The sequence below is a fragment of the Mauremys mutica genome, chromosome 1, assembly GCF_020497125.1.
Source record: "Mauremys mutica isolate MM-2020 ecotype Southern chromosome 1, ASM2049712v1, whole genome shotgun sequence".
NCBI classification, from domain to species: Eukaryota; Metazoa; Chordata; order Testudines; family Geoemydidae; genus Mauremys; species Mauremys mutica.
In genome coordinates this window covers 99,061,443-99,133,369 of record NC_059072.1, presented here as the reverse complement: position 1 = coordinate 99,133,369, position 71,927 = coordinate 99,061,443, and the positions used below count along the sequence as shown (strand labels likewise).

Here is a 71,927-nt window from a genome sequence, read left to right as displayed (position 1 = left end):
TCGCAGACGGTCTTCGGCGGTATTTTGGCGGCGGGTGCTTGTGTCTTTGGTGGCAAGGTTTATTACCCGCTGCCGAAATACCATCGAAGACCGTCCACGACTGAAGGGCTCTCAGACAAATTGCTGCCAAACTCCCAGACGGATGAATGTAAAAGAAAAAAAAACGCCCCCCCTACAGCGGTCCTGATATTTTCCCCTTAACATCCGGTCACCCTATCTTCACTCAGGCCAGATCAAAATGTAAACTGGCACAACTCTGACTGCAATGAAACCATACTGATTTGCACCAGCTGTGGATCTAGCCAGTAACACTTCCTAGGAACAGAGTTGGACTGTTCTAATTCTTCACCCTTGTTCTGCCCAATTTTAGTTCTAAAAATAAAACCACCACCCAAAGGGTACATTCAAAAAATGCTAGAACTATTTATACTTATACTACTTAATTTTAAGCAAGTTAGACAAGCTCTTTGTAATGACAGCTTCTGGTATTTGTGCCCCTTTCTTGTACATGCTTAAAACTGACTTGCAAAATCGCCTTGTATTTCTTTGAGATCCCTAGGGAAGTTTTAGAAAGTGCTCCGGCTAACACTCCCCCATTTCATTTTAAAGGTCAGGCTTAGAGTTGGCAGCTGTATAGGAGCTGTCTTCTGTAAAGAAAGTCTTAACTAGCCAGGCAGAGTCTTAACCCCACCATCGAAAAACTAACATTGTCACTAGGATATGGAGAAACCATGGTGAAGAACTAGCAACAGCTAGACCACGGCAGAATGAGCAGTCGGCATCTACTCGGTGGGCCTTTATCATGCAGTGTTGTATGTACGATTCAAAATTCACAGAACGATTGTTGAAATGATGTAGACAAATTGACTCAAATTAGTTTAGCATGGGCCATGCAAAGTTTAAGCTTGTTGAGCCCAGACACATAGCAACAGACCACAGCACTTTTGGAGGACAGTATATTGGAAGTGCTAAAAGAAAAAATTTATTTGGACCCAACTTAGTAGGATTTTTTTTAAATTACTGGCTCTAGAAGACCTTTGCAGAAATTATGATCCTTGCTATTAGAATAAATAAATGTTATAGAAATACTTGAGTGCTTTAATGTCATTTTATATTCCCTTCGGCTTTTGACTGTTATTTAATGACAAACAAATCCCCAAAGAACTGCAAAAAGATTTAAAGGATTTTGAGATTGTGTTCTCTGCTTTCAATCAAACTGTCCCAAATCCTGCCAATACATCCTTAGTGCCCCATGACACCTATGGACCACCACGAGTGAGCTTCTTATTGTATTTACAGTAATCTAATTACACCAGGTCTTCAATTCACAGCCAGCTTTGGTATACAGGCTTTAGTGAGAACTTTACTTTCAGAGCAGATTGCAAACTTTAATCTTTTAAACTAACATACTCCTGGAAAAACCTCAAAAAAGAGAAGTTTTGAAACTCCTGTAACCTTTGAGTTGTTTTCTTCCCCCTCAAAGTTACTCTGAGTACTTTTGGAGAGCTGTTGGGTTTTGGTTTGTCCTCTCTAACTACCTTAAGGTAATTTTTGAGATTCCCGAGAAAGCATTTCATGTAAGGTTATAAACTGATAATCAACAACTAATGGCCAATTTAAAAAAAAAAATTAAATACTTCTGAATGAATAGATTCACACAAACACTTTTGAATGCCTAGCTTCACTTCTGCCATCGAGGAAACAGAAATATATTGTGGAAGTAAAGACTAGACTAAATATTTTATTTAAAAATTAAATATGAGAATAAAATTTGCTTTGCTCATACTTAGTGGACACAAAGCTTCAAAGTGGGGAACTTGTCATGCAATGAGAACTACATGACAAACACCGATGGATCTCTATCTATATATCAGTACTGTACACAGACAGGCAAAACTGAAAATATGGCACGCTAAAAAGGAAACGTCCCAGCTTTAATGTATGTAAGAAAAATATAAATCAAAAGCAGAACCATCAATAAATTAACAAATCTAGACATTCTTAGTGTGCCATTACTGCCATCTAGCGGTAGACAGTGGTATTAGACTGTTGCCATTTCATTTTCCGCTTCGGTTTTGCCGTTTGAACCTTCTCAAATTGCACTGTGTTTACCAGTACAATTCTTGTGCTAGATTAAGAGAGAAATTCTCTTATCCAAGTTGCACTATGAATATTAAAGGACATACTGCTAGGGTTCAATGCTTGGAAATCCCAGCGACATCAGCGGAGGTCTGCTCACAAATGGCCTGATCTAAAATACATTGAAATCAGTGGGATTTTATCCCAGAACATCAGGGTTGATAAATTTAGATCCAGCATTACTATAAATATGTAACACAGATCCCCCCATCACTGCATCTTTTATAGCTGTGCACCAATCAGATAGAAATAGTTATAAACTCATATTTCATGTGATCAGGGCCGGCTCTAGGCACCAGCAAAACAAGCAGGTGCTTGGGGCAGCACATTTCCAGGGGGCGTCATTCTGGCCATCCTTTTTTTTTTTTTTTTTAAACTTCTTCCTCCCATCTCACAACCCTGCAGAAACGGAGCCATGGAGCAGCTGGGGATCCAGCATGGGAGCTGAGAAACCACGGGACCCTCGGAGCTGTTGTTCCTTGCCTAGCTCCCTGCCTATAGAGCCAGCCCTGGAGCAGGGAAAAACTACATTTCCCAGCAATACCCTTGGCAGCTATCAACAGGAAAGGGAGCAGTAGGGAGTGAGGTAGCTGAGCCATGCTGCGAGTCGAAAGGGGTGGCACTGTGAATGGGGAACAAGTGTGCCCAAGGAGTAGAAGGCTTTGCCCCAGATATCCCCTTCAGAAGACTTCCTCAGACTACATTAGGGATACTTGTGTGACCTCACCTTGCAGCCCACAAAGAAGGAATTGGGTGGACTAAATGGACAGTGCCCCTCTCTATCTGAAGCCTAGCAAGGGAGGTATGTGGATCCCACTAGAATTTAAAATGAAAAGTAAGGGAGGGGAGGCTCTGCTAGGGGACTTTGGCAGCTTTAGATACAGTACCAGGCATTTAGAAGGATTTCCACTTAGACTTTAAGGTCAGAAGGGACCATTATGATCATCTAGTCTGACCTCCTGCACAATGCAGGTCACAGAATCTCACCCATCCACTCTTGTATCAAATCTGTGTCTGAGCCATTGAAGTCCTCAAATCATGGTTTAAAGACTTCAAGGTGCAGAGAACCTTCCAGGAAGTGACGCGTGCCCCACACTGCAGAGGAAGGCGAAAACCCCCCAGGGATTCTGCTGATCTGCCCTGGAGGAAAATTCCTTCCTGACCCCAAATATTGCGATCAGCTAACCCTGAGCATGTGGGCAAGACTCACCAGCCAGACACTCAGGAAAGAATTCTCTGTAGTAACTCAGATCCTATCCCATCTAACATCCCATCGGGCATATTTACCACTAGTAGTTTTTTTTTTTTAAGAATTTTTTTTTAAGACGAACTAATTGCCAAAATTAGGCTATCCCATTATACCATCCCCTCCATAAATTTATCAAGCTTAATCTTGAAGCCAGATATGTCTTTTGCCCCCACTACTCCCCTTGGAAGGCTGTTCCAGAACTTCACTCCTCTGATGGTTAGAAACCTTTGTCTAATTTCAAGTCTAAACTTCCTGATGGTCAGTTTATATCCATTTGTTCTTGTGTCCACATTGGTACTGAGCTTAAATAATTCCTCTCACTCCCTGATATTTATCCCTCTGATATATTTAGAGAGAACAATCATATCTCCCCTCAGCCTTCTTTTGGTTAGGCTAAACAAGCCAAGCTCTTTGAGTCTCCTTTCATAAGACAGGTTTTCCATTTCTCAGATCATCCTAGTAGCCCTTCCCTGAACCTGTTCCAGTTTGAATTCATCCTTCTGAGCCATGGAAGCAGAAACTGACTTTTCCTTTCCAGATTTAGTTAATATTCAGAAATGGAATCTAGCACCTGCCTTCCAGATTTGAACACCCTCAAAATTCAGGTGTGCTCAAGCTCAATTTGGGCAGCTGTTACTTCATTTCTCCCAAATCAAATATACTGATCCACTGTAACTTGCTGTAGAAAAAGTAGGATAAGAAATGAAGCAGCAAGAAACGCTTCCCAGTGGTTTTTAGGACTGGAATTGCTATTTTCAACAGCTATTGCCCCCTTTTTTTTTAAAGTTTTATTTGTTTAAAAGGAAGACAGTGATATTGCATTGGCAAATTCCCCATAGAAACAAAGAGTGGAACAAAAGAATAATAAAGGCATCTCAACTTTTCCTCATTTATGTAAGACAGCCTTATAATATGCATCCAGATATCCTCCAATCACACAAGCTGATAATTGTTCCACTTTACTGCAGTTCTGTAACCATATGGGAACCAATCCTGTCTGTGTTCTGTGCACATCCAAAATTCCTGCTGAATGAGCCGCCCTGGGAGTGAGTTACCAGTGACCCAGGGCTGGGACAGCAGGAGGGTGCAGGTTGCCGGGGAGAGCCCAGGGCTGTGGGGGCAGGGGAGTGCGGGTGGGGGGAGGTCACTGGTGGGGAGGAAAGGAGGGAGCCCAGCACTGGGGAAGCAGGGGAGTGTGGGGGGGAGCCCAGGGCTGGTGTGCGGGGGCAGCCAAATTTTTTTTGCTTGGGGCAGCAAAAAACCTAGAGCCGGCCCTGCATGTGATAGCACTAAACATCCATATGTGGACTTTTAATACTGCATATGATTCACAAATCATTTTGTATTTTAAATAGAAACACTTGTCTGCCATGTTAAAAATCAGTCAATATTTTTTGCCATTGAGATTTATAGCTATGTAAAATTAGATAGTCAAACCTCATGCTTCATATTATCAGCTGAGAGCCTGGAAAAATCTGGAAATAGTCCTCAGAGCTCCTGTCTCATGTTTACCCTTGAACCATTTGTTAGGATGCATCTTATATTGTTTTCCTCCAAACAATCCATCCATCCGACTGGATTAATGATCTGATTCAATGTGTTAAATTTTATGTTCCTATGCAATGGCCTGTGCTATGCAGAAGGTCAGACTAGATGAGCACAGTGGTCGCTTCTGGCCTTATTATCCCTGAAGCTATGTGTATGCTGTATTCAGCATGAAATTTTGCAGCATATTAAAATGCCTTCTAAAAGGACATACAAAAAAGTTCCATTGCCACCTATAAAAAGACTACATTTAATGTTTTAAAATTCAAGTGAGAGCTCACAGAACTAATCTCCGGTGAAATAATTTTAATCCTCAAAGTTAAATCACTTACAATTTAGTACATCATACAGGAAATATTCCTACTTTTAAAAAAACCATGGGCTGCTTTTCTGGAACATGGACATTTGCAGAGATAGTCAGTCTCAACTAATAAAATGAAAATGTGACTAGGTCCCTGTAAAACATATTAATCGTTGGTCCAGTGAGGGCTAAAGGGTAAGAATGCCATCTGCTGGTTTGTTAAAAATATAACCTCTTAGCAAATATCCCTGCTGTCATTCAGCATGAAGTCAGAGGGCCCAATTCTGATTTTACACACTAATACAAGACAATTAAGTTATTCCAGCTATACACTAGTATTTGGCTAGCTTGTGTGAACGATACCTGTGTTTTACTTGTACAACATCCATATTGATATATAAAATAGCTTAGTTTACTCATTGTTTTTTGCCAGCGGGACTCACTTGGTTGCTTCCAGTTTTGCCCTCAAACTGAGAAAAGACAAGGTGAGAGAAAACGGATTTGCACTTGCAGTTTGAAAGACTGCTTTTGCTGAATAGTCTCTATATTTGTGTTGGTACCAATGTGGGTCTGTACCCCTTAGTCTATTTGTAGTTGAGACATGCAATGCTATGTAACAAGAGCTCTTACTGTTAAATATACCAATGCCACCAGTATAAAGTTTTATTTTTTAAAGTGACCCCCTTAAACAAGGAGTGGCTAAGAGTGCCCTAATTCTGTGCAGCATTTTTTTTAAACATTACTAGTTTGGAATGTATGTTACCAGATGTCACCAGTTTCACATCTGAAAATGTTTGTGGACAGGAGTGGGGTCTGATGTTTCAGCCTGAGAGCCAAAAGCATTATTTCCAAAGGGCCAGGGGGGTTACAATCAATACACTGGGGCAGATTCTCTGCCCTCTTCCACACCCTTTGCACAGAGCTGGTGCATATTGGTGCATCCCCTAGGCTGCTCTAACCTGCTCCAAGGCTGAGCCAGAGAATCAGGGAACCTTATGGTTCTGGTTGTTGGTTTTTATCTTCTCTTTTTCCCATCTTTTGGGCTGCCCTGGATGGCTGCAGTGGGAGGGGAGGCATTCTTTTCTCGGTGCTCCCCTGTGGTCAGGCAGAGCCAGTTGAGCTCTGATCCTGCTCTCTCTGGGCTTCCTGTGGTCCATCAGGGAAACAGGCAATGGAGCAGTGAGAGCTACTCCTTCCTTCCTTGTGATGCAGAAGGGGAGAGACAGCAGCCTGGCATGCTCCCACCTCTCATCAGAGCTGCTCCTGGGGAAGTGGTGGGAGGCAGTTGGGGAGACATGTCCCCTTCTTCAGTATTGATAATCCCAAACATTCAACATCCTGAGATTGGCTTAAAAATCACAAGGTCTTTTTAAAAAATAATGTGTCTCTGGTTTCTGAGCATTTAGTGTGCATGCAGGTCACGTTTTTAAGCTTTTCTCCACAATCAGGAAGGTTAGAAACTTACTATGTTAATTTCACATAATGACCTGACCCCAGAATTTGATGATTTTAACACCCCCCCACACACACACCCAAATAGTGTGAAATAAAGTAGTGAGAGTTGATGACACAGTTACCTCACCCTCTAGAGCTGAGACTTATTCAAACACATCAGTTTAAAAATCGCACTGCGTGGTCCAGGGAGCACACTTACAATTCACAATCAAATACACAGTTTCTTCTTGACACAGGTGACCTTGAGAGATACATTATAGAGCCCAGTAGGCAACCAGTTGGGTGCTACTGATGTAGAGGAATGGTGAAAAAGCAAAGTATTACTGTTATCTTCACGGCCAGCAGTGCTCGCCCTAAAATGTACCTCACAAAACGTAATTCAGCTGAACACTGTTCAGACCGTTAAAAGGCCTTATTAGTTCTCTTGAACATTTTCTCTTTTATAATATATGGGTCCCCCTCCTGGAAACAGAGAGATGAAGAAACTTGGGGGGAAATGGAGCTGCCAAGGAGGGGAGCCAGAAGCAAGGAAGGGTGGGGGAGATTTGAAGAACACACATAACAGCCTCCTTTTCACTCCCTAACTGCGATGATGACTTGAGCCAAGCTCAGAATCCTCCTTTCCATCGTACTCCGCCAGCTGAACTCCTGTGAGGGATCCTGCAGTGCCAGTGCAGCTGGATAACGCTATCGACAGCAGAGCAAAGTATATTGATTTTCAAAACTGGGGCAGGTGAAAAATAACCAGATAGTTGGTGGAGGTGTTGAGGAAGCTTGGGTAAATTAAGGAAACTGTGCAAATGTCTGAGATGTTTTGTCAGAGTGTCTTGGTTAAAACTAGGGTTGGTAAATGATTATTTAAATCATGTTTGTACTAAACTTGGGCCAAATTCTTTGTTCTTCCTTTTTTGTGTGAAAAGGGCTGGCAAAGGCAGCTTTAAAGCGATCTGTCTGCCTCCTGCATTCTGGTCCTGCCCAGTAACAACCCTAAGTAGGCTTTGATGCTGACTAAAGACTAGCTACAGTGCAGCATTCACACCACCTCTCATTCCCAGTATGCCGCTACGCCAGGGGCCACAACGACAGCTGAGTATGACTAGGGTCACCATATTTACCTATGCTGACTACAGGACACCTGGTAAAATTACTCACATTCAAGCGAGTTCAATGGCAATCAATCAGAACTATGCAGTACAAACATTCAAATTCACATTTAGTTGACTGAGACCCTATTAAAAAGAAATACTGCGTTGGATTCTTTTTATTTTACCTTCTTATCTTTAAGGCTTTAGGATTCACATGGGGAGGGGTGACACACACACACTCCTACCCCCTCCCCACACATACACACGAGGAGAGGTGACATAGACACACTCCCATACACCTCTCTCACATGGGGGTGGGGGGGTTGACCGACCAACTAACCCTCCATGCCCAGTGCTCTCCACCTTCCATGCCTGGCTGGGCCCCCAGGATGAACTCGCCTCTCCTGCTGCCTGGCACTGCATTTTTCCAAGGCAACACGGGTGGGCATGCAGGGTCACAGCTGCCTTTCCCCCCCCCCCCGATTTCTGCCAGCGTTCACGCCAGAATGTGGCCAGCAGCAGCCTTTCGGCACTGTGCAGGAGGGAGGGGATGGGAGCTACTTCCAGCCGCAAGGGAGAAGGAGCAATGGAAGGGATGACCTGGCCCATGTCTTTCCAAAGCTCATCTCTTCTCCCCCCACCCACCCCAGGGCTGGAAGCAGCTTGTCCCTTCCTGTCCACACAGTGTTGAAACATGGGCGCTGACTTATATGGGCTCCTGGGGCTTTAGCCCCAGGAATATTTACAGTCAGCGGCTCTGCACCACCAATAGTTGGAGCTAGGTTTCGCCCCTTTTAAATCCCAGCCGCAGCCGGGAGTCAGAGGGCTCTGCGCTCCCCGCAGCCGCGGGGAGCCCAGAGCCTTTTAAATCCCAGCCGCGGCCAGGAATCAGAGGGCTCTGGGCTGCCCGGAACCGCGGGGAGCCCAGAGCCCTTTAAATCCAAGCCGCGGCCGGGAATCAGAGGGCTCTGGGCTGCCTGCAAGCGCAGGGAGCCCAGAGCCTTTTAAATCCCAGACGTGACCGAGCCCAGAGCCTTTTAAATCCCAGCCGCGGCTGGGAGTCAGAGGGCTCTGGGCTGCCTGCAAGCGCGGGGAGCCCAGCGCCCTTTAAATCTCAGCCGCGGCTGGGAGTCAGAGGCTCTGGGCTGCCTGCAAGCGCGGGGAGCCCAGAGCCTTTTAAATCCCAGCCGCGGCCAGGAGTCAGAGGGCTCTGGGATGCCTGCAAGCGCAGGGAGCCCAGAGCCTTTTAAATCCCAGCCGCGGCCGGGAGTCAGAGGCTCTGGGCTGCCTGCAAGCACGGGGAGCCCAGAGCCTTTTAAATCCCAGACGCGACCGGGAGTCAGAGGGCTCTGAGCTGCCTGCAAGCGCGGGGAGCCCAGAGCCTTTTAAATCCCAGCCGCGGCCGGGAGTCAGAGGGCTCTGGGCTGCCTGCAAGTGCGGGGAGCCCAGAGCCTTTTAAATCCCAGACGCGACCGGGAGTCAGAGGGCTCTGGGCTGCCTGCAGCCGCGGGGAGCCCAGAGCCTTTTAAATCCCAGCCGCGGCCGGGAGTCAGAGGGCTCTGGGCTGCCTGCAAGCGCGGGGAGCCCAGCGCCCTTTAAATCTTAGCCGCGGCCGGGAGTCAGAGGCTCTGGGCTGCCTGCAAGCGCGGGGAGCCCAGAGCCTTTTAAATCCCAGCCGCGGCCGGGAGTCAGAGGGCTCTGGGCTGCCCCAGGGGCAGGAAGCCCAGAGCCCTTTGAATCCCAGCCGGGGAGGCGGCTGGGATTTAAAGGGCTCAGGGCTCCCCGCAGCTGCCAGCAGCCCATAGCCCTTTGAATCCCAGCCCCTGGCCGCTGATTGCCCCCTCCCCAGACCCTTGCCCCAACTGCCCCCAGGACCTCCACCCCCTATCTAAGCACCACTGGTCCTTGTCCCCCGATTACCCCCTCCCGAGACCCCTGCCCCTAACTGCCCCTTGGGACCCCAACCCCTATCTAAGCCTCCCTTCTCCTTATCCCCAACTGACTCCTCCTGAGACCCCACCCAACTTCCCCCCAGAACCCCTCTACCTGTCCCCTGATAAACCTCCTGGACTCCCATGCCTATCCAATTGCTGCCTGTCCCCTGACTGCCCCTCCGAACCTCTGCCCTATCCAACCCCCCCTGCTCCTTGTCCCTTGACTGCCCCCCGGAACTCCCTACCCCTTCTCCAACCCCCAAACCGCTTACTGTGCCACTCAGACTAGCGTGTCTGGCTCCGTGCAGCTCCAGACAGTTGCTGCCATGCTCCCCCATGGAGCCCACAGCCCTCTCCCACCCCCAGCACCTGCCTTCCAGATTTGAACACCTCAAAATTCAGGTGTGCTCAAGCTCGGTTTGGGCAGCTTTTACTTCATTTCTCCCAAATCAGTTTCCCCTGCAAGGTGCCAACTGAAGGTGTTGGAGAACAGAGAGATTGGGTGGCCTCCTAATGCCTGGAAAAGAGACAAAGGCCAGAGGAGGGAGTGTCAGTGCCTGTGCGGACTTCTGGGAAGTGCATGGTGTGGAAGGGGATGCTGTGATGCTTTGGAACAACTCCATACAAAGCCAGTCAGGACTCTGGGGGAGCCTCCTCTCTCGGAGCAGACTGTCTCCAGGGCAAGAAGCTTACAACCTTCCTGGGTCTGACCTCGGAGCATTCAGCATGCCCTTCCACATCATGCACTTTCCACAGCGAGTCTGCCCAGGCTGGTCCTGGGGCAACCAGAGGTCCCTGCACCCCAACTCCGCAGTCAGATGTGACTCTCAGCCAGACAGTAAAACAGAAGGTTTATTAGATGACGGGAACACAGTTTAAACAGAGCTTGTAGGTACAGAAAACAGAACCCCTCTGTCAGGTCCATCTTGGGGGGTGGGGAGCCCAGAACCAAGTTCTGGGTCTGTCCCCATTTCCCCAGCCAGCTCCAAACTGACACTCCCTCCTCTGGCCTCTGTGTCTCTTCCGGACAAGGAGGCCACCTGATCTTTGTCCCCAACACCTTCAGTTGGCATCTTGCAGAGGAAACTGAGGCACCCACACAGTATTCAGAGAAAATATTAAGGACATTCCCACTTCATCACAACAGGTGCAACAAAATATAATACTGTATATTGAAGTAGGCAAGTGCTGCTTCTGACTTTCCACTTTTAATTGACCCTTGTAATCTTGTGGCACTGATGCGTTGTAGCTTCATTTTATATCGGCTTACAGGGCGGGAGCGGGGGGGCACCACCATTTTGGGCCCCACCAAAAATTATACAAACCTGCCGCCTATGTGTTGAAAGGCAGCTAACACCTCCAGGCTGCTGCTGGCCACTGACATAACCCAGTTGCCTCTTGTCCCCCCACTCCAAAGCCAGCACACAGTGGGGTCTGCACTGACGGACCGGCAGGGGGAAAAGGCCTGGACCCGCATGCTGCAGCTTTGTCCCGCCACCAGCCTTGCACACCCACCCCCCTCGTGGGCCATTGGACCACCCCACTCACCGCTGGTGGGCGGGCATCTTGTGAGCAGGGATCCAGCCAGCAGCATGACCCCCTGGTACTGATGTGGGGGGAGAAAGGCAGAAAATACAGGACAATTTGCCCATTTTGAAGAAGTCAGGACACTTGCAGCAGGGCTTAAATATGGGACTGTCCCGTTAAAAATGGGATGTCTGGTCACCCTATGTATGACTGTTACACTTGGCTTTATGCAAGCAGAGAAATCCCTCCTAGAAGAGACCTGGGGCTAGTTTTGCACTTTCTAAGACCCTTTTATGCTGCAAGAGTGGCATAAAATAGCTGCATTACAGGGGAGAATCAGCACCATAAAATGTAGGTGTGACATTTAAAATAATTAACAGTTCTGCTCCTTTTTAATTTCCCTGAAGGAAAAAGGAAACTTCATGGAGGTGCAGGGCCTGCTCACAGCCCAAAGGAAGGGGGGAGATGAGATGGAAGGGAAACGTTGGGTAAATGATCAAGCTGGTAGGTGAGAAGGAAGCCTAACAATTGACCACATCATATATTTTAGGACTGGATTCTGCAACTGCTTATTCTCATAACTTCCAGGGGACTACACTCACTAGTGTTTTCTGGATTACGCCCAGGATTTGCAACACTGATAGATTCCCTTTACTTTTTAACACTGCCCTTTCTCGCTCTCAGTGTGTGTCAGCTATTAGTAGGAGGGCCTCTGAGAGGCAAGAGCTCCTAGAAAGCCATACAATCTCCTAGCAATGTTAAGGTCAGTTTAATTTACTTTTGACTATTTTCTTCAACCATGTCCTCTTGTGTGTTCTGGATTTTTAAAAAAATATTTTTCATATGAATGTTTTTTCTTTTGAACGCAATACTTTATTATTACAGTCCGATGCTCCAGGGTATTGTAACAATGTGTGTGTGTTGTAATCACGACACGCCTTGGTGGTTCATGGCAGTCAGTCTTTGGTCTTTTGCCTCAGTGAATATATCATTACTACACCATAATACAAACCCTAGAGTGTCTTATTGTCTAATTATATCTATCTATCTAAGGTCCCTATACAGCACTCTTCGCACTGCTCTTTAGGTAGCTGTGACAGGATATGGAGGCACCAATCTAGTTTTCCCCAAGCTTCAACCTCTCAAAGGTTGTGTAATGATGAGGCAGGACTAGGGACTGAACAGCCAGTCAGACTGTCACGGGTGTAGAAGAAGCTCTCTAACTGCTGTTTGGTAGTCAAAAGGGGAAAGGCCTTTGAGAAGGGAGGAAAGGAGAGTGACACTGAGTTTTGCCTTTGGTTGGTTTCACTTATAACCTACAGACTCTCTAACCTCAAAATGTACAGGGACTTCCCATCTCGTGTGTCTGCACACATAGGTGCTAAAAGTAATTTCTCTTTATAATAGGCTGGAGACCTGGTAGAGGTTTAATCATGGTGTGCTATCACAATGCTGAACACTGCTTTTCCTGGCCTACATAGGTCAGCTAACCCAACTTTTCACAATCATGTTTGAACACAACAACGTTTTGTACAGTAGACAAGCCCTCAAAGGGCAAACACAGTAAGAAAAGCTAAAGAGTCTGTAACTCAATTGTTAGGGCTCAGTCCAATAGTGAAGGTGAAATAATAGTCTTCCCCTTGGAGTGCCTCAGCTAGTAGCCCTATCATTATTGTTGCTATTTCTATTGTGGTAGCACTTGCAAGTCTCAGTCCTGGATGAAGACTCCATTATTAATCTCAGCTACCATTAGTGGTGCCTATGGGCAGCGGGTATAATAGGCCAGGGAACACCTTGCCTTCCCTGGCGCTTCCGCCAACCCGCTGCCAGACACCTGGGCCATGGTGGCCCCAGCCCTGCCCCAAGGATTCCACCGCCTCGTCCACTCCACACCCCATTCCGCCCCCACTGCTCACCATGTCCCTCCTCCTCAGGACGAGGGAGTGAGAAAGGAAATGGAGAGGCAGCAGCTGGCGGTCTGAGCAAGCTCAGCTGGACACTAAGGCTGGCGGCTTGGTGGGGAGGCAGGGCCTTCAGGGGCGGGAGGAGCTGGCACTAGCGGGATGGTGGCTCGGCCTGGCTCGACTTTGTTGGGGAGGCCGATGACTCAGCCCCGGCAGGCACTCGAGGGCTGGGGGAGTGGGAGCGTGGGTGGCTTGGCCCAGTGCTGTGGGAGGCCAGCGGCTCGGCCCGACCCACCGCTGCGGGAGGCCGGCAGCTCGGCCCAACTCTGCCTTGGGGGAGCCGTCTGGGCAGTGGCTCAGCCTGGCACTCAGGGGGCCAGTGGCAGCGGCTCGGCCCTATGTGGCTGGGATGGGCGGGCCGGGGCTCCTCCAGTCACAGGGGCCCCTCAGAGTCAGGGCTTCTCCTTTTACAAGATAGGAGGGGGGTTTCGGGGCTCTGGCATGTGGGGCAGTGGAGCCTTGGGCAGAAGGGGCGGGACCGGCGGGCTTGCCTCCCCATATCAGGGGTTCACCCACCGCCCATGGTGGTGCCCCTTGAGGTCCTCCAAACCTCTTTTGGAGAGCAAATACGTCTTTGAGCCTTAGATTTCACCAAAGGTCACACCTTTTAGGGGAGGGAAATTAGAGCCCAGATTGGGGGCCACATTTTCAATATTTAGGTGCTAGGGGTTAAGTGCCTGGGCACTTCTGAAAATCCTACCAGGTGTCTAAATGCCTTTGAAAATCTGGCCTTTGGTTACTACTGTGTGAAAAATATGCAAAATACCGGTAGTCATGAAGGTTATTTGTATATTTGCATATACAAATTGAGGATAGGTCCATCAATGGCTATTAGCCAAGCTGGGCAAGGATACAACCCCATGCTCTGAGTGTCCCTAACCTCTGTTTGCCAGAAGCTGTGAGTGGATGACTGGAGATGGGTAACTCAATGATTGCCTGTTCTGTTCATTCCCTTGGAAGCACCTGGCATTGGTCACCGTTGGACGACCGAATACTGGGCTAGATGGACCATTGATCAGTGTGCCCATTCTTATGTTCTAATAATCAAACTTCAGTTTTTACAAAGATTGTGTGAAGGCATCTGCTCGACAGCCCTGGTGAACTAAGTCCTCTATTCACAAGCTGGGCAAGCTTCAGTCCTGAACCTGAGCCTCATCCTGCAGAAGCAATAGAGTAGTTCATGCTCTGTGGTCTGTGCAATTCTTGGGCTCCCTGCATAGTCTGTCACTTAATTCAAAGCATAGTAGTGCGTTTGTAATGAGGGAGCTGGAACTGAGACCACCCCCCACCCCCGAAACTTTCATTCAATGGGAAGAGTCCCCAGCTTGATTCAAAGTGGTGACATACAGGTGAAAAACTCTGTTGTCCATTAGCAACCTCCTGAGGCAGCCAGTCCCCCAGTAAGTGCTAATTTAGAGGAGGTCAGATATATATAATAACATACAGAAACACTACATTAAGGTTGCAAAGTCAAGTATTCCTATATTAAGATATGTCAGAATTAATGTTACCCGTGCAACCTCACTTTGTCAAACTAATGCTCCTTGTATGTGTGTGTTATGATACAGTCTTTGATTAATTACATGAGCACATACTCATTTTTCTCCTGCACAATTTTAACCCCGGATCTTCAATGTGTCAGTTGCTGTTTTTAATTTTCAGTCATTTTTGTATGTCCGTTCTTGTGCCAGTAATATTTTTCAGAAGCTAGAGGCTATGTAAAGGAGCAAAACTAGACCCAGACTTTGCGCTTAGTCAATTTTCTGCCTTAAAAAAACCCAGCAACAAACCAAAAAATAAAACAATTTAATTCCAGTAGACAGTCAGAGAATGGCAGAAATAACTGCTCAGATAGGACAGTAGGAAACCACAGCAGCTGCTATATTTTTATGCAGCACACCACACCTTGAAAATTAAACAACATTATCATTCCTTGGTATTTACAAGGCAGGAATCTAATCCTGCAGCTCTTACTTATGTCAGCAGCCCTGGCTCTTTTTAGTAGTCCCATTGACCACTCACATTAATAATGGTTGTGGGTTTGGGATGCAGAGTGATTGGGTAGCTATCATTTACAAAGGTTGCACTATGTGGAGCAATAATGTCTCCTACTATCATGTCAGCCTATTTTCTCTTAAAGAAGTGAATTTATACTTTGCTTATTTTGAACATCTTCCTACTGAAGGTCGTAAAAGGGCGAGCCTGTCCTCTAGCACTTCCTGCTGGTCAAGTGTGGCTCTGTCTAAGTTTCCCCTTCTCTCAGGGCTCTTAGGAATTCCACGCAGGTTAAAAGGTATCAGACAAAAATCCCCTGCTGGGGTTCTACTTTATTATGTCCAAATAAACTTGAAATAAAGCATGTCGCGCCCAGACGCAAAATAAAGTCTCCCTGGCCAGTAGTATTTCCCCTCAGGTTCAGATGGTTGCACAGCCCTTCTTCCTGGGACTGTGTTTCTGGGCTCTCAGCAGCTCCACCAGCAGATTCCCCAAAGCTGCTTTCTTCAGGAACCTTTCCAGAATCTCTCTATGGAGTTCCCTGGGAGTTATCTTCCTGGACTGAGGTTTACGAGTAGGAGAGCAGCAGAGGGAGTTGCCTGCTTACTTCCAAGCTGGAGGACCAGCGCTGAAGGCCAGAGAGGTCTGAAGGTGGGGGAGTAGCAGAGGGGTGTACTCTGGTGACACCTCCATGCTGGAGAGCTGGAGCCAGAGGGCTGGAGAGGGATGAGGGCCAAGGGAACAGTGAAGGGGCCTATCTGAGGTAAGAGAGGTTAATGGAACAGGGGAAGTGATGGATGCTCCCCTGATGACGATGAACTTCCAGCACAGAGGCTGGGGCAGTTTCCATTGGGAAGAGGTTGCACGCCACTGGAAGGGCTAGGGTGGCTGACCTGGCAGAAGAATAGAAGAGGACTGACAAAGCGCCCAGGTGTGGTGAAAGACACTGGGGTGTGGTATGTGGGGTGTCGAGGGACTAGATGTTGTGGGATTTTAAGGACTACATGCACTGGGGGTGTTTGGGGACTTTTGTTATGGACTATTTACACTGTTTTTTGTAAGAAACTGGCCCTAGAGGGAGAATTATTGAAGCAAGAGAGCCTGATGTGGAGTTACTGGAGTCTCTGAAAGAGGGGAATTGAGGCAGGTGTGACTGTTCAGCTGCAGCCTGCCATGAGAGGGTACTCTAAGTGAGGACACCCTATCCCAAAGGTATACTTTGGAACACACAAAATAGCAAAAAGCTACTTTTACAAACCAAATATTATGGGTCTTTTGAGATCTTTCCCACCAATCTTCCCTGATTAGCCTAATTAGGAAATGAATAGTCTTATGAAATAGTATTGTTGAACTCCATTTGTTCCAAACGTACTGCCGTTGATTTCCATGGGAGCTCGGCAGCTAAATACCTTTGAGGACAGTGGTGCTGGAACTAGGCATGCTGGGGGTGCTGTTATTATTTGTTATTATTACTTCAAACTGGGGGTGCTCCCCCCCACCAACACCCCCAGTTTGAAGTAATAATAACAAACACCAAATACATGGTTTCCATCAGCAGCATCCCCACTATAAAAATTGTCCCAGCACCCTTGTTTGAGGATATGTTTGCTGTGTTGGTGTAGCCGTGTTGGTCCCAGGATATGAGAGAGACAAGGTGACTGAGGTACTATCTTTTATTGGACCAACTTCTGTTGGTGAAAGAGACAAGCTTTTGAGCCACACAGAGCTCTTCTTCAGAGCCTACGTGTATGGGCAAGAGAAAAGACAGTCAGTCCCTGCCCCAAAGAACTTACAATGTAAGTGAGAGTTAAAATCTACTCTCACTACCTTTTGATTTAGACCACAGTAATTCTAAAGTCATTGATTGTCTCAGGAGAATTAGGCCGACCTCATTTCTGGCCTCCAACACAGCAGCAGTACCTCATTTTTCTACCTGTTACTTTGTGCACCATCTTTGGAAATCCTACATAGCCAGTCTATCTCCCTTCCCAATGTCCCAACGCATTTTGAAATGGTCTCCCAATTCTTCTTCCAGCATACGGATAGCTATATTTGGTTTCAATTTCTATGAAACAAGCTGGATCTGAAGGTAGGAGAGAGGAGTAGGATACATATTTCCTTTCATGTGCAGCAAATCAAGATGTTCTGGACATCTGAGTAGCTCTCGCCCAGTCTTTCACGCCCAGCTGTTCTCCAGGCTTTTCACTCCAGTGCCTTTTCACTTCTTATTAAAATATTGTTGACCAGTGGTGTCATTAACTAAATTCTTGTAAAATTTGGAAATAAATTTAGCTCTTATCTTCTTGCAGTAAAATATTGGAATATCTGTCCAGGGAACCAACCTCTAGAGCCCAAGTGAATATACGTTTTTAACTTGCAAATAGTAATATGGAAATACAGAGTCTAGTCTAATCTTTTTGCAAGTTCCTCAGAGATGTGTATCTACAATGGGACTTTATTCATATTTTGGTGTACTTTATTCACTTGAAGATTTCACTCCATCACACCCAGAAGTGACTATGGCTATTTATGCAACTGTAACCTCCAGGGTTGAGCATGCAAATGATGTCTAGACATGAAGTTGTATGCTCTGAAAAAGCTCCAAGAGTTACAAAACATAGAAGCTAGTCCACTTAACACAGGACTGAGCACACCCCCTCAGTACACGTCTCACTGCTCTGATTTCCTGTTCAACAGAGAGTCCAATCCAAGTTATCTGTCCTGACTAATGAGCTCCTCTAGGCCTGTCAACACCAACAAGGTACACCTGCAAGCCTTGCTCTGCCTAGGGGGGTGGGGAGGGCATAAAATGGAAAACCTGCCACAGGCAGGGGTGGTGAATTGGAAGAAGGTTGCCCTGCCTCGGACAGCTGGAACAGGCTCATGGAGAGGGAGACAGCAACAAGCCTCATCGCCCCCGAAGCTGCAAGACCCAGCCTCAGAGCAGTATGTCTCACGAGGAGGGGCTGGAAGTGGACCCCATTTAGGTCCACCCAAAGGGCTGACCCTGGGTTCCACATCACCCTTACCTCTCTCTGTTTTCCCATGGACTCCCTGTGACGCTCTGTACCTCGGGGGAACACCCTAGACCCCCCATGTTCATCTTTATAAAATGACTGAGCGGTATCCAATGCAAAGTTTGTCATGTTGGGTGTCTTCGGAAGGCTCATAATGCACTGCGCATGGTTTTTTATAGTGATGTTATAGTAATTGTTACAGCAATGTTATAGTAAGGTTAATTTCATGTAAATAGTTATGAGCTGAAAATGTATCCTCGTGGCTTAAAGCAAACCCATTCAAAAACTCTCCAAGAACAGAGAGGCAGTTCATACCTCATCGGGGCATGGATGGGACAAACCCAGCCCAACCTCACAGGAACAATGGACACTGGCTTAGGCAGCAACAGAAGAATCTGTTAGACCCTCGGGGGAGTCACCTCCTTCCTTTGGGCAGTTTGGGACTGCGATGAGGTAATGCTCACCTAATTCTGAAGGGCGGAGCAGGGGGCAAAGCCAGGAGGAAAGAAAGGCCATCATAAAAGGGAGAGACATTTTGCCATGCTCTCTCTCGTCCACCTACATCTACAGACACTACCACCACCACCACCAAGCAACGGAACCACTGATCAAAGGGGAGAGCCTGGCTAAAGAGCCAGCCTGTGGTGAGAAGCATCTAAGTTTGTAAGGGCATTGAAAGTGTTAAGATCAGCTTAGAATGCGTTTTGCTTTTATTTCCTTTGACCAAATCTGACTTGTTATGCTTTGACTTATAATCACTTTAAATCGATCTTTATAGTTAATAAATCTGTTTGTTTATTCTACCTGAAGCAGTGCATTTGGTTTGCAGTGTGTCAGAGGCTCCCCTTGGGATAACAAGCCTAGTACATATCAATTTATTTGTTCAATTGATGAACTTATATAAGCTTGCAGTGTCCAGTAGGCATAACTGGACACTGCAAGACAGAGGTTCCTAGGGTTGTGTCTGGGACTGGAGATATTGGTTAGTGTCATTCGCTGCAAGTAGCTGGGAGCAGCTTACATGCCAGAGGCTGTGTGTAAACAGCCCAGGAGTGGGGGTTCTCACAGCAGAGCAGGGTAAGGCTGGCTCCCAGGCCTGGTCTATGCTAGGAGTTTATGTCGAATTTAGCAGCGTTAATTCGAATTAACCCTGCACCCGTCCACACAACGAAGCTATTTAGTTCGACATAGAGGGCTCTTTAGTTCGATTTCTGTACTCCTCCCCGACGAGGGGAGTAGCGCTAAATTCGACATGGCCATGTCGAATTAGGCTAGGTGTGGATGGAATTCGATGCTAATAGTTCCGGGAGCTATCCCACAGTGCACCACTCTGTTGACGCTCTGGACAGCAGTCCGAGCTCTGATGCTCTGACCAGCCACACAGGAAAAGCCCCGGGAAAATTTGAATTCCTTTTCCTGTCTGGCCAGTTTGAATCTCATTTCCTATTTGGACATCGGTGCGAGCTCAGCAGCACTGGCAGCGATGCAGAGCTCTCCAGCAGAGGTGTCCATGCAATCTCAGAATAGAAAGAGGGCCCCAGCATGGACTGACCAGGAAGTCTTGGATCTGATCGCTGTGTGGGGCGATGAGTCTGTGCTTTCGGAGCTGCGCTCCAAAAAACGGAATGCAAAGACCTATGAGAAGGTCTCCAAAGCCATGGCAGACAGAGGATACAGCCGGGATACAACGCAGTGCCGCGTGAAAATCAAGGACCTGAGACAAGGCTACCAAAAAATCAAAGTGGCAAACGGACGCTCCGGATCCCAGCCCCAGACATGCCGCTTCTACGAGGCACTGCATGCCATTCTCGGTGGGTCTGCCACCACTGCCCCACCTGTGTGCGTGGACTCTGACGATGGGATAGTGTCGACGGCCGGTTCCTCGGAGATGTTCGCAGACGGGGAAGATGAGGAAGTAGATGAGGAGGACGAGGCAGTCGACAGCGCTTACAGCGCTGATTTCCCCGACAGCCAGGATCTCTTCATCACCCTCACGGAGATCCCGTACCAACCCTCCCCGGCCGTTAACCCGGACCCTGAATCAGGGGAAGGATCAGTCGGTAAGTGCTTTAAACACATAAACATTTATTTCTAACAGAACAGGAATATTAACTATGCGAAAAGAAGGTTAATATATCTGGGGATAGAACAGAAATCCTCCTGGGAGATCTCCACAAAGCTCTCCTGGAGGTAATCGAAAAGCCTACGCATGAGGTTCCTGGGGAGAGCTGCCTTATTGGGTGCTCCGTGGTAGGACACTTTTCCGCGCCAGGCTATCATCAGGTACTCCGGGAGCATTGCCTCCATGAGCATGGCAGCATAGGCCCCTGGTTTGTGCTGGCTTTCACGCAGCATGCGCTCTCTATCTCTCTCAGTGATCCTCCTCAGGGTGATCTCGCTCGGCGACTCCTGCATTGAATTAGGGTAATTAGGGTAATGTTAGTATTGTGAATGCTTCAATGTTCCTTTGCATAACAATAAGCGGCGGTTTACAGCCACGTGGTGGAGGCTGCAGAGGGACAGCATACAGTGATCTTTCCCGGGGACAGCTGCGAGGGGGTGGAACAGGGGCAGAGTTCATGCTTTCCGGATTGCCTGCAGCAGGAGGGCACTGCTATACATTAAGTTTTAAGCAGCCAAAAGTCTACGGCTTACCATGTATGCCTGCTCCACGGATTCTGCTGTCCTGCCCCGCTTGTCTGATCTCCAGTGCAAGACTCCAGGCAATGAATGCGAAGGCCGAAAATTCGAACTTGTCCTGAGTGCGCATGAGATAGGTGCTGTGCATGGTCTTGTTCACAGAGACAGACTAGACTATGTTCATTGTTTGCAAAAATGTATCTTTGTAAGGAATTCACTCCCTTTTTCCCATCACACAGCTGCGACTGTCTCCCGATCTGCCCCAGCATCCCCCTCACAGAGGCTGGCGCAGATTAGGCGGCGAAAGAAAAGGACACGGGACGGATGTTCGCTGAACTTATGGACTGCTCCCGAGCAGAGGCGGCCCAGCAGAGCCAGTGGAGGGAGAACCTCTCTCAGTACCAGCGCTCACACAGCGAATGGGAGGACAGGTGGCGTCAAGAAGACCAGCAGGCGACTCAAACGCTGCTTGGACTAATGAGGGAGCAAACAGACACGCTCCGGCGCCTTGTGGATGTTCTGCAGGACCGCAGGCAGGAGGACAGAGCCCCCCTGCAGTGTATCTGCAACCGCCCTCCCCCGCCACAAAGTCCCATACCCCCCTCACCCAAAGTAACAAGAAGGAGGGGCGCCAGGGGCCGTGAAAACTGGTAATTGCATAGGACAGTCACCTTTACCAGGGTACAGACACGGGGGCAGGATCAGCAGCAGGTCACACACACAGTGCAGTCAGTAAGCACCCTGGTTGGTCTGGGAGGTGGTTTTCATGTTCTGTGTGGGTGGGGGGTACGTCACTTTGTAGCGGGGGAGGGCGGTTACAGAACTTATGCAGCGGTCCTTGTCCTGGACCACAGAGCCACGCAGCAGGGGAATCTGTAACCGTTTTCACCCTGCCACAAGGTCACATAGCCCCCGCACACAGAGTCCCGAAAAGGAGGGATGGCAGGCTCCGTTGAAACAACCAGACCGGCACTGCAGACTGCTCTAGGAGCAGGAGCCTGTCATTCCTCCAGTTTAGAAGCGGTGTTAACATCACTGCACACCCTACCCACCACAGTCTGCGTCCCAGTTTCAACCCTTTAATGCAAAGTCATTAATAGAGACAACGTTGTTAATTAACAATGTTCCATGTATTTTATTTTTAAACGTGTGTTGGAAGGGGGGAAACGGGGTGAATGGGGTATGTAACTGCAGAGGATAGTCAACAGTAACTGGGTAAAGAAACAGAGGCAGGTTCAGCTTCTCTGTAAAGAAACTGAACAGTCACAGGTCACGCTGCTCGCTGAGGAACCTAGCTTTCAAAGCCTCCCGGATGCACAGCGCTTCCCGCTGGGCTCTTCTAATCGCACGGCTGTCTGGCTGAGCGTAATCAGCAGCCAGGCGATTTGCCTCAACCTCCCATCCCGCCATAAAGGTCTACCCCTTGCTCTCACAGAGATTGTGGAGCACACAGCAAGCTGCAATAACAATGGGGATATTGGTTTCGCTGAGATCTGAGTGAGTCAGTAAGCTTCGCCATCTCCCCTTGAGACGTCCGAAAGCACACTCCACCACCATTCTGCAATTGCTCAGCCGGTAGTTGAAGAGTTCCTTCTCACTGTCCAAGGCGCCTGTATAGGGCTTCATGAGCCAGGGCATTAGCGGGTAGGCTGGGTCCCTGAGGATCACTATAGGCATCTGCACATCCCCAACAGTTATTTTGTGGTCCGGGAAGAAACTACCTTCCTGCAGGCGTCTAAATAGACCAGAGTTCCTGAAAACACGCGCATCATGAACCTTGCCCGGCCACCCGACATTGATGTTGGTAAAACGTCCCATATGGTCCACCAGTGCTTGCAGCACCATTGAAAAGTAGCCCTTTCTGTTAATATACTGGCTGGCCTGGTGGTCCGGTCCCAGGATAGGGATGTAAGTTCCATCTATAGCCCCACCGCAGTTTGGGAATCCCATCGCGGCGAAGCCATCTATGACGACCTGGACGTTTCCCAGGGTCACTACCTTTGAGAGCAGTAGCTCAACGATTGCGTGGGCTACTTGCATCACAGCAACCCCCACGGTAGATTTGCCCACGCCAAAGTGGTTCGCTACTGACCGGTAGCTGTCTGGCGTTGCAAGTTTCCAGAGGGCTATGGCCACTCGCTTCTGCACACTCAGGGCTGCTCGCATCCGGGTGTCCTTGCGCTTCAGGGCAGGGGACAGCAACTCACAGAGTTCAAAGAAAGTGCCCTTACGCATGCGAAAGTTTCGCAGCCACTGTGATTCATCCCAGACCTGCAGCACTATGTGGTCCCACCAGTCCGTGCTTGTTTCCCGGGCCCAGAATCGCCGTTCCACAGCATGAAGGTGACCCATTGCACCATGATGTCCACAGCGCGGGGTCCCGTGCTTTGTGAGAGGTCTGTGCCACTCTCACACTTTATGTCTTCACCGCGCTGCTGGAGCCTCCTCCCCCGATTTCTCAGCATCTGACTATGGAAGAGGTGGACGATAAGGTGCGAGGAGTTGACAATGGCCATAAGTGCAGCGATGATCGCAGCAGGCTCCATGCTCGCAGTGCTGTGGCGTCCGCGCTGTCACTCACCAGAAAAGTGCGCGAACTGATTGCCCGCCGGCGGGAGTGACGGTTGAATGACGACAGTTACCCAAAACCATCCTCGACACACTTTTTTCCCTCAGCAGGCATTGGGGGCTTTACCCAGAATTCCAATGGGCAGCAGGGACTGCGGGAACTGTGGGATAGCTGCCCACAGTGCACCGCTTCCAATGTCGACGCCAGCCCCGTTACTGTGGACTCACAAAGTCGAATTACTGTCCTTAGTGTGGATACATACGTTCGACTTTGTAAGGTCGATTCCACAAATTCGACTTAAGTTAAATCGAACTACTCTGGTAGTGTAGACATACCCCCAGAGTCAAGGATTGGAGTGGCCTAGCAGATCACTGGTCTAGACAACACCAGAGGGGAACGTCACACTCCCCTCTCCCAGAAGGGAAGAAAGAGGGGAGAGAACTTTTGTTCTGTTTTGCTCCAAGAACCCCGTGGGTGTCTGCCAGGAGGTGGGGCGGGGGGAGAGAAGGACAGACAGTATAAGGATCTGAAGTGGGGTCTGGAGGGAACCCCTGCCCCCCACAACAGCTACCTTCCACTGGAAAAATGAAACTGTCAGCCAGAAGGGGAAGGCTCAGAGGTCCAGGAGAGGAACTTTCATTGTTCAACTCCATTTATGTAAGGAGAGAAGAATGACCATCTTTAGCAGAGGTGCACTGTCTGTTACTCAGTGTTTGTACCGCACCCAGTGCAATGAAGCCCTGATCCTGACTGAAAAGCCTGGAGTGGTACTGTAATATAATTTTTTTTTTTAAATCACAGAATGTGCTGCTTACAGAACTAATACAAAACTTCTTTCTTTGACTTGGCTTTCCTTCAGTTATTTCTTCACACACAGACTCAAATAACCTCTAAATTAGTCACACTTACCTCCTACATGCTTAGAAGGGGAAGAGAAAGAGTGTTTCTATTTTTAAATTCTTGGCAAGGTGCTCATATACTACTACAGTGATGGAAGGTCATGCAATTAGCACACAGATTAGATAAATCTTTACTGAAAGGTTTCATCATGGAAGAAGTATGTTTTAAGGAGGCATTTGAAGGCCGGGAAGGAAGTAGATTAGTGCATGGAAAAAAAGGAGCTGATTACAATGAGAGAAAATAAGAATCAACTTGCATGTTCACCCAAATTGAAACTTTTTGATGCGCAAAAAACGTTTGACTACCTTTTTAATCCCCCCCCTTTAAAAGTGCTGCATAGAAAGATTAAAGGGACACTGTCAATTTGTAATCTAGTCAATTTGTAAACGCAGTTACAGTTACTACACCTGTTTCTGAGGCCTACCTGCCAACTTTTGTGGTTTTACAAGCACTTTTCCCCCACTTTTTGCTGTGTGAAAAAAGAACACAACCGTGGGACTCTGACAGTAAGTTTCTTTTTTACAGTGAAACCAGATGTTTAAAAATAACTGAAAAAAGTTATTTTTTCCCTGTATTGACTTAAATTTATAAAAGCAGCAAAGAGTCCTGTAGCACCTTATAGACTAACAGACGTATTGGAGCATGAGCTTTCGTGGGTGAATACCCACTTTGTTGGATGCATGTAGTGGAAATTTCCAGGGGCAGGTATATATATGCAAGCAAGAATATTAAAGTGTTATATGTAACAATAGTAGGCAAAACATTTGTAGACAGCCCTTATCCTAAAGCCTATCAACAATTAAAGGCTTCAAGTGGAACATTGCTCGGCTTCTCTCAGAGCTTCAGGCTTACCTATCCCACAGAAGCTGAGCAATGTATCTAAAGAATCTGTTATATTCACCTCAGTCCAAAGGCTCAGAATGGACAGAAAAAAATTATTTATCTCAAACAACTGAAAAGGGATTCACCAATAAAGGATGCAGCGGAGCAGTTTACAGCAGATTCCTGGAGAGCTGGAGCAGCAATGGATGCAGCCCAGCGCACAGTTCCTGGGGAGCGCTCCTTCACTGACTCTGGTCAGAGAGGGACTGATGGAGAAGGCTGTAGACTGAGGGAGCTATAGCAGTTGGAATGGGATACGGGAAGGGGCTTTCTCCCAACTGCCAACACATGCTAACAGCCAGGAGAGTTCATGACCTGTCTCGCTTTAGGGAGGTGAGACTTCAGAGTGGGAATCCTGTGTGTTTGGCATCTTTAAAGAATAATAATAGTTTGCATCTCTGATACCTTTTAAATCCGGAAGGGTCTCAAATTGTTTTACAAACTAGGGGCCTTATTCTGCCCTAGCTGGGATTTTCCCGTGCAGGGGACCAGAAATGCTATGAGTTTCCCTTCTCAAACCCAAGCTACCTTGAAGGACAGAGTTTGTCTCCTCCCATGCAGTGGGCAGGGATTTTAGCTCTTTAAGCCACCAGGCTTATTGACACCCAGGCAAGCCCGTGCTTATGCACAGCTACCCCACCACTGACTCCCACTACAGCTTCACAATAGCAGCCACGGAGGGAAGTCTCTGGTTCTAGCAACAGTCTGTGGCACTAGCAGTCTAGTCTGACTGGATTTCACATAAAAAAATCTGAGCGGTAGTGGAGAGGAGCATTTTGCACGAGATTAGATTCTCACCAGCTTAACCCCCATCTGCACTATGTCCCCCTGCAAATCCAGGGGTAAGCTAATGGAGCTGCAGTGGAGAAGTGTATGGAAGGAGGCCTCAAGCATTCACTTCTACACTCTTCAATATACTTAGCCAGGAGCTAGTGGTTTTGGCTCTCCTCTGTTTTCAGAAACAGGGGGAAGAATATTGCCCTACCTAGGTAAAGCATAACTGAAATGCAACCCCTTTGGAGTGGAGGGTGACAACCAGCTCTCACACAACAGTGGAAACCTAACAAAAAGTCGTGGGGTTTATTTAATTTTCTTGCAGGCAGACAGAATCCCTATTTCTAAACATGTGTTCAAAGCTGCATGCTACTCAGCTCTTCATTTTTAGTCAGCATTCAGAACAGGGATTTGCCCTGGTGGTGTTGGCTAACAAATGTTCACTTCCTGAGCCCTGTGCTAATTGGCTGCCACTGTCCTCCTTACAAGTGACATTTCAGGCGTGCTGCACATACATACCATAGCTGGGATAAAAGGCACGATATGAATGTCAGCTTGCACCACATTGCAGGTGTAGAGCTGGTCTAAAGAGGATCAGCACTGTACTCTGGGGGTGGAAAGGCTCCTGTGCTTCCCTTGGACAGTACCGGTGGTGTGGCTGGAGGAAATGTGACCTGGCTAGGACCCTACTAACCTGCACCATTCCATCACTTTGGTTTTGGCCTTTTGTGGCTGTTAGCAGCCCAACTAAGGGCGAACTGTCCTTGGGCTCAACAGAAGTGAGACCAGGCCTGCACACAGTGGCCCATGGGACCAGGGGAGTACAAAGGTGAGCTGTATATGATGTAAACACAAACACACCCTGGCTTGCTTTGTGTAATTTGGCTAGACCCTAGGACTTGGCCCATTATAGCAAAGAGAGAGGTGCCTGGAACAAGGTCTCCGCATGATCCTTTATTTAGTCACAGATTGTTTTGGATGCAGGGTATGCAGTCTGCTGTATGTTGGCTGCTGCTGTCCATCCTACAGGAAAGGGGCTGTCCTAGGCCTCTGATCTCAGTCTCCTGCTTGTTAGGGTATGACCTGGTCTACACTACAAAGTTAGGTCATTGTAAGCTGCCTAGCATCTACCTATCTGCGCATATGGCTACGCTTAAATGAGTCTCCCATCGATGTATGTGACCCATTACAGCAATGCAGTAACATCACCTCCCTGAGCAGCACTGAGCCACGGTCGGTGTATTGAGGTCAATGCAGCACAAGTGTAGACACAGAGTTACTCATGTTAACCCTAACAGTTCTCCAGCAACTGTCCCACAATGCCTAACACTGACTGCTCTGGTCATAATTGTGTACAATACTGCCCAGGGTTCACAGAGATCAGAAGGCCTCCTTACCCCTTTAAAGCCCCACACATTTGAAATGCTTTTTCCTGATTATCCACCTTGGCAAGCACACCTAGCAGCTGTCCATTGTTGTGCACAACAGTCTAGCAGACCATGCCAGCAACATGCTCCAGATATGCTCCAGCTTGGAGTAGTTGGGAGATATTGGATCTTCTGGGCTTCTGAAGAGGAGAGGCTGTGCAGGCAGCACTATGGACCAGCCACAGAAACATGGATGTCTACAAGCAGATTGAAGGGGGGACGCAGGAGAAGGGATACAACAGGGATCACCAGCTCTGCCACATGAAAGTGAAGGAACTGCATCAGGCACACAGAAGGCCAGAGAGGCAAACAACTGATCCTGTGCAGAGCTGCAGAGCAGCTTTTACAAAGAGCTGCATGCCATAGAGCGGCAAAGAGCGGCATGCACCTCTCTACCACTGTGCACACAACTGTGGATACCTGAGTCACAGGCCCTTGGCATGAACAGCAAGAAAGTGGAGGAGGAAGATGGGGGCATGCAGCCAGCTATGCCACAAGGAGGGACCTGTTTGAGACTCCACCGCAGTCTCAGCAGTCAAGCTCAGGAAAGCGTGATGCAGAGGAAGGAACTCCAGGTAAGTGTGTAATTGTATTTCCCACTACAATAATGCACTGATTGGCACCCCCAACTTAACCAGACACAGCTATTGACTTTTAATTAATTTACTTAGAAGATGTAATGGTACAACAGAGAGAGCTAGAGTTGGTAATTTTTCATTCCCCTGTAGAGTCAGGCAGGTTGGGATATGCAGAGCAGGTTGCATGTGTATGCAGTGGTGTTCCTTGAATCCTCCTGAGAGATCTCAATGAAACTTTCATGGAGCTACTCTGCAACCCTCTTGTGAAGGTTTCTAGGATGGCGGCCTTGTTTCTTTCTCCACGGTAGGACACTTTCCCAAGCCAGTCAGCAATAACTTCAGCAGGCACCATTGCAATACACAGGCTAGTAGCATATGGGCCAGGAAGACTTCAGCCACCAGCAGCAGCTGTGCTCTGTGTTTTTGCTACCATCATGAGTGAGATAACAGCTAAATTCACCACTACCAGTGGAAAATGGTGCCCGTGTTCAGTGCCATCGCCTTATACTCAAAGTTTCATGCAACTGAGGAATTCCCTCCTCATTACCTTCCCCCGGGAAGGCCATACTCACCATGCCTGGTGCTGTGAGTGGTGCCGTGCACGAGCACTCCAAAACAGAAGTGTCAATGAGCGTGTCTTGTTTAAAACATTAGGGGGTGCAAGGGAAGGGAGTTCTGAATCTTAACGTTCGCTTTCCATTGTGACTATACTGACAATGCTATCTCTGTGTGTTTTATCTGTAGCTGTTGCAGCCTTGAGGGGTCTGCTGTCCACATCCATCGAACACCTGAGCCAGGTCAGGAGGAGAAAGAAGAGGACTTGGGATGACAAGTTCAGCGAGATCCTGCAAGCAAGTGCTGCATCAGACCGTGAGCAAGGGGCCTAGAGGGTGAATATTGCAAACAGCCTGGAAAAGGAAAGAGAAGACAGGAGTAAGGCCCAGGAGTCCCCACAGGAAAAGGAGAGGGAGCTGCACCAGGACATAATGGGGCTTCTTTGGCAGCAAATGTAGATGGTGCAGACTCTTGTGGACCTATAGGTTCAACAATCATGGGTTCACCTCCCTATGCAGTGCATGGAGAACTCCAGTACAGCAGCTCCCTATATCCCTCCTCAACATTCCATGTGGCATCAGGGGCTGCATGCCTACCCCTACCTCCACCTCCATACTGGGGGACAATAAGGACAACCACAGCTTCACCATACACTGACCTGTGAGAGCCATGGTTGCTGTATGTGCAGGTAAAAGGGACATGAATGTTCTTTCTCCTTGCTAAATTCTGTTCCATTAATTTATTAATGTATTTGCTTTTAAATTACACAGATTTTTCTTTGCACTGGTTTTGTTACTGAATAAAATTCTATTATTTGAAAAATAATTCATCTTTAATAATTCACAGTATATGCTGCAGAACACCTAGCAGCTCTGAGAGCACCCACTTACTTGTTATTGTACAGTGTGACACAACTCATAGGATCAGTGACACAATGTAATAATTACAACAGTACATTATGCACCACAAAATTAATAGGTGCATTGACAGTGCTATATTCACTGGTGGGCACCAAGCACCACAGATTTCCTAATAGGCCCCAAAACAGCAGGGCCATGTAGAGCACAGTACACCGCAACGCATTACTGTGGGTCACTGTTAAAGTGCTCTTTCAAACCTTCCCTGAGCCGGATAGCTCTGCATTGAGCTCTTCTAATCGCCATGTGTTGTGTTGTTCAAATGCAACATACAGCTGCTTCATCGCTGCACTCCACCCCATCAGCAACTTTTTTACCCTTTGCTTCACAGATATTTTGCAGGACACAGCAGGCAACTATAATCATTGAGATTTTTTTTTCACTGAGATCCAGTCTTGTGAGTAAACAACACCAGCATATACCGAAAGCACATTCAACTGTCATTCTGCACCTGCTGAGCCAGTAGTTGGATTTTTTCTTGATGCTGTCAAGGTGGCCAGTGTACAGCTTCATGAGCCAGAGAAGTAAGGGGCATTTCAACATCACCAATGGTAATCCACTGGTTGGGAAAGAAAGACCCTGCTTGCAGATTTCTGAACAAACCTGGGTTCTTAAAGATGTGAGCGTCATGTACCTTCCCTGACCAGTCCACACTATTGTCAGCTAAGTGTCCTGTGTGATCCACAATGCTTGCATAGAAAAATTTCTCTTTCTATTCATGTACTTTGTGGCAAAGAGGGTCTGGTGCCAAAATAGGGATATGTGTCCTGTCTATTGCTCCACCACAGTTCAGGAAGCTCACTGCTTCAAATCCGTCCATTATGTCCTGCACATTGCTGAGAGTCACAGTCCTGGGTAACAGGAGACAGTAAAGGACCTGCACATTTGCATGACAACAGCCTCCGCAGTGGATTTTCCAACTCAAAAATGATTTCTCACTAACCAGTAGCAATCCAGCATTGCAAGTTTCCACCGTGTGATTGCCACTCACTTCTTCATTTTCACTGCAGCTCTTCTTCTGGTGTCCCTGTGCTGGACTGAGCAAACTCAGCACACAGATCCAGAAATAACAAAAAGGAGTCCTTGTGGCACCTTAGAGACTAACAAATAAACCAGCACTCCACCATCTGCAACTACTCTGTAAATGCCACCTACAGCCTTGAATTTGTTCTCGCTATGTCCCGCAGCAATCTGTCCTCCAAGAAATTGTCATGTTCGATGCTGATTTGGTTCTTCTTGCGGCTCTGCAAATAATGAAGGATAGTGTGTCCTGTGCTTCCAACATTCATGACATAGTGCAGGGCTGTACAGAGGCCATACTTCTGTCAGAAATGGCAGACAGCAAGAAGGGCCATGCAGGTTCATGGGATTTTTTTAAAAAGGTGCAAAAATTATGGGATATAGATGATATTATGGAATGGAGATAATTGCACGCTGGAAGTTGACTTCTTGCTACCAGTCACCCTTGCGTAAATTGTTTCTCCCCCACCATGCAGTGCCAAAAGTTCCCACAAGACAGGGCGCTGGACGGTCACAGGTTGCACACTGGGATATCTATCCATTAACCCCTGGTGCACCACACCGGGCATTGACACAAGTATTCCTGGTGAGTATGTGCAGCACCAATGCAAGGAGCCAAGTGTGCACATGCACAAGCAATATACTAAGGGCTTGTCTTCAGGTAGAGCGCTATAGCGCGGCAGCTATGCCACTGTAGTGCTTTAGTAAAGATGCTGCTACACTGATGAAAGACTTCTCCCATCGACATAGTTAATCCGCTCCCTGAGAGGCAGCAGCTATGTCAATGGGAGGCGCTGCCTACACAGGGGATTAGGTCAGTATAACTATGTCACTCAGGGTATGAGAGTTTTTGTACTGTAAGCAGGGCTGGCTCCAGGCACCAGCGGAGGAAGCACGTGCCTGGGGCGGCACATGCTAAGGGGCAGCATTCTGTCTATTCTTGGGGCAGCACAGTCTGAACAGCTTTTTTTTGTTTGTTTCAGCAGTTCGGAGGGCAGTCTGAGCGGCTTTTTTTTTTGTTTGTTTTGTTTTGTTTTGGTTTGGTTTGGGGTGGCAAAAATGGTAGAGCTGGCCCTGACTGTTGTTATATCCTTAGAGCAGCCGGTGTAGGAAGCAATCACTTGAGGCCAGAGAGCAGGCAGCTAACCAAAACCTCCATTTTATTTACATATATACAGAGAGCTCCTCAGCCGGTTGAAACCGGTTGAGCTAACCCATAATAATCTAACTCAGTTGCCATAGCAACAAAACCATGACAACCAAATACACAACATATTCCTCCCCCCCTAATAAGAACATCCCCTAAATAAAACACACACTAGACTAGAGAAGGAGGGTAGACTGCCTCCATTCCCGGCTAAACCCTGGGGATTATTTTGCCCCATAACCGTGGGTTCACCCTAGCTAAAGATCCAGCCGATGAGGAGGCCTTCTGTCTCTAGGTGGATTACGGCGAACTACTGGTGTTATTGCACCCGAAAGCACTAGGGGCTCAGGGTCCGCAGCACGAACAGGTGAGGAGGTGGTATCAGCTCGTGCTGGGCAAAGGGGTATCTCAGCCGCCGGCAGTAATGGAGAACAGTCAGAAACAGGTGACTCGTGATTCGATCCCTCACCAGAAGAGGTGAAGTCAGACCCCTCAACTGCAGATGGGTCCTGAGGACTGGCATGACCTGGCAACAGCTGATCTACATGTCGCCGCCAGGTAAGATTCTCTGCAGTCCGGACTGTGTAGGAAACAGGTCCTGTTTGAGTGATGACTGTGGCCGGAACCCATTTAGCTCCGGAAGTATAATTCCGAGCCAAAACTGGCTGTCCCGGGCTAAAGGTTCGGTCTTTTGCTCTGGGTGCCCGTCTGATGACTTGATATTGCTGCTGATGTTGCACAATTTGTCGGGGTTCAGAAGGTTTCAGCAGATCAAAGCAAGTGCGCAGCTGTCGTCCCATCATTAGAAAGGCCGGAGATGCGTGGGTCGTAGCATGAGGTGTGTTTCTGTAGGAAAGTAAAAAGGTATCCAGACGCTTTTGAATGGAGTGTTGTCCCCTTGCTGATTTCAAAGCGTTTTTCATTGTCTGCACAAATCTTTCAGCTAATCCGTTGGTGGACGGATGATATGGTGCTGACGTGATGTGGTGTATCCCATTTGCTTTCATAAAATTTTGAAACTCCTGAGAAACGAACTGCGGTCCGTTGTCGCTCACAAGTTGTTCTGGCAGACCAAAACGACTAAAGAGTCCTCGTAGTTTTTGGATAGTACTCTCTGCAGAAGTGGACGGCATTATAGAGACTTCTGGCCATTTAGAATGGGCATCTATTGCCACCAAGAACATGCTTCCTTCAAGGGGGCCAGCAAAGTCAACGTGAATACGTTGCCACGGGTTTTCAGGCCAGTCCCATGGGTGTAGGGGTGCCCACTGGGGTGCATTCCTCACACCCTGACATGACATACAAGCTTTTGCCTTCTCTTCAATAGCACTGTCCAGTCCAGGCCACCAAAAATAGCTTCGTGCAATTTCCTTCATGCGCACTATTCCACAGTGACCGGAATGTAGCTGTTCTAACATCTGTGATCTCAGTGGTGGTGGAATAATGACACGTCTCCCCCACAACAAACAACCAGATTGGACCGATAACTCCGTCCGCTTGGACATGTAGGGAACAAGGTCGGATGAGACCAGAGAGGTTTGTCGAGATGTTCCATGCATCACCAGGTCCATAACGTGGGACAATACTGGGTCAACGCGAGTTGCCTTCTTTATCTGAGTAGCAGTGATGGGTGTATTCTCTACCTGTTCAAAGTAGAAGATTTCCTTGTGGGCACTATCTTGGTGTTTGACCGGCAAAGGCAACCTTGAGAGGCCATCTGCATTGCCGTGTCGAGTGGATTTCCGATATTTGATTTCATATGTGTGTGCTGAAAGTAACAATGCCCAACGTTGCATACGACTAGCAGCTAATGGGGGAATGCCTGTGTAAGGTCCAAAAATTGATGTCAGAGGTCGATGGTCTGTGAGAAGAGTAAATTTTCGCCCAAACAGGTACTGATGAAACTTCCGAATTCCAAAAACAATTCCTAATGCCTCACGTTCGATTTGGGCGTAGTTAGTTTCTGCTTTGCTTAGAGTGCGTGAAGCAAAAGCAATAGGTCTCTCTTCTCCTGAAGGCATAATATGTGACACGACTGCTCCCACTCCATAAGGGGAGGCATCGCAGGCCAATTGCAGTGGTAAGGATGGATCAAAGTGCGTTAGAACTTCAGAATTTAGCAATGCATCCTTAGCTTTGTTAAACGCAACATCACAGGCTTCAGTCCACTTCCAGGCCTTGTTCTGCCCAAGGAGCTCATGAAGTGGTTTTAGCAGTGTGGCTAACTGTGAGATGAACTTTCCATAATAGTTCAGGAGTCCTAGAAACGAGCGCAGCTGGCTTACATTTCGAGGTGGGGGAGCCTCCACAATAGCTTTAACTTTTGCAGGGGCCTTATGAAGACCTGCAGAATCAATGATGTGTCCCAAATATTCAACAGAGGGCTTGAAGAATTCACACTTGTCTTTGCGAACTCGTAGGCCATACTCTTCCAGTCTTTGTAGGGTAGCCTCTAAATTCTTTAAGTGATCCTCTTCATTTCTTCCAGTGACCAGGATATCATCCAGATAGCACTGAACTCCTGACAAGCCACACAAGATCTGGTCCATAGCCCTCTGGAACAGGGCGGGAGCAGATGTTATTCCGAAGGGTAGACGACAGTATCGATAAAGCCCCTTATGAGTCACAATAGTCAACAGCTCTTGGGACTTTTCATCGACGTGCATCTGTAAATATGCTTGACTCAGATCAATCTTACTGAACTTTTGTCCCCCAGCCAGGCCTGCGAAGAGGTCATCGATGCGGGGAAGCGGGTATTGCTCTGCACACAACACTGGGTTGACAGTGACTTTAAAATCACCGCAAATCCGGAGAGAGCCATCTTTCTTCACGATTGGAACGATAGGAGTGGCCCATGAGCTATGGGTAACTGGTATTAGGACTCCATTGGTGACCAGGCGCTCCAGGTCTGCTTCAACTTTTGGCCTGATGGCATATGGCACAGTTCGGGCTTTCAGATATTTTGGTGGACTGCCAGGTTTAATGTTCAATGTCACAGTGATTCCCTTCATACTTCCCAAATCATCTCCAAAAACAGCAGCATGTTTCCTTAGTATAGGGGTTAGACTGGTTTCTTCTTTAGTCATCCGGTGCACTTCTGCCCAGTTCAGTTGAATCTTCCCAAGCCAAGACCTACCCATTAAGGCTGGGTAGTTACCTCTCACCACAAACAGTGGCAATTTAGCCACCTGTCCATTGAGCGCCACCTTAACATCAATAGTGCCCAGCATAGGCACAGCTTCTCCCGTATACGTCTTCAGAACAGTTTTTGTTGCCTTAAGCGGAAGATGCTGTAGCTTTTCTTTATACACAGTCTCGGAGATCAGTGACACGGCTGCACCGGTGTCCAGTTCCATGCGTATACATTTGCCATCCAATAACGGGGTTACCCAGTATTCATGTGAGCCCATTGCCAAAGACAAAACATGCAGTGGTACTTCCTCTTGCGATGAGGTGTCACCTTGATCATCCTGGGTCTGCTCTAGGGTATGCAGGGTTCCTCTTTTTGTCGGCCAAACCACAGGCCTCTTTTTCTTTTGTTTACAGGCACACTCAATGTGTCCCTTTTTGCCACAGTGTCGACACACCAGGTCCTTACACCAGCATTCTGATGCCTGGTGACCCGGCTTACCACAGCGGTAACATTCTTGACTCTGCACAGTTTTGTGGGTCGGTTCTTGTGACACTTTTTGCACCCTAGGGGGTGCACCGATGTATTGTGCCTCCCTTGTAGCCAGTTCCATGGAGACAGCAATATCAACAGCCTTCTGTAAGGTAAGCTGAGCCTCTGTCAGTAGGCGCTTCCGTATAGCTTCACTGTACAGGCCACACACTAACCTGTCACGCAGGGCATCATGTAACATTTCTTTAAATTCACAGTGTTCTGCTAGCTTTTTTAAAATGGCTACAAATTGTACAACTGTTTCATCTTCCTTTTGGTCTCTTTTGTGGAACCTATATCTTTCAGCAATTACCAGTGGTTTTGGGGAGAAATGAGACCCCAGGATTTCCACAATGTCACTGTAAGATTTAGTCTCAGGCTTAACAGGGTGTATGTAGTAAGCTGCGTAGCAGAGAGTAGGTTTTAGCCCCTACAACAGTTAAGAATATTGGCACCTTCTTCGCTTCTGTAATGTCATTTGCAATACCAAAAAGCTCAAAACGCTCAGTATACACATGCCACTGCTCTGTATTCTCATCAAAAGGCTCCAGGGGCCTGGTCAGAGTAGCCATGATTTTTAGTTTCACTTTCACAGTCAGTGCAAACAAGCAGCTTTTTTTGTTTGTTTGTTCTTTACCTTAACTTCTACTTCCTTCTGTTACTGGAGCAGCACCGGAGTCTCACCCTCGTCGCCAGTGTTATATCCTTAGAGCAGCCGGTGTAGGAAGCAATCACTTGAGGCCAGAGAGCAGGCAGCTAACCAAAACCTCCATTTTATTTACATATATACAGAGAGCTCCTCAGCCGGTTGAAACCGGTTGAGCTAACCCATAATAATCTAACTCAGTTGCCATAGCAACAAAACCATGACAACCAAATACACAACAACTGTAAGTTTCACCAGTGAAAGTAAAGTGCTGGTTTGTGTACTCACTTCATTCTTCTGGTGTCAGAGAGTGTTTACATTAGCAGCACTTCCATCACAGATGAGAGCAGCGCTCTAGGGCGGCTATCCCATAGTGCAGCTCTTTCCAGTTTGACCCTGGGTCTTGTGGGGGTTGGTGATCGCAGGGCATCCTGGGTCCCTGCACAGCCTCCTCTCCCCAAATGCTGGCAAGCTCCAGTAGCTCGGCATTGCTCGAAGCAGGGGATCATTTGCTCCATGGAGTAGGCATTGTCACCTGGCCAGATAAGTGAGCAAAAGTTTGTAGTGTACTCATGGCTTATGTCTACACAGTGACATGGCTGAAGTGCTGCAGCTATGCCATTGCAGTGAGGACACTTACTACAGCAATGGAAGGGGGTTTTCTGTCACTGTAGTAAATCTGTGCCATCATGAGGTGGTAGGTAGCATGGTTGATAGAAGAATTCTTCTGTTCATCGAGCTCTGTCTAGACTGGGGATTAGGTTGATCTAATTCCCTCAGGCAGGGAGTGAAATTCTTAGCAGCCCTGAGTGATGTAGCTAGGTGCACCTACATTTTAAGCTATCTCTACACTAGAAATGTGACAGCTGCAGCTGTACCACTGGAACATAGACACCGACTACAGGGGTGGGAGGTGCTCTTTCATCATTCATTACAGTAAATCCACCTCTCCCACAGGAGGCAGCTAGGTGGAAGGAAGAATTCTCCTGTAGACCTAACGCGCTGTCGGACACTGGGGCTTTTCGGTCGACTTAACTCCACCAGCAGGGGCATGAAATTTTTCACAGCCCGGAATGCTGTAATTCAGCCTAGAGCAGAGCCCAGCAATCAGGTGTAGCCAGGCCGTAGATGGCCACGGGGTGGGGGATTGTGCTGCTTAACCACACCACAGCACTCTAGGAGCAGGAGTTTGGGGGACGGACGTAGGGACAGGGGAACAGACCATAGTTTGGCTGGTCTTCCACCCCCGCGCAGGGCCACGTAAGGCGGGGCTAGGGCCCATCGCCCTGCACAACCAGTCGGCTCCTGAAGGGTGAGGCCCTGAGGACCGTACCCCTGCCCGGCCCCGGACGACACATGGAGGCAGGCGGGGAGCCAGCGCCTGCGCGCCCCTCCGGCGGGTGGGGGCCGGGCTAGGGCGGGGTCTGCGGGGCGGACGGGGCGGGCAGCGTAGGGCGCCACGTCGGCAGCGGCAGCGGCAGCAGCAGCAGAGTAAAGTCTGCGCCGGGCAGGGAGCGGGCTGCAGCCGGCGGGTGAGTAGCGCGGGGCCGGAGCAGCCGGGGAGCCCGGGGGAGTGGCGGGGGCCGGGGGTCCCGCTCTCGCGTGGCGCGAGAGGAGCTGGGTTCCCATTAGCCCCCGGGGGGGGGGCTGTGTCGCGACAGCGGGGAGGGGTGTCTCTGCTGGACCCTCCCGGGGCCCTGCTTGGTGGGAGGGAGCCTGCCGGGGGCAGAGCCGCCCCGAGCAGCCAGCCCGGGTGGGGGGTGGGAGAGGGCACAAAGGAAGGTCCTGCCCGGGGCCCCCTCCCTGTGTAACCTGCCCCGGGGCTCCCGTTGCTCTTCCTCGGGCCTCGTTGTGCCTTAGGGGGTGACTGTGCTGCCCTCCGTGCTGCAGAAGGGAAGCGGTGGGTGTGATGTGTCTAGCTGTACTACACGCACATCGCTCCTTAACACACACCCGCCCCCCGAGGGAAGTTAGCATCAGCTGCTTTGGGGGCGTTAGTTGCAGCGCCCCCCCCCCCCAAGTAGGGGCTTGGCCAAGTGTAACTGAGAGTAGAATTCGGCCTTCTGTGCAGGCTGGCAGGGGAGGGAGGTGTTCACACTTTGTGTCAGGAGCGGAGGTTGTGTACAACGTGGAAGAGCAGAAGGGGGTGGGGGCAAAGAAGGAGCCCAGGCAGCCTGTCGCAGAGACTCCAGGTTAAATCACTGCCTCTCCTGCCACGTCATTCCTGCTGTCCAAAGAAGTTCTCTCTCTGGCTTCAGGGTCCCCATTGAAAGGAACTGCAGCCAGGAAGGCAGGGGTTATAATGTCACTCAGGTTTGTTTTCAGGCCACATCTGACAGCTGGCTACATTGGGCCAGAAGTGCCCAGAGCTTACTCAAAATAGAGGTGAAATGATAAACTGTCTCCTCACAACTTATGTGGAAATTTGCTTGTATGTTCTTTGTCCTAAAACCTGATTTAGGAGATTTCCAAATATAAAATGGAGGAGGAAAAACACCAGGAGATGGAGCAGGATTTTGCTTCAAAACAGTACTCCTTGGTTCACTGGAGAGTCTGTTACATTTTAATGTATGAATGAATGTCACAGTGATGTTACCTGTGTTTGCAAGTTGAAAGAAATTGGACTGCATTACAGCCTTGGATTCCTCTAGTTCTCAGTTAACTTCAGGATCCAGCTCAAAAGTGCCTGGGTTCTTAATTTCTCCATGGACTTCAGGCTAGCTCAAGGATCTGGCTGGTGCTGACCCTTGCTCCACTCTTCCATAGAATCTTATTTAGTGCAACAGTTGGTGTGAAAGCCTTCTCTGCAGCTATTACTCTTTTCCTTTAGCTGTCTGCTTCAGCTATTCTCTCACAATTTCATCTGAAAATCTTTTCTTCCTTGATCATTTCTCTTCGTTTCTTTCATTCTTTGTTTGCGCTATCCTTTATCAATTCAGAATTGTTTTGGGTTACAGTAGTAATGTAAAATATTAAGCACCTGTCACAGTTTTTACCAGCTGGGAAGTGTCTGAAGCGGAAGTGCTGAAGCTTGGGATGCCCTTCCTATGCTAGGGGAAGTATGTAACCAACACACCTTCTGGGTGTGGTGTTCTGTCCCATCTTGTGGCACCGAGACCATTTAAAGAGAGAGAGAAAATGAGTTTTTACCAGTGTTCCCCATAGTAAGTTGCGTTGTCTCCTAAATAGGCTGTTATGGCAAAATATATGTGAATAAGGTTCCACAAATTGTATGCAAATAATTCATTACTTAAAGTTGGTCATTATTGACTTAATGCAGCTCCCTACGTGGTGTAGCCTGAAAATAAACTCATTATTTTACAACCACACCACTAGCTGTGATGGTTGCACTAAGCTAATAGACAATCTCTGTGCAAATATTGTTGGGCAGGTCCCTGCACTTGTTTGTTAAAGCTCTCGCTTGCAGCCCTCTGAATGAAGATATGGTAGATTTCATATAGAAAACAATTGCAGAATGTGTATAGAATTTTGTAGGTGGGAAGGTAATTTAAATGCACAAATTAACATTAGCTTATATGTACACCAACTTCTAAGGCTACCCAGTAAACACTTGCTTACTTGTCTGTCACAAGAACAAATTCATTTAAAAAGCCAAAACCCTTTGTTGCCATTAAGTCAAGGTTGCAGGCACTCAGAGTTCATATTGGTATAGCGGTAGAGCCTAGGAACCTATGTCATCAACCTAGACTCCATTGTACTAAGTATCAGAGGGGTAGCCGTGTTAGTCTGGATCTGTAAAAGCAGCAAAGAATCCTGTGGCACCTTATAGACTAACAGACGTCTGCTGCAAAACGTCTGTTAGTCTATAAGGTGCCACAGGATTCTTTGCTGCTCTTCCATTGTACTAGATGCTGTACAAATTCTTAACAAAAAGAAGGTCCCTGCCCCAAAGAGCCTACAATCTAAGTATAAGACAAGAACAGTCAAGTTTTAATTTTTTAGGTATCCTAGCAAAGAAAATGTAATGAGGAATTTGCAAGAGGACAAGGAACTCATCCCAGGCATAAGAGGCAGCACAAAGGAAAACATTTGGAAAACTTAGTAGGCAATGAAGGCTGACTTCACTGGCAAAGTGGAGATGGGAGATAACATCTTGGTAGTGGATGAGAGACGTTAGATAGTGGGGGACAGGCAACTTTCCTTGCCATGAGTTTAATTTCCAAAATACGTGGGAAAACAAGCAAATGTAGAGTGAAGGTCCCTTTGCATAACCTTAGCTCTGCCCCATTTAATTCAGTACTTTGCACCTACCTAAACCTTTTTCTGCAGTGTGATCTCTGTCTACCAGCAGCAAGTACTCTCCAGAGCAGTGATGCTGTCTATAGCATATTGAGGGTCCATTGGAGTACATAAGTAAGGAGTTCTGATTTCAGATTGTTATGGGTGTAGAGAAAATTTCAAGTTCTATTAGGGTTAGGTATTGCAGTGTTCCCAGTTCTTCTTGGCATTACTACAGGGACAGAGTTAAGGTTGGTATTGTGTGAGAGAAATGTTACCTTGACTCTGCACTTTCAGACTTCTAACATGTTTTATTTTTTTAATGTGATAGATTGCTCGCTAACTGCGCTGGCTCCTGCAGACTTCCTCAATGAGCCTGCTTTTAGTTGGTACTGTTCTTTCTTTGGTGATGGTCTTGTTCGCAACTGGCACCTCCCCACTTCTGCATTGATCCAGGAATGGCTCATCTCCAGAACCAAAGAACATCCAGTATTTTTCTTGCTATACTTCTGGAGCTTGAGCCTGTTGCTGGATACTAGATTACAGTTCAGGGATAGATATTTTTTGTTTGATTACTCCTTCCTTTCTTCTCTTTCTTTCTGCACCAAAAAAAGTTTACAAAAAGATTTACAATTTAAAGCTGCTCATATGGAGGAGGGTCAGTATCTCAGGTACACTTTGATCAACTGACCTCAAATTTGCCCTGCAAACTACACCCTGGTCCTGGCCCCAGAAATGGTATGTCAGTTCTCAGGCTGATCCTGCTCTGTGTGTAGATTTTAGAGAGGCTTGAAAACTGGGTTTTAAATAGAAGTCCTGTTTCCCATAATAATACTAACAGGGGGCACACTGTTGTGTCCTTAATGCATTTCTGGCTGAGTGTATGATGCTGTTGATGCATTGTCTCTTGTTTCAGAAACCCAACAAACTTCAGACTAGTCACCTAAGTTAACTGAAATAGATTTCTTGAGAAGGGCAGCAAAAACAAGACATGCCCCTCTCCTGGAAAGTAGCATGACCCACAGTATGTCTGGGTGGATGCTGAACTAATAAGAACAGATTTAATTTTTTTTTTTATTAAAGCTAATGTTAAAGTATATAATAGGTTGAAAAAAGTGTCTGTGCATCTGGGTATAGTGCTTAGATTATCCACAAATACAAAGTTTGTTTTTCAAACTCATATGATACATAGAGTACATAATCAGCAATAACCCAAATTTAGGTGAATCGATTTTAACAGTACAGTTTAGGTATTAGAATCCAAATACTCGGGTACATCACTCATGGAAAGTTGTACAGAGATTTGGTTGTGGAAAGCAAAATATATCAATGAGTAGAGATTGTCCCTCAGTAATTGAGAATTAGATAGGTCGTCCCTTTAGAAAATACAATCCATGAGGAAAGTATTTTGGTTACTTTCCTGACTGCCCTTCCCATTGGAACTCCAGCTCATCTCTCCTGATATTGCCGATGTCGGGTGATGTGTTCTATGTAGATGTTCCTTGACCACCTGATGGCGTCCGACATCGTGAGTTGCTGCATCAGCCGAGTGTAGCGTTGACCGATTCCGCATTCTCTCAGCACTCGCTCGTTACTGGGGTCCCATGCGCCCAAGGGTCCGACGATCAGTGTGTGTGTGTGTGTCTGAACCTGGTAACCCTTAGATCTCAAGGTTTCGGCCAGAGGGGCGTATTTCTCTACCTTTTGAGCTTGGGCATCGTGGAAGGCCGTGGTCCTGTTCTCGAAGGGCACTGTGGCATCCATCATGATGGTCTTCTTCCGGTCCTTGTTGTTGGTGGTGATGTCTGGTTGCAGTTTGGTGTCGTTTCTGGGGATGGCAGTGTTTACAGCGGCTGGATAGCTCTGGCCAGGCGATCTTGGATGGCATTGTGATGCAGCTTCCAGGCTCAGGAATGGGGCTTGCAGCTGCACAGGACGTGGGGTAGCGTCTCTTTAGCATAGTCGCATTTACTGCATCTCTTGTCCCAATTCCCGTGGCGGACGGCTCCGTTCAGCAGGACGCAATTGAACCAGGCCCTGTCGATGAACCTCCAGTCGGCAAATTGGGTGAAGCTGCCCCCCGGGAGAAAGTGGTTGCTGGTGTTCCACTTGCACTTCACCTCGAATGCCTTGCCCTGCTCTGGCTTCTGTTTCTGGTTTTCCACATATTGGCAGCAGATGGCATCCTTCAGGGTCTTCTCCAGCATGGTTCTAGCTCTCAGAGTGATGATGATGTGATCTGTATTCTTTACCTGTGGCACCAGGGCTCCTGGCGTTCCTCGCACCACGTCCAGTGGCAGCCGATACCTCAGTCGTCGTGTAGTGTTGCGGGCATGAGCCCAGAGCGAAGCAAAGTCTCCTCCCTCTCTTCCAAATTCTTCTTCCAGGGAGCCATTCAGGTACGTGGCGACATCTTGGTTGAAGGGGGTCCTTGCGATTCATTTCTTGACGGCATCCTGCATAGCACTTCCTGTGATTTTCCTCACCGTGGCGTCTGGGCAAGGCTGAAAGTGTGAGTGATCACCGCAACATCACACGGATGACCCATTCGTGGGACTTTAGTGATGCCGTGCCTGTGTGAGATGTACACCAGTTCATTGCTGACCCTCTGGGGAAGAAACATCCATTTCTTCACCAGCTGTCTGGTGGTGGTGTTTGCTTTGTTAAGAGGTACCTTTGCCACAGCAGATCCCCTCAGGATGAATGAAATACGGGGGATCAGAAAGGTGTTCACGGCATTGATCTTCTGCCATGGTGCCAGTAGGGAGGAGTTGATCCTGGCCACATCTCATAGGATTTCCACAATGGTATCCTCAGTTGTCTGCTGGACGTGGAAACCCATGGGCATGCCGAGGAAGATTGAGCATTTCTAATCATAACACTTAGCACTAAGGTTTAAATTAGGGAATTAGTAATCGGGGTAATCAACATGGGAACAATACCCTGTTGAGAACCTTAGTGGGAGGGCTTTCTTTCCAGTCTCCCTTCTTATGCTGTAGTAGAAAGTGCTAAGATTCTTTCTAAGGTGCAGTTCCCGCATCTTGTTTCGGGGCTGCATCTTTTGTATGAGCCTATGGCTAGTAAGTGTCCGATACATTTTGAAGTTTCCTATGTTTGCTGGAAAGGAGGAGGAACTGTTTCCTCATGACCTCAGTCTCCAAGCCTCCTGACCAGTGGTGGGCAACATGCAGCCTGTGGGCCACACACAGCCCATCAGGGTAAGCTCTTGATGGGCTGCCAGACCGTTTGTTTATTTTGCACGGCTGCCTGCAGCTCCCAGTGGCCGTGGTTTGCTGTTCCCGGCCAATAGGAGCTTCGGGAAGTGGTGGCCCGGCCTGTGCCACTTCCTGCAGATCCAATTGGCCAGGAATTGCAAACTGCAGCCACTGGGAGCTGCAGGCAGCCGTGCAAATGTAAACAAATGGTCTGGTGGACCCCACAGCGGCTTGCCCACTATTGCTCCTTACTGTTTGGGAGCATATAGGGGGATGGTAGTTCTCGACCCCTTCCTAAGCCTGACATGGTAATTGGTTGGTTTGGAGCACTTTTCCCAGGTAAATAGTTCTAGTGCCTACTACAGCCCCATCTCATAATCTGTCCAAGCAGCAGTACCAAAGTAAAATTGACCTGCTTCTTGTCAGTTTCACTCCTTCCTGCAGGGTTCTGAATAGCATCATTGAAACACCAGTTATGTAGATTTCACGCTGCTGCTTGGGACACCTAGCTGTGGAAACACTGGGTTTTTTTTGCCTGCAAACTCAGAAAGATAGTGCTGCATTAGTTCATGTTTGGAAGGTAATCTAAACCGTAACAACTAGAAACCAAACTCTTTTAAATGAAAGCTAAAATTCTGCACAAATTGCTGGTTTAAGACCCACCCCCAGCTTGTTAAGGAAAGTTTCCATCTTGACACCTAGTTCCCAAGTTTTGCACATGACAACATGTGGAGAAGGTGGACATTATTCCCATTGCCCAAGACCACAGACATTAGAGATGAAATAAAACTTGTGAAATGTTGGCTCCTTCCTTTAGTACTTAGGTGTCCTTATGATATTGTTTTGGGGGAGAGGGTGTACAGTGAGAGGCCCACAAATACATGGCAGAATGACACAAGTAAGCAAATCACTTTGGAAACACTGTTCTGTAAGATGTAATGAAAAATGTTACTTTCTCTTAGGTTTATATAGAATATTACTGTGGAAACTGCCAAATGAAGTAATATATTTGGTAAGTGATAACCTTTATTTTATTCAGTGCAATAACTGTATTAATGCACATGAAGGTTACACAACTAATCTTAGCATTTTCTAACACTTTCTGGTTTTGTTCAGGTACCTACAGGAGTGTTAAATTTTATCATTTTGTACATCCTGAGTAGACTCTTGTATTTGGCACCTGTAGTAACTCCTGTGCATAAGGTTGCCTACCCATATTCATTTTCTGTTCTAAAGAACTTTTTATTTTTTTCAATAGTTCTGTAAAACTTTCATCTTTTGGCCTGAAACTTTCCATATCTGTTGTCTGCGAGAATGAGGGTTTTTGAAAGATTAGTCAAAACCTTTTCAGCCATTTATTTTTTTGAATATGGAAAGTGATAAATACTTCTGCCTGTATGTTAAAGAAGAGAAACTACAATTCCTGTTTTGAATGGCTCTAGTACCTCAACAGTTTAGACAGAAACAGACCCTACGTTGGAGATGTGCCTCTTGGTCAAACCAAAATGGATTTTCACTAAGTTGAGGGTTTGAAAACTGGACTTGACATGTGCACTGGGTTTTAACATACAGGATGCTTTTAAACTAATGATCTCCCTATGTTTTATTAGCATTGTGCACGTGTGAGAGAAAATAGAAAAATACCACATTGCATGTGCAAGTGTATATACACACTCACAGAACATATGCAATGAGGCAGTGCTTCATAGAAACCTTGTCTCATTCTGAATGATCTAGTAATGTGAATTAAATGAGGTAGGGCCTTCAAGGGCTCTTGCCTTATTGAGAGTGTATCTTGTGTATTCTAAGAACTTGTTTTCCATCCAAAAACTACATTCAATCATGTGAATTTCAAGTATGGTAAGGTTGCAGAGTTACACTGAAAAATCAAGTAGTACCAAAATTCAGGTTCCTCATACAACTTTAACTTTGCTGCTTGTGCATACGCTTTATGATGTGCCTCTTAGTTACATTAACTCATACTGTCTTATGTTTCTGTCTCACTTAGTATACAGGTTGGATGGTGCCGGGGGAATGAGGCAAAAATTCACAGAACTTTATTTTTGGCTACATTCTCTCTGCAATTATCCACATAAAGCTGGATTTATATTGTAGTTGAGGATACATTTTTAACATTTTTCTGTGGACATATTACACTCTGTGTAATGAATGAGGCCAGGTTTCAGAGCTCTTTAAATGCCCGGGTTGGCTAGCATACAGTGAATGAGACAGATTCACTCATTGAACAGTGAGGATAAAAATAAATATTCAATAGCTGTTACACTCACTGTATTTTGTCCAACCTGCACAGTCTGATGCAAGAGTCCTATACAAAATCAACAACTTCTAGCAAGCAGTGTCCTTTAAAACCCAGATGGGCCCACCTTGTCCCTCCAACCACCCTCCAGTTTCTTTCACTAACATATAGGAATCCTTAATTTGAGACATGGGGTTCCATATGGGCCATCCTCTCCAAGAACCACTGTTTACTGTGGTAAGTAACTCTTCCCCCCTCCACCCCCTTTGAGAATAGCCCATTTGATTAACCAAGAGTAGGGAATCCATAAGTGCTGAATATCTGTAATGTAGATGAGTTAACATTGATACAGGAATTCTAATTTACATAGTTCCTGACTTTTCTGAAATATGCAACTCTATTTCCATATTGTACATTTCTGCACTTTTTTTTCTTTGAAGACATAAAAAGAGAATCAACAACCTCTAGCTGTGGCATCTTAGAGCTGTGTAGTTATCTGCTCTGAAAATACCTACATAATAATATAGTTGCATGGCTTTTTTGCATAACTTCATAGCTCTGCAACTTAAAACAGCAGTTTATTTTGTACTTAAGCAAAACCCCACTTTTTGATTGCTTAACTACATAATTTACTGTTTTCATCCTACAGCAGGGGATTGGCAACCTTTGGCACACGGCCCATCAGGGAAAGCTGCTGGCGGGCCGGGTGGGTTTCTTTACCTGCAGCGTCTGCAGGTTCAGTCAGTCGCAGCTCCCACTGGCCGCAGTTCACCGTCCCAGGCCAGTGGGGGCTGCCGGAAGCAGTATGGGCCGAGGGATGTGCTGGCTTCCGTTTTCCACAGCCCCCATTGGCCTGGGATGGTGAACCACGGCCAGTGGCAGCTGTGATCGGCCAAACCTGCAGACACTGCAGGTAAACTGGCCCGGCCCGCCAGCTGCTTTCTCTGTTGGGCCGCGTGCCTACAGTATTTCTTATTGAGATCTACCTATCTTTTGAAGTAGCCATGTATAAACATTTGTATTTTTTTCAGAAAAAAATTTCCTGACCCAACAACTCAAAAATAGCTGAATGGATTTTCTACACATTTGCCAGAAAATAAGTCTGTTAGGAAAATTTCAGTCTAACAATATGTTTAGCAAAATTTCAGCCCACCAAAGACAATTTTTAGAAAAATTGATAGGAAAATGGAGGCTTTCAATATGTAATTTGCTACTTTAATTATGAATGTTAAGTCATATATCAGGATGGATAAAATTGATTAATAAAATTGATTTTTCTTTATTTAAACCAGATTTTTATTTATATGTTGCTAATGCTTTACTTCCAATTTTAGTCTTAATTGTTAAATTGGATTTGTAGATTCCAAAGCCAGAAGGGTCCACCGTGATCTATTCTGACTTCCTGTATTACACAGGCCATAGAATTTTTCCAAAATAATTCCTAAAGTCTTAATTTATAAATTGCCAGTGATGGAGAGTCCACCGCAATCCTTCCAGTGGTTAATTACCCTCACTATTAAAATGTATACCTTATTTCCAGTCTGAATTTGTTTAGCCATTGGATCGTGTTAGACCTTTCTCTGCTAGAATGAAGATTCCATTTATCAAGTAGTTGTTCCCCATTTAGATACTTGTAGACTGTAATCAACTCACCCCTTAACCTCCTCTTTGTTAAACTAAACAGATTTAAGAAGCTCAATCTATTACTACAAGGCATGTTTTCTAATCCTTTTAATTATTCTCGTGGCTCTTTGAACCCTCTCCAATTTATCAACATCCTTCTTGAACTCTGGACACCAGAACTGGACGTAGTATTCCAGCAACAGTTGGACCAGTGGTAAATTCAGAGGTAAAATAACCTCTCTGTTCCCTCTCAGTATTCCTCTTTGTGTGCATTCAAGGATCACATTAGCCCTTTTGACCAATGTGTTGCACTGAGAACTCGCATTCAGCAGATTATCCACCATGACCCCCAAATCTTCCCAGGATAGAGTTCCCCATCCTGTAAATATGGCCTACATTCTTTATTCCTAGAGGTATACATTTTACATGTATCAAAATGCATATTGCTTGCTTGAGCCCAGTTTACCAAGCAATCCAGATCACTCTGTATCAGTGACCTGTCCTTTCATTTCCCCCATTTTTTGAGTCATCTGCAAATTTGTATCAGTGATTGTGTTTTCTTCCAAATCATTGATAAAAATGTTATAGCATAGGGCCAATAATTGATCCCAAAGGGACCCCACTAGCAACCCACCCACTCAATTATGAGTTTCTGTTTACAGTTGCATTTTGAGATCAGCAGCTTTTAATCCACTTAATCCATGTTAATTGTATCTTTTTAGGTTTTTAATCAAATGTCATGTGGTACCAAGTCAAATGCCTTACAGAAGTCTAGGTGTATTATCTCAACACTATTACATTTATCAACCAAACTTGTTGTCTCATCAAAAAAAGATGCCAAGTTAGACAGGATCTGCTTTCCATAAACCCATGTTGATTGGCGTTAATTATGTTACCCTCCTTTAATTAAAGTCCTGCATCAGCTACTCCATCATCATGCACAGGATTGATGTCAGACCGACAAGCCTATAATTACTTGGGTCATCCAGTTTAACCTTTTTGAGTACTGGCACAACATTAGCTTTCTTCCAGTCTTCTGGAACTTCCCCAGTGTTCTCAGATTTATTGAAAATCAGCATTAATGGTCCAGCAAGCTTCTTTGCCAGCCTTCTAAAACTCTTGAACGCAGATTATCTGGACCTGCTGACATAAATGTCTAGCTTTAGTAGCAGCTGTTTAACATGCTCCTGAGATACTAGTGGAATGGAAAGTGTTATCATGATATGACTACATCCTTGTTTTTTCCCAAAATACAGAACAGAAATATTTATTGAACACATGTGCCTTTGCTGCATCATTATTGATAAGTCTACTATTTCCTTCTAGTAATGGACCAATACCATTGTTAGGATTCTTTTTGTTCTTAATATACTTAAACAACTCCTTAACTTTGGCCATAGATTTTCCTCTTGTCCCTTTGGTTTCTGAATCGATTTTCTGCAATTCCTAGCTTCAGATTTATATTCATTACTATCAACTTCCCCTTTCTTTTTTTTAATTGCCCTCTAAACCATGTTGGTTTTTTAACCAGTACAGCCTTCCTTGATTATTTTGTTTTGTTTCGGGACATCTAGTAAAGTGTTCTTAAATAATTCACAAGTAGCATTTACATTTTTCTGATTAATTTCTTCCTTTCAGCTGATTTGGGACATAATTGTTTTCAGCTTTGTGAAATTGGCCCTTTTAAAGGCATGGTGGGTGTGCATTGTTCTAACAATAAGGATGTGAATGAGACCCTGGATTTGTTTCTTACAGTAGAGTTGAAGTCTTTCAATCACGATTTGAGGACTTCAGTAACTCAGACAGAGGTTATGGGTCTATTACAGGAGAGAGTGGGAAGGTTCTGTGGCCTGTAATCTGCAGGAGGTCAGACTAGATGATCATGATGGTACCTTCTGGCTTTTAAGTCTGTGAGTCTGAGTTAAGCTTTTTGTGAAACTTCTTAGTAGATGGGGTGGGGGGAAAAAAAACTATGTAAAATCTGAAATCCTACCAACAATTAGGGAACAAAAGAACTAAGTGTAAAACATCCTTCTGTGCCTATCTATAATGTTTAGGAAAAAATGTTGCGTGATCATGGGGGACTTAAATTTGAATGACACATTCTGGAGGCCTCATTCAGCCAGTATTAAAACATCCTCCAAATTTAAAAATACAGATGACTATTTCCTAACTCAAAAAGTGTATCCACTCTGAGGCAATTCTATATTATGAAAATTAATAATAGCTTAGGTACCAGTGATTGTGACTTGATCACATTTATAATGTGCAAACAGACTAAAGTCCAGACCAGTAATATTGTATATAAAATCCAGGGTCTCATTCACATTCTTGTTGGAGAGCGACACAAAATTGATAAGCATGTAGCCTGTTCTACAGTTGCGACCAACACCATCTTCTGATGCACTGAAATTCCTCAAATCAAGAAAGTTGAAACACCTTGACCAGGCTATACTCTATCAGGGTTTGCAGTTTGAAATCAATGGGACTTTGGTTTCGAAGTCATTTAGGAGCTCTTGAAAAATCCCTCTCTTAAGTGTGTAATTTTAAGGTCCTATTTTTGAGGATTTTGGCTTGTGATTGAAGAAAACAAACAACCAATAACACTTAACTATGTTAATAATATACTGAAAGTTTAAACAACTTTTCATTGTTAGAACCACCTGGTTAATTTTGTTTTGAAGCAACAAACATTTTATGCCAATAGGTTCTTTAATAAATGTTTAGCACGAGGCTGCAGGCACTTATGCATATGTTTAAAATTAAGTACATGAGTAATACCACTGAGGTCAATAGGATTATTCCTATGAATAAAATTATGTACCTACTTAAGTATTTTCAGGATCAGAGCTTTAATTTTTCTTTTGGCTTTTGCCTGTAATTGTTTCTTAACTTTCAAACAAGCTATCCTACTAGTAGTGGCATTTAAAAAAACAAAAGCCTGCCAACATTTTATATTGTAATTCATCCTGAATTTTAATCTCAAATTGAAATGGCACAAATCTTCAAATAAAAATCAAGCAATTTAATGACTTAAAATAATCATTCCATCTTGCTGCATATGTGCATAGAACAATCCATTTACCTACCTCAAAAATAGTCACTTCTGAAGTAGAACACAGCTGCTGTTTTATAGAACATAGCAATATTATTTAACTAAGTATCACAACAAAATAAAATACAAAAGCTTCGATGTAGTAGTTTTAAACCTTTATTGTATTTACTTTTAAAATGCAAATCTTGCTTTCTAGTACGCTTTCTTCAGGAATATGAAAGCTTCTGGGTTTTTTTCTTTGTCACCTACACATCATGGTGAATGTCCTTTATGATTGTATAAAATAGCTTTTTTAAAAGTAGCTTCCATTACAGTGGACTCAGATCAAATACCCCAATAATCTAAATGGAGATGTAGATTAGTAAATAAGAATTGCCATACCAAATCAGACCAGTGGTCCATCTAATCCAGTATGCTGTTTGTCAGTATCAGATGCTTCAGGGGAATTGACAAGAAATCTTGAAGTGGACAATTATGGAATAATCTGTTCACAGGGGAAGCTTCTTCCAATTCACTAATGGGCAGGGATAGTCTTAAACTCTCATACTTCATGGTATATATACCACTAAAACAATATTGTTTTACCCCTCTCTAATGTAGCACTAGATACTCATTATCCATAGAAATATCTGACTTTAAAAAAAAAATCCTATTTGGCTCTTTGCTTCAAAGATTCCTGGTGGTGGGGTGTTCCCTAGGCTAACTATGCTTTTCCCCCAAAAAAGCTTTTTCCTTGTCAGTTTTATTTGCTGCCATTCAGTTTCACTGAACATACTTTTGTTTTTTGTATTATATGAAGGGCAATAAAAGCATCTCTTTTTACCTTTCTTATACCTCTTGTTTTATATAGTGCTATCCTTTTTCTTTTATGCTTCATCTTTAGGAATCTCTAGTCTGAAATTCATCTCCCAACTTGCTACCTGTTCACCTACCTTTTGTCAGGTCCATTTGAAGTTCTTACACTTATCTTCGTGTGCTGACTAACCTGTGGAAGCAAGGACAAACCTAAACTTTGTATAGCTGTTCACTTAGTTACCTCTTTGTCCTACTCCCTCCTCCCATCTGTCTGTTTTGTCCACCTGTTGTTTCCTGTCTGTCATGTACAGTTTGAGCTCTTTGGGGCAGACATGATTGTCTTTATTTCATGTCTGTACCCATGCCTGGTACAATGGGACCCTGATCCTTTTGGGGGGCTGATAGGTGCTACCATAATACAACAAATTATTTGTGAAACTTATTGCCTCACTGGTCACCTCCTTTTTTTCTGTTCATTAGTACATATATTTAAACAGGTAGTCCTGGCATTAAACCTTGTGGCCCCTGCTACTAATCTTTTTGTCATGTTCAGAACTGTCCATTTATTCCTATTCTCTGTTTTGTCTCCCTAGCCAGTTTCTAATACCTGGCAGTATGTTGCTTTTTATCCTGTGTGACTCCATAATTTCTTTACCAGCCTCTTGTGAGGATTTTTTTTACAGAAGTTCTTGAAAGGCCAAACAAACTGTTTCAGCTGGTTCTCCTTTAGACACTATTTAGTTGACGCATTCAAAGGATTCTGATAGCTTAGAAAGGCATAATTTTTATAGAAGGTAAACTGATTAGTCTATCATGCGTTCATCTGGTTGGTCTCCAATTCTGATTTTAATTATCACTTCAATCAGTTTGCCAGGTACTGAAAGATCTACTAGTAAGTAGTTCTCAATATCTGCCTAAGCATCTATATTTTTAAGCTATTTTTCAGTTTTCTCAGGGTAACTGCTCTTAAAGATTGCAATTTCTTACAACACTTCTTCATTAGCAATTCAGTCACTTTGCTCTTATGTTTGTTCAGGACTCTTGGATGTATAACATCTGGGCCTATTGACTTCTCTCTTAGTTTCTGTGTGTTGCAACACCTACTCTGTGAATGTTTGAGTCTCTTATATTACCTCATCTTTATTACCTGACAAGAGTAGGTCTGAGGTACTTATCTCGTCAACATAGTCTGTAGTGAAGATTCATGCAAAGAAATAACTTCGTTTTTCTGCAGCGTCCTTGTGAACTTCAGTTGCTTCCTACTGGCGTAGCATCTCACAAACTGCATTCCTCTGATCTATATACTTCAGCTATTGTGCTACAAATCCCTTTTAGCCCTATTTGCAGTTTTAAATTTTATCTGCCATTGCTTATGCTCATTTCTGTTGTCTTCCAGGTTTGGATTTCCACTTTCTAAAGGATTCCTGTTTTGGCTCAGATAATCTCTTGATCCTTGCTGTTTAGCCAACCATACTGGCGGCTTATTTTTTCTTGCCTTCCTAGTTCCTTTTCTCTTTAAAGGTAGGTAGGTATGTATGTATGTATTCTGAGACTTCTGCTTTAGTAGCCTCCATGATAAGTCTAAGGACTCTAATTTTACTTTCCAGTTTAGCTATTGCACTTCTGAAATCCAGTACTCATTATTGGTACACCTCTACCTCGATATAACACTGTCCTTGGGAGCCAAAAAATCTTACCGCGTTATAGGTGAAACCGTGTTATATTGAACTTGCTTTGATCCACCGGAGTGCGCAGACCCCTCCCCCCCCCCCGTCTCCCCGGAGCACTGTTTTACCGCGTTATAGCCAAATTCGTGTTGTTATTGGGTGGCGTTATATCGAGGTAGCGGTGTATGATGTTTGAGAGTATCTAACTTAATTATATTGTGATTGCTATTAGGAGGCTCAATTGTGGTTGCGACTTGAACAAAATCCTTACTTAAGACTGAGATGAGAGGTGTCTCCTCTTGTGTGCACTAGAACTAGCTGGTCCAAGAAGCAGTTGTTTAAGGCATAGAGAAGCAACTTGATGGGTCTGTGCAGATGCTTAAAATAGCTCATTATTACTGTTGCTGCCTCTCCCTAATCAGGAAAACAGTAATAGAACCGTACTGGTGTATTTTTATTATTTGGAATTTTTACCCATTCAAATTCTGCTGTATGTTCCCTATCACTTAAATTGTCTCTCTAGGTTCTAAAGAATCTCTTGGGTATAGTATGCTCTCCCGTACCTCTACCATTTAATCTGTTCTTCTATAACTTTTAGCCAGATATTGCAGTATCCTCTTGGCTTCTTCACCACCCCCTTTTCTCCAACAGCTCTAAGGCAATCCCTCCAAGACAGGGTTGAGACATGCTAATGAGGCAAGGAGGCTTACACTGTATCTGCTGACCCTGTTCTATGCTCAAAGACTTAATTTTCTAGGACTCTTCACCAGTATTGAAATTGGGGAGATAAATCTGAACCAGCAAACAGCCAGCGATAAAAATAGTAATGAATATGCTGTTTGCTTATTATCTCATACAGAAAAGAAGGTCCTTTTGAGGGAACTTTCGTGTGCATGTGTTTTAAATTTTAAAATTGTTTCAGATTTTGCCAGAAATGATATAAAGTAGATGTGAATTTCTTTTTTAGGCAATAATGAATCAAACGGACAAAAATCAACAGGAAGTTCCTTCATACCTTAATGACGAACCACCAGAAGGTAGATATTAAGTTTCTGTAATCTTTTATTTGATAGTAAGAAAATGAGCTGAAGTGCAGTTCGTTTCTGAAAAGAATGACTGTGAGAATAATTTATCCTTGCTCACAAGGATCAAGCTAAGTACTCTAATTTTTGTTTAATGACATTCTTTTACTGCTGCTAGCCCTGAAGAGCTAACACATTTAAGGTTGAGTGAGCTGGATTCTATTCTATCTGCACAACAACAGAATTGTTTACTAAGTAACAATTTATTGCCCAGTGCAAACCCATTGAAGGCAGTGAGGTTGCACAAGTATTGAAAGGCATAGTTTTAAGACTGAGTTTGCATTATTGTAACTGAAAGCACAATTTGCCAGTTGAACCTTTATTATTAGTGTTAATATGTGAGATGGAAAGAGCTCGGTTTGACTTTCAGATCCCAGGCTGTATTTGAAGGGCTGGCAGTTTAAACAAAAAGATCTACACCTCTACCCCGATATAACGCTCTCCTCGGGAGCCAAAAAATCTTACCGCATTATAGGTGAAACTTGCTTTGATCTGCAGCCCCGCCTCCCCGGAGCACTGCTTTACCGCGTTATATACGAATTTGTGTTATATCGGGTCGCATTATATCGGGGTAGATGTGTAGTTAAAATGCATCTGATTCAGGAAACTTTGAGACAAACATTGAACCTGATGACCAGTTTTGGAATGTGTCTTCAGAATAGAACCACACTTACTTAAATTTGCTGGATTATATGAAAGCATCTTAGTCATCAGAAATTGAATTTAACCAAAATCAAATCTGTTCACTTTTTCTGATGAGCTTTTTCTTCTGTTAGTACTGCAGAGGAGAAATATGGCTATAGGCGAGTGAGCTGGATTCTTTTCTAGATTGTGCATCAGCAGAATTATTAACCGAGTTCTGTTTGCAGAATCGTCTAGCATGTAATCTCCTAAAACAAACACTCTCGTTCAGCAGCCAGGTTGTCACTGTTGTGCTGGGGGGGTTGCTTTTTTTTTTTCCCCTCTCACAAGCTGGGTATACTTGCTATGGAGATCACTGAGTGACAAACACCGAACTCAGGATCCCATGTTCTTTAGTCACACTTCAGAATATAACAGTACTTGAAAGCTATATTTGTGTGCAGTCTTTTTGTAGGTTGTTGCTAAGGCTGTAAGAAAACGGAGTGGCCTTGCAGCCTGGTGCAGGAGGTCTCAGTGCCACTTACATTTGGCTCACCCACCCCTCTCTCATGAGTCAGTGGCAGAGGGAGACAAGGAGGAGGATGGGGCTGGCCCTGTTTACTGGCTTGGTTTTATGCCAAATGCCACTGCTGGCACTTGGCCCTGCTGGCATTAGCCTCACATTTTGCCTAGGTGCAGTTCTGCCTCTGCTAGGTGGTGCAAGCTGGGCCCACCAAGCAGCAGTGGTTCTCCTATGACCTTCAGGACTTTGCCTTTCATGGCTGCCAAGTCTCCCCAGTAAGTAAGGCCAGGTAGGAGCTGGGGCTTGTGCCTGCACAGGGCTGGGATGGGGAGCTCCAGCGGTGCCAGTCCCCACCCCTACAGGACCTCCAAGGCTCTCTGAGGTGGGGCTGGCTCTGGGGCACAGGGGCTTGTCCCCCACCCACCCAGCCTGGGGATTGGAGGAATGGGGGCAGGGTATCTAGCCCCTTTTAGAGGGTAAAGGACCCTGCTGCCAACCAACACCTAGGCAGTTACAGAACAATAGTTCAAGTCCTGCATACACCTCAAACTGCAACTTCAGCAAACTAGCCACAACTTTTAGACCAAAAAAGTCAGTTACAGCATTAGTTACGCATTTAAAATGAAATAAGTTGTTTACTACTTAGTAGTGCCTCCTAACTGTAGCGGAAGGGGGTCCAGTGGGTTAATATTGTCCTATTGGTAACAGTAGTGAGGGATAATCAGTACAAAATGCAGGGTTGGCGGGGAAAGTAAAGCAAATTGATTCCCTAGTACAGTGGTTCTCAACCTCTTCCATTCTGCAAACCCATGTTACAGCAGCAAAGTCTTGAGACCTCGTTCCTAGCTATAAGGAAAAGGAAGGTGGCCAGGATGTTCGGATACCTGTTCACAATCCCCAGGCTGCCAAGCCAATGCTCTAGCATGTTGTACCCAAGTTTTAGTTTTTTTTAAAGAGGTAAAATCCAACCTCAGTTACGAACACCTCGGGGAAGAACGTTATGGTGGGTCTTTCAAAAGTTTACAACTGAACATTAACAAGCTTTGAAACTTTACTATGCAAACGAAAAATGCTGCTTTTAGCTATCTTCATTTAAATGAAACAAGCACAGAAAGTTTCCTTATCTTGTCCAATCTATTTGTTAGCTTTCCCTGTATTTTTTTTTTTCGTAGTATACTGTATTTGAATTTTTGGTGTCACTGCCCTCCCCCCGGCCCCCCCAGTTGCTGCCTGATTGCGTACTTCCAGTTCCAAATGAATTGTGTGATCGACCAATCAGTTTGTAACTCTGGTGTTCTACTGTACTGTTATTTTTAAGTCTATAGAGAATGGGTTGTATTTAAATGTCTTGCTCAAATTGTGTACATGGCACAGCTCAAGTTAACTTTCAGTCTTTGTGGAAGGACAAATAAGACAGCTGTGTTTTTTCTCAGCTTCCTACATTCATTATCTTGAGCAAGGCAGACAGATTCCCAATTTAGCAGTGGTATTTTGATCTTTCTCCAAAAATTCTTGAATTACTTAAGGTAAACTTATCTCTTCATCCCTTTGTGTCATAAACTGGCCTCTCTTAATCTGGCAACACTCTATTAGAGCACATCATCCGAGTAGAGAGATGGGGGTAGGAGAGGGGAGGGGAAGGGAAGAGAGAGAGAAGGAAATTAAGGCACTGCCAAAACTGGATAAGAATGAAGGGGAAAGAGTAGAAGATGAACTGACAGAACACAGAGAGAGAGAGAAGGGGATAAAAACACTATGGAGGAGCTACTGCTCCTCCATTAACAAAAATGTCTGAGGAGGAGGATTCCGGAGAGGAATGCACTCTCTCTCCCTCCCCCATCTCCCCCCCTCCCAAAAAAAAATGGAGTATGAAGGGGAAAGATGTTCAGACTGAATGTAAGTAAGAGAAAAAACACTTGCAGGGTGTGGTGTGGGGGGGTTGACAGAACTGGTCAGAGGGGAGAAAATGTATGAAACCTGAAAGATTTTTATTTACTATATTTTAGGGAATTAATTTTTTTTTAAATGTCTGACTTGAAAAATGTCAATTTCAACTAGCTATAAACCCCCCAATTAGTTGAGTAAAATATTTATTACATATTGTTTCCCAATCAAATCAATTCAATCTTAATCATGAAGGCATGATATTACTTACTCTCTCCTCTGTTGTTATGAAATTGAAATCCACTGGATTCAGTGGACTTTTGTTTTATGATGTCAGAGTCTCATTTGTATCTTAAATCTCAGTGGGCTAGGTTCTGTAATTCTACGAGTGTTACCATTGACTTCAGTAGGACTGTCTGTGATGAAAGGAATTTCTTAACCTGTGCATGGGTGTCAGAATTGGACCCTAAACTAGTCTTCACATGGCAGACGTTAATTGGAGTGGGGGAGGAAATGGAATAGAACTCCTAAGCAGGGCGAAAGTTCTGAGGATGACCTTTGTTTCCAGTGCAGACTTCATATTTTATGTGCTTAGTTATGCAACTTCTGTAATTAAACGTTTGTTGTCCTGAAGAACTTTTCTGGCCTTACATGTCATATGGGGCCTTCATATCTGATGCAATTCTAAAAATTCATCACTTTAAAGAGATGGCCAAACATGGTTGTGTGCCAATTTCAGTCTTGGCATGAAAATCAGTTCTCTAAGAATTTCTTGGCAGGCTTCTCTTTTGAGGAAGGGCTTAGTTCTAAGGTCACTTGACCAGTCTTTTGTAAAGTGATGGCATAAAGAGCTTCCAAATTCTACAGAGGTGACACCTGGCTAGTCCCAGGAGGTTCAACCAAAAAATAAAAAAACAACCGCTTACTCACCTTCTCGTAACTGTTGTTCTTCGAAATGTGTTGTTCATGTCCATTCCAATCAGGTGTGTGTGCGCGCACATGCACAACAGCTGGGAGATTTTTCCCCTAGCAGCGTCCATGGGGTCGGCCTGGGCATTCCCTGGAGTCATGCCTTCATGGTGCCCAATAAAGGGCCCAGCCGACCCGCCACCCCCTCAGTTCCTTCTTGCCGGCTACTCTGACGGAGGGGTAGGAGGGTGGGTATTGGAATGGACATGAACACCACATTTCGGAGAACAACAGTTGCGAGAAGGTGAGTAACCGTTTTCCTTCGAGTGCTTGTTCATATCAATTCCAATCAGGTGACTCTCAAGCCCAAATTCAGGAGGTGAGGTTGGAGTTGTCCACTGATTGGAGCACTGTTCTTCCAAAGGCCGCATCGTCTCTGACCTGCTGGGTAATCGCATAGTGCGTGGTGGAAGTATGAATGGAGAACCAAGTTGTCGCTCTGCAGATTTCCTGAGTGGGAACCTGCACCAGGAAAGCTGTTGATGAAGGCTGTGCACTCCCCCAGGGCGCAGGCTTCAGTGATTGGAGATGCAGGAACCCCCGCCACGTTGTAGCACTCATGAATGCAGGATGTGATCCGTGCTGAAATGCGTTATGACGACACAGGCAGACCTTTCATTCTGTCCGCCACTGCCACAAATAACTGGACCGATTTTCTGAACGGCTTCATTCTCTCAATGTAGAAGGCTAGTGCCCTACGGACATCCAGTGAGTGAAGTCTCTTCTCCCTGCTGCTAGAATGTGGCTTAGGGTCGAATAAGATGTCCTGGTTGATGTAAAACTGTGATACAGCCTTCGGTAGGAAAGCAGGGTGAGGTCTGAGCTGAACCTTGTCCTTATAGAACATGGTGTAGGGAGGCTCTGATGTTAGGGCCTTACATTCAGACACCCTCCTGGCTGAGGCTATCACTACCAGGAATGCGACCTTGTAAGAGAGGTAGAGCAGGGAGTGCAATGCCAAGGGTTCAAAGAGTGGTCCCATGAGTCTAAAGAGGACCAGGTTGAGGTCCCAAGCTGGGACAGGCTGCTGGACATGAGGGTATAGCCTGTCAAGACCTTTTAGAAACCGACTGCCCTCCACACCGGGGTGGAAGGCGGAGATGACGGTCAAGTGAACCCTTATTGATGACATTGAAAGCCCCTGCTGCTTCAGATGGAGGAGTAGTCCAGAATATGTGGCACTGAGGCCAGCGTTGGGAACAAATGGTGCTGTGCCGACCAGATTGAAAATCTCTTCCACTTGGCAAGGTAGGTAGCTCTTGTAGAGGGTTTCTTGCTGCCAAGGAGGACTTGTCTAACCTGATCTGAACAGGAAAGCTCCACTGGGTTCAACCATGGATCTTCCATGCCATGAGGTGCAGAGACTTGAGGCTCGGATTTTGGAGACGACCATGATCTTGTATCAGAAGGTCTGGGAAGAGCAGCGGGGTGACTGGAGCTTCCACGGACATGTCTAGGAGAGATGTGTACCAGTGTTGGTGGGGCCAGGCTGGAGCTATCAATATGACCTGAGCTTATTCCCTCTGGATCTTCAGTACCACCTTGTGAATGAGCAGTATGGGCAGAAAGGTACATAGGAGGCAACCTCCCCATGAGAGGAGGAACACATCCGCTCTGGAGCCTGGGCTGTGATTTTGGAAGGAGCAGAACTGCTGGCACTTCCTGTTGCATTGTGTAGCGAATAGGTCTATCTGGGGAAATCCCCACCCTTTTGGAAGATTGAATTCGTGATGTCTGGGTGAAGGGACCACTCGTGGCTGTGAAAGGACCTGCTGAGGTGGTCTGCCAGCTTGTTCTATACCCCAAGGGGAGGTCTGACGCTTGTAGGTGTATTGAATGTTCTACACAGGAGTCCCACAGCATGAGGGCTTCCTGGCGCAGGGGAGAGGAGCGTGCACTCCTCTGTTTGTTGATATAGAACATAGCCGTGGTGTTGTCTGTCATAACTGATACACATTGTCCTGTTAAGTATGCCCGGAAGGTCTGGCATGCCAGGTGCACCACTTTCAGCTCTCTGACGTTGATGTGGAGAACCAGATTCGCCTGAGACCAGAGACCCTGAGTCCTGCGGTCCCCTAGATGTGCTCCCAAGTCTGATGCGTCTGTCACTAGCAAAAGAGATGGCTGTGGAGTGGCAAAGGGGACTCCTGAGCACACCTCCTGAGGGTTGAGCCACCACAGGAAGGAGTTGAGGACTGGGCGAGGCAGGGTCACAGTCCTCTCTCAGCTGTCCCGGGTTGGTCAGTACACTGATGATAACCATGACTGGAGCAGTCGGAGCCTGAGTCTGGCATGCTGCACCATGTAGGTACAGGCAGCCATGTGTCCCAGAAGCTTCAGGTAGTTTCTTGCTGTGGTGGTGGGAAACCGTCTGAGACCTCGAATGATACTGGCCAGGGTCTTGAACCTTGCTTCCGGCAGGCATGTCCTGGCTTGGGTCAAGTCCAGTACTGCCCCTGTAAACTCTATTCTCTGAACGGGGAGACAGAGTTGATTTTGTGTCAAAGGTGGCCCTGATGAATTTGACTTGAGCTTCCACTTGGTGAAGACTCGAGGTGCTGCTGAACAGAAGGACGGTAAATTGGTATTGGGTATTGTTCACCACAAACCTGAGGTACTTCCTGCGGGGCTGAGTGATCGCAATATGAAAGTAAGCATCCTTCAAGTCGAGGGCGGCATACCAGTCTACTAGATCCAGTGAGGGGATGATGGAGGCCAAAGAGACCATGCGGAACTTGAGTTTCTTCATGAACATGTTGAGTTCTCGCAGGTCCAGGATGCACCTGAGGCGGCTTTTGGTATTAGGAAATACCGGGAATAAAAGCCCTCGCCCCTGTGGTCCTGAGGAACCTTCTTCACTGCCCCTAAAGATAAGAGCGACTGCACCTCCTGGATAAAGAGCTGCTCATGAGAAGGGTCCCTGAAGAGGGATGGGGAAGGGGGAGTGGAAGAGCGGGAGGGCACAGAATTGGATAGAGTATCTCCTCTCTACCATGCGGAGTACCCAGTGGTCTGAGGTGATATGGGCCATGCCCAGTAGAAAGGAGATAGTTGGGACTAGACAGTAAGGTGGGGTGGATCCAGTATTTGTGGTACACCGTCCTCGACCATGCCTTCAAAAGGCTGGTTTGGGCCCTGAAGATGGCTTGGGTTGTCCCAAGCCCTGGCCAGAGGGTTGACGTGGCTTTCTCCTGCTGGTCTTGTTTCTCCTTCTGGACCCATCCTGGCAGTTCTGGTGACCGAACTGCTGAGGAGGCTGTGGACAGAAGTGTGTCTGCTGCATTGACGGTGTATAGAGGCCCAGGGACCTGAGGGTGGCTCTGGAGTCTTTTAGGCTGTCTAGCCTCTTGTCCATTTTCTCTGAAAAAGTGTCTCCCCCTCAAAAGGCAGGCCTTGTATGGTCTGCTGGACCTCAAAGGGGAGACCAGAAACCTGGAGCCATGAGCTCCTTCTCATTGTTACTCCTGTGGCCATAACCCTGGTGTCAGCATCTGCCCCATCAAGTGCCACCGGCAGGGACACCCTGGAGATCAGTCTCCACTCCTCGACCAGAGTCAGAAATTCGGCACAGAAGTCTGAGGGGAGCAACTCCATGAATTTAGCATTGCCGAGCAGGTATTGTAGGAGTACCTGCTGATGATGGCCTGCTGATTAGATATTTGGAGTTATAGTCCCTCCCGTTGAGTACGCCTTTCGTCCGAATAGATCTAATTTTTAGCGTTCCTATTCTTGAGAGAAGGGCCCTGAAAGCCTTGCCTCTCCCACTGGTTAGCAGCATCCACCAACAGAGAGTCAGGCTGGGGGTGGGAATATAGGTGTTCATAACCCCTGGAGGGCACAAAGTACCAGCATTTGTTATGCTTGGTGGTGGGTGGCAGCGAGGCCGGGGTGTGCCACAGAGTCTTAGTGATGTCTGTAATTATCTTTTTAAACCGTAAAGCGATACAGGAAGGGCCATAGGGTCTGCACCATATACCATTTCCTCCACCTTATTGCCCAGACCCTGGGCGACCCGGCACAGCAACTGCTGCAGCACCCTGGAGTCCTCCAGAGCTGGGGCTACGGAAGTGCTCACCAGCACCTCATATGGCGAAGAGGAGGGGGCCACCAGAGGAGGTGGTTGCTCTCTGCCATCCCCACCTGAGGGATCTTGTGACCCGGGGAGACTGGTCAGTTGGCCCGGTGCCGCGAAGGGCATGGGTATTGGTGCCGATGTTGGGTCCCATGCCAGTGCCAATGTAGACACCTGGTATAGCATCTGCACCGGGGTCTTCATCGACATTGTTGCAGGCAGCGTCAATGACAATGCCAGTGCTGTCGTTGGTGCCGAAGGTGCAGCCAGCACCATAGCAGCAGTCTGAGCTGCTGGTGCTGAAGGCGTTGTCGAGAGCAGTGCTGCGGTCAGTGCCGATGATGGTGCTGTGGCCGATGATGTTGACGCTGGAGGTAATGGCTTGGTTGCTGGTCATGGTGGAACGAATGTTGCGGATGCTACTGATGCAGCTCCTGAGCGGGATTCTTGGCTCTGACCCTGGTCTTGATGGAAAGCCTGCAGAGTCCAAAAGGGCCACTGAGCTGGGTTCTGCCATTGTGAGGGCCACTGCATTGGGCAGGACCCTCTATGGTGCCTTGAGCTGGACCTTCTGCTCCCACTATAATCAGAGTGGTACGAGTCTGACTCTGATGTTTCAGAATAGGATGACCAGGCTGGCGCTGCACCTCTCCTTGTAGAGTGTCGGGACCCTGGGGACCGACTGCGCTCCCTGAATGGAAGCACTGGCGTGGGGGGGTGCCGAGGTGATGGGGATCAGTGTGACATCATCACCGGCTTTCCCTTTGACTGAACGGGTTGCTGGGATGGAGCCTGCGGTGCTGGCGCATCCTCCTGCCTTGGGGACGAGAATGGCGCTGTGAGTCTCAGCAGGTGCTGCGCTGCCTCAAAAGCCTCTGGGGAGGGGTTTGGCAAGTGTGATGGGCCCGGACTCAACTGCCTCCCTTGGGCAGGAATCGACGTAGCCCCATTCTGAGCCTCGGAACCATGGCCTGACTGAGGTGCCACTGATGGCTGGTCCCTGGATCTTGCCGAGGGGGATCGGCCTCTTTCCATCTTCTTCTGTGCTGGCAATTGGAACCGATGCCGAAGGCTGGAGTGCCCCTGAGAGACTCCATGACAGTGCTGAGCCTCAATGGCAGTGTCTTTCTTCGACGCCGGATCTCTTGAAGATTGGCGCTGGAGCGCTCTGCGCTGAAGATGACATACTGGGAGTGGGATCCCCGGTGCCTGGGTCCCACTGTAGTTGAAGAGCTGCCTCCATGAGGAGGATTTTAAGCTGCTGCTCCCTCTCTTTAAGCATTCTCAGTCGGAATTCCCGACAGATCTTGCAGCCGTCTTTTTGGTGACCAGACACTGTAAACAGGAGGTGTGGGGATCACTCTTAGGCATGCGCTTCGTGCAGTCCTGGCAAGTCTTGAAGCCCAGGGATCGCAACATGCCCCAGTGACAAATAACGGAGGGGGAATCCCCCGGTAACTGAAACTTATAAGTGAACTCGCTATGCTATACTAACCACCTAGAACTAACTGTCTACAGCAAAATCCAAAAGTACTGCTAAGCCGCTTGCCGAAGCAAGAGCAAGGGGAAGTTCCAGCTACTGTCTCTGGCGGTAAAAAGAAACTGAAGGGGTGGCGAGTTGGCAGGGCCCTTTATTGGGTGCCATGAAAGCGCCATTCAGGAGGTGCCCAGGCCGACCCAACAGATGCTGCTAGGGGGAAAAATCTTCCGGCTACTGTGCACATGCGTGCGCACACCTGATTGGAATTGACATGAGCAAGCACTCAAAGAAGAATGGTTGGTTCTGAGATTTCTCGGTGAAAAGTAGTACAGAATTGCAAAGTATTTTTTGTGTAGAGCAGTGTTGGTTCGAATGTGTCTAGTGCTCTCTGCAAACTGGAAAATACAAATACCCTTTGCAGACTGCAGTCATTTTACACCAGTCCTCACTGTAAGCCTTTGTTCCGCAGGCAGCTGATTGTTCTGCATGATTGGTAGAGCCAACATCTTGAACAGGTGCTATGTGCTTATACATTTTCTGCTTAAATAAACAGAACATTCCTAAATTAATTCTTTCTTCACTGTAGTGATCAGAAACAAGAGGCCAGTTAGCGAACAGTAAGCTTCATGGAACAGATCTAGAAAATACCAGGAACTGCAAGGAATATTACTAGTCCTGGCTGCATATCTAACATACAGCACAGGAAGAAATGAAATAATGTTGTTTCCACTGTTTAAAACTACATGGTTGTACTAACACACTTACTCAAGTGAAATTATCAATAGGCTTTTGACTAAGGATTTGCTCCTTAAAGCACCTTGAGGAAAGTGGGATACCAACTTCTTTGCTGTTCCTTTTTCTGCAAATATATTTAATGGTATCTTTCTGGGTTGTTGTGACCGGGACTGTTATGGCCCTTCCTTCTAATGTCAATCTCTATTAGAATTATGAGTCAATAGCAAATTGCTACAGTGACGCTAGTTATTGAAAACTCCCTTTTCCTACTCACTCTAAACACATTAATGTTATTGAGAAGGAGAGTTAGTCAAGCGACCTTTTTGACTGATCTTGTAACAAGATCTAGAACTCCTCGTGTCATAAGAATCATTTCTGTTACTGTAGGATACCAACAGACTGCAATCGAAATATAGATTTTTTTTTCACGTCACAGAACTAGACAAACTGTTCTTTCAATCTATGAAACTCCAAGTGTCTTGTATATTGAAAAAAGATTAGTATTAAATGTGCCACATAATATCCTTGTATTAAGCAATTCTGAACCTTGGATATCTCCTGGACAGATTGACCAGGGTCTGAGATGTTGAGTCTTAATCAAAATGTGCTGATAAGGGCTCCCTGTGCCTTGTGACTCATTGGTGGGGTTTTTTTTTGTTGGTTTTTTTTAAAGTTTAATTTGTCCCTCTTTACTTATTGTAAACTTCTTACAACTGTGAGTGACTCTCCCACCCTGCTAGAAAGGTTAACGCAAGCTGGCAGCATTTTAATACTCAAATAGGGGCTACCATGCCCTCTGTTCTTTTCTTTTACCCCCGTTGTTTCCAATACTGAGATGGCACCTCTTGTCTGAAGTGTTCTAGGGACATTTATAATGGATATAGAAACTTACATCTCTAAGACTGTCTACACAAGAGACCGTACAGCTGTACCGATGCAGCTGCACCGCTTTAAAATCTCTTATGTAGCTGCTCTGAGCTCTCCCACCAACATAATAAAACTCCCCCAATGAGCAGCGGTAGCAGCTCTCCCATTGATATAGTGCTGTGTACACTACCACTTATACCAGGGTGTTTTTTCACACCCTTGAGCAACATAAGTTTTGCTGACATAAGTGTGATATAGACATGGCCTAATTCACTGGTTTGACTCTGGCCCAGGTCAGCATTATCATTGACTGTTCTGTGCCATACGTGAAATGAGTTGTAGATCTCAGTTCATTTCCTAGTGCATAAATGTCCACATCACAAAACTCATCACTGCAAACGGACTTCTGCTGGCAGTGAGGCCTTGAAAACTGAACTATATTCTAACAACTGTTCCAAGTCAGGGCTGAGTCCTGTTGGTGGAGCAGTCTGTGAGTGACTGCATGCCTGGGGAGATAATATTTGAGAAGCTTACTGTTTTTCTTGCCCTACTCCGCATTCACCTGTTTTCCTGCATGTGCTCTCTATTTCCTTGATTGTTTGTTCCCAGTCATTTCTGCCCTACTTACTGTTTATCTCCTCTTTGCATCTCTTTTCTTTGGTTCCACCCACCACCATTCACTTGCTCGCTTCTCCTCTGTGTGTTGCTTATTTCCTGCACAGTTAAACTTCTTTCTTCAGATACTTATTATCATAAGAGTTATGTAGCTCCTGAACTACTTCATTACTATGGCCCTTTGTTGGTGCCCTGCTGTCTCTGAAACATGTTTCAGAGAAAGAAGAGTAATAGACTTGGTGAGGACTGAGCACTGTGGGAGGTAAATAAACATTGGCACTGTAGAATGCTACTTTGGAACACTCTCTTCATTTTACTGTGGTATTAATGGAGTAAATTCCAGACACTGAAAATACCATGCAAACAAATGCTCTCAGTGCCTCTCTGTATGGTGAGACTAGGCTATTTGTCAGGTGTATGTGTGGAAGCTTTTCTAACCCAGCATCTAATAGTGTTGAAAATTGCAAACTGCTTAAAAAGTACTCTGTTTATAGAAGATAAAATGCTTCTATAGTTAAGGTTGTGTTAGCATTTCTACTGTAAGTTTACTCTGTGTCTTTCTCTCTTCATCTTGAACCTTATATTTAGAAACTTGGAATACTAAACTGTGAGAGGATAATGAGGATGGATTTCCAATTTTAAGCTTATAGAAAAGCAATCTAGTTTAGGATGTTTTCCTATAACTCTAAAGCTTCCTCTTAGTTTGAGAATATTTCGTCGTACCATACGTATAGAATAGGGGCTTACTATACAACATCTAAAACATGAAAGGAGCTTTATAAAACACATGGTTCTTTGTTTGTACAGGGCCTAGAACCAATGGTGCTGGGGCTGCTGCCACACCCCCTGGTTTGAAGTAGTAATAACAAACACCAAATATATGGTTTCGATCATCAGCACCTCCACTTTAAAAATTGTTCCAGTACCCCTGACTAGTACAGTGGGGTCCTGGTCCATAACTGGGACTTCTAGGCGCTACGATAATACTAACAAAAAATAACGCTCCCCAGAGCTTTTAATTAAACTTTAAACATAATGGCAGGAAGCAAAAACAAGGGAGGCATAGGGTGACATACAACAAGACCTTTTGGCTTGAGATTTTCCTGTGTATTTTAACTGGTGGGTTTTCTGTTGGAAGTCTTTAGTTGCAGTTCTTAGTGCCTTTTTGGGCTAGGGGGCACTTCTTAAAGTGTCTTTAGGTATGTTGAATTCCCCCAAATGTAGAATAAGGGGCCAGTGTAGGCAAACTGGATGTGTGTGCATGGTGGTAGGGAGGAGGTGGGTGGAGCAAAGAACCGGCCTGAACGTCTACTCTTCTCCTTCCTTCCTTCCCTCCATCACCCAAACAAAACAAAAACAAAATTAGAGAGGAAAAAGAAACCAAACAGCCTTTTTTTCAGGCTGGGATATCCTCCCCGCAACCCCTTCCCAACATAACCTTAGTTCAGCTTCCCCTAGACCCAGTAGATATCACGTTCTGGTACTGAATTGAAATTCTGTCACTTGGGGAGACAGCCCTACAGCAAAAAATTGAATTTTTCAGTAGCCAAAGCCCAGCAGAGAGGTACGTGGAGGTAGTGAGGTCTTCAGGGGCTGAGGTGGAACCGACACCTGGAGCAGGGGATTGGGAAGGGAAAGAGATGGGGATTAGCTGAAGGGTTTGGTGGGGAGCCTGTTTGGGTACCCTTCGAAGCTGATCGAAACTTGGAAGATTCCCTCTCCGTTAATCCGTGTTGTGGAAAAAATGGCATCAAGGCACTTTTAGGCTTTGCTCCATTTATCTCGCCTTTCAATAAGAACTAACCCTGGTGCTTTCCAGGCAGCCAGCCAAAAGAGTCTGTAAGATACACATCTTACAATATGTCATGCCATTAAAAGGAGCAATACTTATGAATAAACGTGTTCTTTTAAAATTAGTAATCGCAACATTACTGACTCGAATGTTTACACTTTGTCCTTCAGGTTCATTGAAAGATCATCCAGAGCAGCAGCCTGGCATGCTTTCTCGTGTGACTGGTGGCATCTTCAGTGTAACAAAGGGAGCTGTTGGTGCCACGATCGGTGGCGTAGCCTGGATTGGAGGAAAAAGTTTGGAAGTGACCAAAACAGCTGTTACAGCAGTGCCTTCCATGGGAGTGAGTCTGGTTAAAGGAAGCGTTTCTGCTGTGGCTGGGGGCATTACAGCTGTAGGATCTGCTGTCACAAGTAAAGTGCCTTTAACAGGGAAGAAAAAGGATAAGTCTGACTAAAGGACTGAGACCTAGTTGATTTCCATAATACTACGTCAGTGGCATTGGAATCTGCTAAGATTCGGACTACAACAAAGCCACATGTCTTAGACACTTACCTTCTAAAGAGCAGTGGGAAAACTTTTGCTTTCCTCTGAAGGGACAGAAGAAACTGACAGCACAGTGTGTGAAGGTTCAATTATAACCTAGATTCAAGCTTTATATCTGGTGAACTGTTACACTTGATAAATGTAGAACCAAGTACATGTATATGAAGGGATAATACATGTTAGATTTACAGTAAATGAATATTCATTTGCAGTATGGGACTAAGATGTGAAAGTAAAAAAATTAGATGGCAATCTTTGCAGTACTAGATGTATGATGTGCCAGCTACCATTCTTAGTGGCTTCTGCATCCTCTTGATAAGGAATCCTTGAACTATGTAAAGGCATCTTCTGATGTGCCTGATAATTTCATATATTTTTGCTTTTGGAAACTGTATTTTTATACAGATTATAAACTCTGTCGGTGCATTCTGTTAGTGATGGCTGGCAAGAGACAGAAGTGGAGATGGGGGTCGGGGGAGAAGTATGCTTAAAATGGCTTGTGATAGAAAGCATCTTAAATTTTCTATGTTTGCAGTATACTGATTTTAATGATTCATGCCTTATGGTTGAAAAACTATTTTTTCATTTAGTGAAGCTGTGTAAAGAATGTTTCCTAATGTCCATCATTTCAACACAGTTCATAGAACAAGCTTTAGACACTTTTTTGATGTGTTGATATCTGAAACTTAGCCATCTTTTACTAAAGACAATACTGCTAAATCTCAGGTGTATTTTAAAGGTATCACTCTATCACCTGCAAATGAAAGCTTACTACTTGTGACTTTTTAGCTAGAAAGCAATAGAAGGAAATGGCTTAGTTTCAGTTAGGCCAAGGTTCATGATCCATATGGCAATGGATGGCAACCTGTAGTTATCTTGAGAGAAATTCCTTTGCTGTGAAGTTGGAAACCACTGAAGAGTGATCTAATTAAAGAAAAGCCGCTATCTAACTGCATGCCATACCAGTTTAGTTTGTTGCTTTAACCATTCACCATCTCCTATAACCAAGATATAAAGATTTTTTTCACTACATTTATATCTCAAATACACTTTTACTTAAAACACAGCACTGTACTATTTAAACAAATAAGACTGACCGAATGTTTAAAGCAGGAGAAATGTCATCTCAATGAATTGCATAGGGACAGATTTCCAACCTTGACACTCCTTTGAATGGCTGCATTCTCATACATCTTCAGGGATGTGCATGGGCAGGATCTAAATGCATGACATGATACAGGCTCAGTTTGTCAAGATCTGCTGACTCTGCAGCTAAAAATAACCTTTTGACAGCCTGTAAAAGATGGCGGAAGTTTTATGTGAATATTCTGTATGCAGTATTTCCTAAAAACTTATGTCCCTGCAGAGAATTTCTAAACATGTGAGCTTACCTTTAAGTGGTTATAGTTGTACAAGGAAGAAATAAATGTGTTTGTAGAAATTAAAGGTCAAAAGGTATCACTTGTCTAAAATTTGTATTCCTGTTTAACTGATGTTGATATGGTAAACTGTTTGATATGCGTTAGTCAGCTAGTATGTCTGAACCATTGGTACTTCAGCTGTGATCTGAAGCAGCTTTCTTCATTAGATATCATTACTGTTAAACTGTCAGATAAATATATATTTTCTAGCTAATCTGTAGAAGTGGAAATGAAATCTTCAAGTATGTAAATTTTTTTAAAGATTCCACCTAAAGAAATTATTTACTCATCTTGTTTGAGTAAAGCATCTTTCATTGCTACGCTAATCTGTCATATACCATTTTTGGGGATTGAAGAGGACCATGTAGTAACTGTAAGTTTATCATCTGATAGTTCAGAGCCCTTAACACAGAGTGGTATGACAATCAACTATACAAAGGTTCACAAATATTACTACAGTCACTGTTGAACAAAACCTTTACTAATAATCTTTATGGAAACTCTGGGGATTTTAGAGTGTTAAATTTAAAACACAAACTCCTTACCCTGTTTGATAAGCCATTTAAATGTTTTTTTGTTTTTGTTTTTAATAACAGACACTATGAAACGTGCAGCAAACTAAGTGTAGTCTGAGAAGTTTTTTGCTATAATCTATACAACTCTACAACCATCTTGCAGCATGTGTTAGGAGAAAAAATGTATTCAGTGATTCTGAATTCTTGTAACTAAATGCTTTAAAGTAGTATAGGGTTTCAGTTTAGAGCTTGGTCCTATGCTGTCTGCATATTTTTATTTTCCACTTAATGTATGACTGTGACCCTTTTTTTCAAAACTGTTCTGATTCTGTCCTGCTTGGAACTTGTGAAACATTAAATTGTTGCAGTTTGACTTCTTCTGACAGCTTCCTTTCTAGATGTGGGGAAGGTAAAACTACAGGGGAGATGATTCTACCTATGAGTTGAATAACTTGGTGGGGTGGGAGGTCTCCATATTACATTATTGCACCCAAAAGTGTCATTGATTAAAATAGTGCTTTAAAGATCCGAGCAAGAGTGCAGCTCCATTGTGCTTTCAGGTGTATGTGCAGATAGGCTATTCTTACTGTTTAGACAAGAAAAATAGTGGAAGAAAGAACATATTCCTATTTTAACAGATGGGGGAACTGAAGCAGAGAGAGAAAATGAATTTCCTCAAGGTCCAATGAATACTAATGGCACAGGAAACAATGCTGATCTCCAGAGTCACAATCCAATGTCCTAATCACAAGTCTATGTCCCAAACAGTTTACAGTCAGGATATAAGCTTGTCTCTGTGACTCTCCATGCATGGAAAATTCTTGAGCTCTGAGACTGAGACTTTCTCAGTTCCAAGAGGGAGATATCCATGGCAGCTAAAGTATGGACAGCTCTTTGCTGCTTTGTGGGCAGAGTTCTATGCAGCTTACTCTGTAGCTTTCTGAAAAGATCTTACAGATGGAAAACTCAGATTTTAAGTTATTTGAGGGAAAAGGGGACAAGAAAGAATGAGGGTTACAACAATATGATTAAGTGGTTCTCAGTTCAGATGTGCACATCCTGGTGGGGGCTCAGTTTTGTTATGTATTGAAGTCAGAGGAGCAGTAGTAAAGATGGGTGTTTGTTAGATCATGGTTAAGGTTTTAGCTGTTGGCACTGTGAGGGAAGGATCATATCCTCAAAACAGAATAAAGAGTAAAGGCAAGATTTGTACACAGACTATTGGGAGGAATTTGAGATGACTACCTGGCTGAGTCTGTAACTGGGAATAAGGTGGTGTTTTCAATGGTAACAGAGGAGGAAGAGGAAAATGTTGCAGGGAGGGATGTTAGAGACAAGGTGGCTGATGTAATATCTTTTATTGGACAAACCTTCAGTAAGGGGGGGGGAGAGAAATTTTACACTATATCAGAGGCTAGATTTCTTGTGGGATACATTTGGAAAAGTTGAAAACTAAACTCTAGCAGAAAACAACATGCATAGGTGGTTTCTAGGACTACATATTTAGTAATATGTAGCTGTGTAGTAAACATTTGAATGCTTATTAACCTGTGTGACTTCTTACATGATCATTTTTACATAATCTGAATTTCTGTCTGGGTGAAGGAATGTTTCATTTGAGGCCCAATCAGACCTTTGATCTGAAAATAGAAACAAAGTGGAATGGGACTGGAGGACCAGAGAGTAAATTTGTATAGCCCATTTAACAAAATTATTAAATTAATCCTGTGTAGCAAAACATAACTATCAGCATGCTTTGCACTTGTTCAAAACACAGACAGTCCTTGCCTGCAGATCTTTCCTGCAGTGTGAACAACGGAAACCATTTAAATTCTTTTCTTTTTATATTTGGGAAAGTGAAAGCATAATAGCATGATAGATTAACATAGATGGGCCTATTAAATGAGGTTTCAAGAAGGATAAGAATTATTATGTAAGATTTTTTTTTAGACGTGATCCTTATAAAATGGCTAAAATGTTCATAAAGATCTGAAACTTTTTTTTTTAAACAAGCGTTTGGGGGGGCG

General features: G+C 45.6%; 1 protein-coding gene across 7 annotated transcripts; it reads left to right on the top strand.

Moving 5' to 3' along the window:
• The first annotated feature begins 37,398 nt into the window (after nucleotides 1-37,398).
• TMEM263 (transmembrane protein 263) lies at nucleotides 37,399-70,273 on the top strand. Of its 7 annotated transcripts, none has more exons than XM_044989124.1 (5): nucleotides 37,399-37,459; nucleotides 44,344-44,393; nucleotides 52,508-52,632; nucleotides 53,746-53,815; nucleotides 67,589-70,273. In XM_044989124.1, exons 4-5 carry the CDS (start codon nucleotides 53,752-53,754, stop codon nucleotides 67,873-67,875), a joined length of 351 nt encoding a protein of 116 aa, XP_044845059.1. In that variant the 5' UTR covers nucleotides 37,399-37,459; nucleotides 44,344-44,393; nucleotides 52,508-52,632; nucleotides 53,746-53,751; the 3' UTR covers nucleotides 67,876-70,273. The 7 variants fall into 7 exon arrangements, with proteins under 7 accessions (XP_044845059.1, XP_044845087.1, XP_044845103.1 ...); XM_044989129.1 differs by lacking the exon at nucleotides 37,399-37,459 and adding an exon at nucleotides 42,542-42,565; XM_044989135.1 differs by lacking the exon at nucleotides 37,399-37,459 and adding an exon at nucleotides 42,660-42,678.
• The last annotated feature ends 1,654 nt before the right edge of the window (nucleotides 70,274-71,927 follow it).

Coding starts and splice junctions, on each gene's coding strand:
- TMEM263 (XM_044989124.1), top strand. CDS start 53,752: ATGAATCAAACGGACAAAAATCAACAGGAAGTTCCTTCATACCTTAAT. Junction 53,816..67,588: donor TAATGACGAACCACCAGAAG/GTAGATATTAAG, acceptor TTTGTCCTTCAG/GTTCATTGAAAGATCATCCA.